Source organism: Camellia sinensis, chromosome 14 (genome assembly GCF_055761805.1).
Source record: "Camellia sinensis isolate YWXY chromosome 14, ASM5576180v1, whole genome shotgun sequence".
Classification (NCBI taxonomy): domain Eukaryota; kingdom Viridiplantae; phylum Streptophyta; class Magnoliopsida; order Ericales; family Theaceae; genus Camellia; species Camellia sinensis.
Window position 1 is genome coordinate 113,017,002 of NC_138974.1, and position 72,089 is coordinate 113,089,090.

General features: G+C 38.1%; 3 protein-coding genes and 1 long non-coding RNA gene across 10 annotated transcripts; 2 read left to right on the forward strand and 2 right to left on the reverse strand.

Moving 5' to 3' along the window:
• Window positions 1–17,778: 17,778 nt before the first annotated feature.
• LOC114295047 (protein NRT1/ PTR FAMILY 7.1-like) lies at window positions 17,779–26,558 on the reverse strand. The gene is made up of 7 exons (XM_082905207.1): window positions 26,549–26,558; window positions 25,145–25,149; window positions 24,436–24,495; window positions 20,853–21,006; window positions 20,314–20,531; window positions 19,669–20,228; window positions 17,779–18,824 (listed from the first exon to the last, which is right to left on the reverse strand). Exons 1-7 carry the CDS (start codon window positions 26,556–26,558, stop codon window positions 17,957–17,959), a joined length of 1,875 nt encoding a protein of 624 aa, XP_082761333.1. The 3' UTR covers window positions 17,779–17,956.
• Window positions 26,559–30,459: 3,901 nt separating this feature from the next.
• LOC114270324 (uncharacterized) lies at window positions 30,460–34,378 on the forward strand. 5 transcript variants are annotated; one of them, XM_082907141.1, is made up of 13 exons: window positions 30,460–30,562; window positions 30,654–30,714; window positions 30,816–31,051; window positions 31,225–31,389; window positions 31,527–31,577; window positions 31,933–32,040; window positions 32,228–32,276; window positions 32,399–32,466; window positions 33,076–33,135; window positions 33,227–33,280; window positions 33,370–33,462; window positions 33,808–33,909; window positions 34,018–34,378. In XM_082907141.1, the coding sequence occupies exons 4-11, from the start codon at window positions 31,349–31,351 to the stop codon at window positions 33,371–33,373; spliced, it is 435 nt and encodes a 144-aa protein (XP_082763267.1). In that variant the 5' UTR covers window positions 30,460–30,562; window positions 30,654–30,714; window positions 30,816–31,051; window positions 31,225–31,348; the 3' UTR covers window positions 33,374–33,462; window positions 33,808–33,909; window positions 34,018–34,378. The 5 variants fall into 5 exon arrangements, with proteins under 5 accessions (XP_082763267.1, XP_082763266.1, XP_082763269.1 ...); XM_082907140.1 differs by having other exon boundaries at window positions 30,491–30,714; XM_082907143.1 differs by lacking the exon at window positions 33,076–33,135 and having other exon boundaries at window positions 30,491–30,714.
• Window positions 34,379–36,235: 1,857 nt separating this feature from the next.
• LOC145807976 (uncharacterized) lies at window positions 36,236–37,656 on the forward strand. 3 transcript variants are annotated; one of them, XR_014351427.1, is made up of 5 exons: window positions 36,236–36,290; window positions 36,418–36,512; window positions 37,094–37,174; window positions 37,279–37,336; window positions 37,443–37,656. It is a non-coding gene; the product is annotated as an uncharacterized LOC145807976 (long non-coding RNA). The 3 variants fall into 3 exon arrangements; XR_014351428.1 differs by having other exon boundaries at window positions 36,273–36,327; XR_014351429.1 differs by having other exon boundaries at window positions 37,276–37,656.
• Window positions 37,657–66,621: 28,965 nt separating this feature from the next.
• On the reverse strand, window positions 66,622–67,080 carry LOC145807253 (secreted RxLR effector protein 78-like). Its single transcript, XM_082905208.1, has one exon. The coding sequence runs from the start codon at window positions 67,078–67,080 to the stop codon at window positions 66,622–66,624; it is 459 nt and encodes a 152-aa protein (XP_082761334.1).
• Window positions 67,081–72,089: the final 5,009 nt, after the last annotated feature.

Consider the following 72,089-nt stretch of genomic DNA (forward strand, 5'->3'; position numbering starts at 1 on the left):
ATGGCTGAACCGACTGCTGAAGCTGCGAAGGGCACAAAAAGTGATTCCGACCACAACGAGCTTGAAGTAGAAGCAGAACTGGCATGTCTCCTTTTAGAGCCTCTGATCAACTCAAAGAGCTTGGGGGATAACCTGATTGTTTCCATGATTGGGGACTAATCGGGTGTGAACCCTTCTAGCAGTATCTTGGAAGCATCTGACGCACCAGCCCTCATTTGGCAGCTAGAGGTGGGCTACCTGTCATGCAATTTTGAGTCAGGGTAGTGAACCAGAATTTGATTTCACAGAGTCTGTGGAGTCAGAATAAGATTCTGGTTCCTTTGAGTCTGGGTCCAATATTCCTGGGGTTGATAACTCGAATGCCAAGGTTTTGTCCAGGTCATCATTTTCTTTTTCTTTTGAGTCGGTTGTAACCGAGGAAGTGGATGAGGTTGACCTTGTGAATAAGAATGCCACTGTAGATTCTGAGTATTTTTCTGTGCCTCTTGTTTATTGAATTGATCATGACTTTCAAAATTTTAATGAAAATGATGAGGAAGGAATTCCTCTGGTTTTGAAAATTTTGATTAATCGAGAGGAGGAGAGGTTTGCAAAATCCCTTGCTGATGAAATCATTGCTTTTAATGTGGGTATTGAGAAGGATCCACGTCTGGTCCAGATCGGGTCCACGTTGTCTACGGAGGAGCGCGATTACTTAGTCGCTTTATTAAAAGATTTCAAAGATGTTTTTGCGTGGTCCTACGAAGACATGCTTGGAATCGATCCTGAGTTTGTATAGCATCGGATCCCTCTCAACCCCGAGGCCCGACCCATCAAATAGAAGTTGCAAAGAATACGTCTGGATTGGGCTTTGAAGATTAAGGAAGAGGTCACCAAGTAGATAGACGCATGGTTCTTGTTAGTATCTGAGTATCCGACTTGGTTGGCTAACATTGTCCAGTGCCAAAGAAAGATGGCAGAATTCGGGTGTGTGTGGACTTTAGGGATCTGGATAGAGCCAGTCAAAAGGATGACTTTCCTTCCTCTACCATACATTGATGAATTGGTGGACTTCACTACAGGCCATGCGTTGCTCTCTTTTATGGATTGATTTTTCGGGTATGACCAGATTCTGATGGCACTTGAGGACAGAGAGAAAACCACCTTCACTATGCCATGGAGAACCTATTGCTACAGGGTGATGTCATTTGGATTGAAGAATGCTGGGGCTACCTATTAACAGGCTGTAACCACAATTCTGCATGATATGATCCATAAAGAGTTTGAGGTGTATGTGGACGACATGATTGTCACGTCCAAAGAAAGAGAGGGCCACTACACCGCCTTAAAGAAATTCTTTCAACGAATTAGAGAATACAAACTGAGGTTGAATCCGCAGAAATGTACTTTCGGTGTCACAGCAGGGAAAATGCTGGGTTTCTTGACCACATAGAGGGGCATCGAGGTAGATCCTTCCAAAATCAAGGCCATCCTAGAAATGCCACCACCAAGGACTGAAAATGAGGCTCGAGACTTTCTTGGTAAAGTGCAATTCATAAGATGGTTTATTTCAAAATTAACCTTGACTTATGAACCACTCTTTGGTCTCCTGAAGAAAGGAAAGAAGTTCCGATGGGATGATCAATGTCTATTCGCTTTTGAGCAGATCAAGCAGTACCTTCAGAACCCACCTGTGTTGTCGTCGCCAGAGCCGGGGAAGCCCTTGGTTCTATATCTGTCATTAACGCACACAACAATGGGATGCATGGTTGCTTAGGAATCTGAGGATAGGGTGGAGAAAGCCATCTACTACTTGAGGAAGAAAATGCTGGATTATGAGACCCGTTATACCCCGCTGGAGAAAGCTTGCTTAGCCTTGGTATGGATTACCAGGAAGTTAAGGCACTACTTGTTAGCTCACTCCGTAATTCTGGTTTCGAGATTAGATCCTATCAAATATCTCTTTGAGAAACCAGCGCTTAGGGGTAGGCTAGCTTGTTGGTTACTTCTCTTTTTCGAATTTGATCTGAAGACTCGCAAGTCTGTCAAGGGGAGAGCTGTAGCGGAGTTCCTGGCAGGTCACCCAGTGGAAGGGAATGAAGCGATAGAATACCTGTTCCCAGATAAAGCTATTCTACAAGTCGCGGAAGAGATTTGGATAATGTACTTTGACGGGGCGTCTAATCAATAAGGTTATGGGATAGGGGTGTTGCTGATAGCACCCGACAATTCTCATATACCCTTAGCCTTCAAACTCCGGTTCAAGGTATCCAATAACGAAGCAGAGTATGAGGCATGTATCGCTGGTTTGGAAGCCGCCCTGGAACTAAGGGCAAAATGGTTGGACGTAATCGGGGACCTGAACCTAGTTGTGTCTCAAGCGAATAGAGACTGGAAGGTCAAAGAAGAAAAGATGAAGATTTATCACCAAACCCTGGACGTTCTGATTCCTAGATTTGAAAAGTTGACTTTCACGCATCTACTAAGAAAGAGCATGTTCGTTGATGCTTTATTAACTCTATCTTCCATGATAGACATCCCGCTTGGAGTCCGGATGCGTCCTATCATCATTGAGCAGAGGTATACACCGGCCTACGAGACTATCGCCGCAATAGACAAAGCGCAAGATCAAAACCCTTGGTCTATGATATCTGGAACTTCTTAGAAAAGGAGGTTTATCCACCAGGGACAAATGCCAAAGACAAGAGGGCAATACGGCAGGTGGCCACTCAATTTATCATCTACAAAGGTAAACTGTACAAGAGGGGTCATCTGGGAATGCACAAGTTGTGTGTCGACGCAGAGGAATCAAAGTGCCTAATGGAGGCCATCTATGGGGAAGAGTGCGGAGCGCACATGAACGGAGTAATGTTAGCTCGGAAGATTCTCAAGCAAGGTCACTACTGGTCTACTATGGAGGAAGATTGTATCAGTTTTGTTCAGCGATGCCACAAATGCCAAATTCATGCCAATCGCATGAATATCCCGTCGTCAAAGCTATACAACATGACTTCATCATAGCCTTTCTCAGTTTGGGGAATCGATGTCATCGGCGTAGTCGCACCGAAAGGATCAAATGGGCATGAATACATTCTGGTGGCAATTAATTATTTCACGAAGTGGGTAGAAGCTCAGTCTTATGCAGTGTTGAAAGCAACGCATGTGGCTAAGTTCATCCGAAACAACATCATTTTCCGTTATGGAGTCCCAAACAAGATTATTTCAGATAATGGCTCCCATTTTAAGAAAGAAGTCATTGACTTGTTGGAGAAATACAATGTGGCTTTCCATAGGTCATCTAGATACCGGTCGTAAAACAATGGAGCTGTTGAGGCTGCCAACAAGAACATCAAGCTTATTCTGCAGAAAATGGTTGAGACCTATAGGGACTGGCCAGACAAATTGCCATTTGCACGCTGGGGCTATAGAACTTCAATCCGGACGTCTACAGGGAAACTCCTTATTCTCTTGTTTATAGGATGGAAGCTGTTATGCCAATCAAAATAGAAGTCCCGTCACTGCGAGTTATGGCTGAGTGTCAAATAGCAGAGGCGGATTGGCAGCAGAGCAGGTTCGAAGAACTAATGTTGTTTGATGAGAGAAGATTGAAAGCATTGTATTATGTTCAGGGTTATAAATGTAGGATTGCCAGGGCTTTTAACAAGAAAGTTAAGTCTTGGAATCTCAAAGAAGGGGATTTGGTGCTAAAAGACAACCGAGCTCCCATCTATGACCCTAGGGGCAAGTTTAGACCCAATTGGACTGGCCCTTATATCATCAAAACAATCTAGTTGGGTGGGGCTGTTATTCTCATGGACCTAGATGGCCTAGAATTTTCCCAACTGATCAACATGGACAAGTTGAAGAAATATTATCCCCTGAGAGGCTTGCTAGGCTAAAAACTTGGAAGGGTGACCTAAGCAAAAGTTAGAGCTCAAAAAAATTGAAAATAAAGAAAAATGGAGCTCACAAGGTTGAGAACCCTAAAGGGCGGCCTTGGAAAAAGTTAGCACGCAAAAGGAGAGAGTTAATACTCGAGGGAACCTAAACCGAACTACGTAAGGCCTGATTCCTATCTTCGGGATACGTAGGCAACTTTATCCTAAAGTTCGGTGGTAAACACCTCCAACTCAACCGTCCTGTCCATGTGTTGATCAGGTCATCTTTGTCCGTGCTTTATTTGAAAGTTCGGTTGTGATCTTTACTCTGAGAGAAAAGCTGGTTACAGTACTGAGCGGTGTTATTCAATCAAGGGGCAATTTGTTTTCTTCGGATTTGGGGTTGTACATCTCAAGGATAGATTCCATGTGTGTCAAGTGGTGATCCTTATCGCAAATGGTTTTGAAAAGTTTTGATAAAAGTTGATTTTTGCTCAAATTTTACCTTTTACAACTTAGACCATTTTTGGACCAAAAGGAAAATTTTCAGTGCTCACAACTTTAATTTCATTAATTTTAATACAAAGTTCTCAAACTCTTGATACAAATCAAAGTTATTTTTATTACATTCATAAAACTTGAAAAGTAGAAATCAAAGTAATAAACTAGGGGCATAGATGAGTCAGGTGCTCCTGCATCCCCCGCTTGCGTTTATTGAAGCCTCTAATGCCAAAGTGGGCCTGGTTTGTGCCTTATCTTCGAGCCAAGTCAGGCACTCGCCAGAAAGGGCGCAACTAAAACTAGGGGTAGGGGCCAAAAGCTCTCTCGTCCTCTAAGCAGTGAGGTACCTAGTCAAATATGAACCTCGGATTGGGAATGAAACCGGGTACTCTACCCCATTCTTTGGGCAAGTCTGATCATGTCCAAACTAATGTCTGAACCAAAACGGAAAGTAGAATACACAGTGTGTAAGGCCAATCAGCTGAATGCCAGGTTGCCGAGTCATGCTGTAGCTCATTTCGGTCAGGTTAAGCCAGGGGCAACACCAAGCAATGTCAGCAGCAGACTTGTTGCATATCCAGTGGCACCACCATCCCTCATTCGGGAAATTTACTAGCTATTGGCAGAAAAAATATGCTCGAGCTGAGTATACGGGGCAAGAATCCACTACCTTTAGCTTGTCCATTAGCCATATCTGGGGAGGGATGGAAGAAAAGAGAGATTAAAGAATAGAGAGATGTATGTTGAGAGAAAAGGGTTTTGAGAGAAAAATAGAGCATGATTGCCGAGACATTACCTGAAGAAGTAGTGGACTCCTCGCGAATTTGTTTGTCTCTCGCGCGATGGAAGGTGTCTAAGCCCATCAAAGTCTCGGCCAGCACCAAGCCAATGCAACTCTTGCCCTCTTTCAAACCTTGTGCCACTTCGATGAGCCGAATGCTAGATCTGCTAAAGCTAGGGGCAAGAAGGAAATGAGCCAACATGCACAAGCAAATGGCGTGTTGCCGAAAACCCCGCCAAAGAAGATTACCTCGATCGCCAACTTCAGAAAATCGATGGATTAGGCCAGGAATATCTAGTTCTCTATTGTGAACTAAGGATCGAGCTTCATGAAAAGTGAGCCCACACATTCGTCCCAAAGCTTGGATGTGGCCAAAACGGGACTGAGGTATGATTTCCTCATCGCACCGGGATTCCATTAGCGCTTGAAATTCTTCGATTGTCGGGTGTATCGCTTGCCCCTCGAAGCTAAAGGCATGTGTAATCGGGTTCCAACATCTAGCCACGACACGAAGGAATGGAAAACAAAGCAGAGAACGGCTCAATGGGAATAGTGCATTTATGCCGAAACCCTGGAAATTCACCTTTTCCAAGCCATCCAAAGTCGCAATTCAATTCGAGAGTTTTTAGGCAAAAAATGGCTCAATTTGTGATGAATTTGCAACTAAAATGAAGAAACTACAAAGTCCAACCTTTTGTAGAAGATAAGGCAGTGAGTGGAAGCCAGGTGTCAACATTTTAGAGGTGGTGTGAACACAGGGACACACCTGAATGTTTTTAACCAAAGGTGTTGTGAACACCGGGACGCACCCGACTGTTTTTAATCGAATGGGTGGTGTGAACACTGGGACGTACCCGAGTGTTTTTAACCGAAGTGGTGGTGTGAACACCGGGACGCACCCGAGTGTTTTTAATCGAAGGGGTGGTGTGAACACTGAGACGTACCCGAGTGTTTTTAACCGAAGGGGTGGTGTGAACACTGGGGTGCACCCGAATGTTTTTAACCGAAGGGATGGTGTGAACATCGGGATGCACCCGAATATTTTTAACCGAAACAATCTTGACGCGTCTCATGCGAGAAGGGGAAATGTGCTGTGAACACCGGGACGCACCCAAATGTTTTTAACCAAGGAGGTGGTGTGAACACCGGAACACACTCGAATGTTTTTAACCAAAGAGGTATCCTAACACGTCTCACGCGAGAGGAGAAAAGGTGGTGTGAACACCAGGACGCACCGGAATGTTTTTAATCAAAACAATCGTAACGCATCTCACGCGAGAGGAGAAAAGGGGAAAATGATGCGATTCGAAAGGCATGAATGATTTAACCTGGAACTCCTCTGAATGAACTGTATATACAATATCGTGCATGTGAAAGAAAGAGACTTAACAAATGCGACATAGTAGGAATGCATGTTCTATGCAATACATACAACCGAGAGACAATGTTAATGGCATGTTTTATGCGAGAAACAAAAGTATAAGTATATTCTATGCATGATTGGTAACTGGAGCATATTCTAACTAGAGCATATTCTATGCATAAAAGCAGATGCACGTTCCATGCAACAGCGAATAAGAAATGTATGATCAGCATGCAATTCCCGTGAGATGCACATCTTACAACAACATGTATGAGATGCATATTCTATGCCACAAAGTGAAGTACACGTTCCATGCAACAACAAATAGGACATGCACGTTCTATGCAAGATATCAAAGCATGATTTGACGAGAACAAACTCAAAGACAACTTCCAACTCACCTCTCAGAAGAATTACAATGTGTTTAAAGGGTACACCTCGTTCATGTTGGCAAGTGATGAACATCGCGTGCCAAAAACACAATTTCGAGCTTCTGCAGAGGCATTTTGAACTCAACAGTGAACAATCCCTTCAATTTTTGGAAACCAAGGACACAAAATAGCATCAAGCACCCTAGAAGAGGTACTGACCACCTGTCGGCCATGAGGGAGTGCCTCCAGCCAGGTGCCGGCCAACAATGGTCCTTGCCGGCCATCGATGAGCCTTGCTGGCCATCGATGGCCATCGATGGTAGATTGAGGGCAAATTGGGCAATTCGGATTGGGCCTTTAAGTATGAGTCACAAGGGCTTATTTCCTCACTTCTCCTTGTCCGAAAATCATCTTCCTTTCTCTCTAGACACCCTTCTCTCTAGATTTACACTTTCTACGCATTTTCCAACACCCTACGCGAAGTTGATTCGCTAAATTCCCTTTGTTCTCTTCACTTTGAACCGATTGATATTTGATTTTGGTGCTTCCTTCCTTATTTCCACCATTTTAGGCTTATTCCCCTCGAGTTTCTCTCGAGTTTTGTACACTTTTCCCGCTTTGACTCTTTCTTTCATTTTCTCTCTCCTAGGGTTTGACTTTTTCCAAGTTTACCCTTTTTCTTCATTTTTCTTCACTTTTCACCCATCTCGCACCTATTTTCAGATGGCGGACGAGGTTCCTCAAGATGGGGCTCCTCCGGAGGTTCCCCCAGTAGTTCCATCCGTGCCGGAGGTAGAGCCGATAGCTGATCTTGAGGCTGACCTAGAGGCGGAGTTTGAGCCTGAGGTTGAGCCAGAGCCACTACCACTGAGGGTATGGCCTTTCCGTTCGGCGAGATATCACCCACAGACACACATACTGCCAACTTTCGGAGGCATCAGACGCTTTACCAAGTTCGCCCGCCGATGCGTCGGAGGACCTTTTGTTGAGGGAGCCAGAGTCTTACTTGTTGGCCATTGCCGTTGAGATAAGAACTCTGTTTTTATTTATTTTTACTTCACGTATTTCTTCCTTTAGTTACTTGCAATTCTTGCATTGCTTGTATTCGGATTCACCTGACTACATTTCATAAACTGCCTTGTATTTGACCATGCACTGCCTTCATCTGATTGTATTTCATGCACTGTCTTCATCTGATTGCATTTCATGCACTGTCTTCATTTGATGCATTTCAGATATACTGCCTTATACCTGATGCATTGTCTTTTGCCACAAGGCGAGTTTGGCGCCTTTAGAGGCTATGGTGCTACGACCACTAGAGATTGGTATGATGAACTCCTAGCTAGAGTTCGAGACATCATCGACAAGGCAGACTTTGGCCTCTTTTGCTCTGGCTTGACTTGGGTCGTCACAAGTCGCCCCCTCCTGGGAGCACTGGTGGAGAGGTAGTGGGATACCACTAACTCCTTCCTCTTTTCCACTGCAGGGGAGATGACGATGACTTCTTACGACTTTGCTATGATCATCGGCTTAGACGTAGAGGGCGATCCGATCCCTATTGACACAGATATGGAGGAGTGGGAGGTAGCCTGGTTCGAGCTGCTGGAGGCATACCCACCCATATACCAGACGAGGATGGTGAGATATACTTGGTTCACAGAGTGATTCAGAGGGACCGAGCCCGAGATAATAAAGGAGACCAAACAGTATGCTAGGGGCTTCTTGATATTCGTCTTCGGTACCACCTTATTTTCGAACAGGTGGAATACCGTTGGCCTATATTTGCTGAGTGCCCTGGTGACCCTTTGTCGGGTTCGTTTCTACGACTGGGGTGGAGCTGGCCTCACCACACTGTATGGATATATGAGCTCTACCTCTTGTCTACGGGGAGACCTGATTGGAGGCTACTAGCGAGCTTGGGAGGTACATATCTCAGTTCTCTCTTTGTGCTTTATGTTTACTTTAAAGTTTCTGCTTTACATCTATCTCAACACACGTGCTTTCTGCTTCGCATTTCTGTATCTGCTCAAACACTGTTCATACACTGTGCTTTCTGCTTTACAATTTCTGCATTTGCTCAATACTATACGGATCACATACCATTGCCTTTTCCCTGCAGTTATGGATATACGCATACTTTCTGACTTTCATCCTGGAGCTTGTAGTGGAGCTTCTGTTGACGGTACCCTACTCGCAGTTATAAGACGGTCAGCTTCGCCGTAGGACTTGCAAGCCTTTCACATTCTTCAGGCGGTACTTCGACACAGTAGGCACCTATGACATAATCCGAAACATAGTCATTTCATTTCTGCTTTGAAATTGTTCTGCTTCACACATTTAGCAACTGATAGCAACTAATAACCTATACAACTCCTTTTGCAGATCACATGGCAGTCGTGGGCCTTGATGCCAGGGAGTCCGGGGTTAGTTCGTCGGCGCTTGGGCCGTTTCCTGCTATCACATTCTGCTTGAGGGTCTGGTCTGTTGGGCCTGGTTCTTGGATGAGCGCTTCATGTGCCAGTTTTTGGGCATACCAGACGCGGTCATCCCGATGGCTCTACCAGAGTCCATGCGTTCCACAGAGAGCTTATCTGTTGATGAGGTCATCCAGTTCATAGTGGGCCTTGACGTCGACTTCTTCTGAGCAGAGGGTGACTATGCAGATTCATCCTAACACACTTGATGCCACCTCGAATGGGTGTTCGTGGAGATGAGGAGGCGAGGGCTCCTGCTGCGAGAGCGAGACGCAGAGTGACTTGGGTGAGCAGGGCCCGAGGCACAGGGGCTTCCCGAGCGGGGCGGAGGGCTAATTGGCCAGAAATCCCCACTACACTGACTTGTTGGTGACACACAAGGGAGGCTTACAGATCCCGATTGAGCCTGTAGCAGTTGGTCATGAGCTTGTCGGGGTCCGAGGCCCGACTCCGGTATGAGCCATACTTTAGCACTTGCACTCCATATGTTATTTCAGATACATCTATGGCAGATACTAATCATTCAAATACATTTGCAGGCATCGACTGAGTATACATGAGGCGCTCTTGAGCTGATAGCCTCACTGATAGGGATGATACAGAGGAGAGAGACATTGCTCAGCCTCTACGGTGTTCAGGTAATATCTTTAGTTTTCCATTCCGAGCATCAACTTTCCATTGACACTGACATTGAAAATTTCCCAAACTGCACTGATACATTGCATTGATAGACCACATCTGACACACTGCACTTGCATACTCTATTCACACTGTATCTGACTTCTGCATATACTCATTCTGCATACTATGCTTACATCTAATACACATGCTGTAACTGATATGAAACAACTGTCTTTTCAGATCCCACCCATACCGACGGCACCTGTAGGAGTTGCAGCACTTGCACCAGTAGTACCTCCTCTAGCAATAGGGATGAGAGAGAGAGATAGATTCCAGTACGCGGCCGAGGTAGAGCTAGAGGCACCCAAGGCGGGAGCGGCCCTTCAGAGCCCATTATGAGTGATGATGATGTTGAGACGAGTGACTCTGAGGAGGCAGTGAGTTAGCATTCAGAGTCATCTGAGATGAGAGATGATGACGCCGACTCAGGTTCCGAGAGCAGGGGCGATGCCAAGGCGAGCTCCGAGGCAGAGAGCGGAGAGTGGAGATTTCTCCGGTTCAGACTCTGGTCCAGATTCAGACATCGGCGCCAACAGAGATAGTGCCCCAGAGTCCTTTCCTTCGAGGAAGAGGACGAAGAGGGCTTCTCGGGCCTGAGGCATCCAGCGCTGATTTATGTATTTTTGCTTAGTTTCTTTTTGTTTATAGTTTTTAGCACATTGTGAAGCTTCAAACAGGTTTTATTTGCTTTAAAAACTTGTACCGTTCTTTTGTAAAAACAACCATGATCGGAATGAAAACCAGTTTTTATTTGAAAATGTGTTGTATTTTGCATCACGAGCACCGCATTGCATGAAAATGAGGTTAAACTTGATACTGAAATCTGAATAATTGTATTGCCACAACAGTCTTAATTGGGTAATGAACTGACCAACAATTGAAATAACAACAATATACAACTCGATAACAAGAAATGTCAAATATAGACCACGTCACCAGATTCAAAGTTGCCACTTAATGTTTTTTGTGAAAACTAGGAAATCCTGGCTCATGCCAATGTAGGCCATTGCCCGTCACAAATAGAAAGTCCGGCTTAGGAGCTTAGGTATGAGGGGGGAAGGTTATGAATTGAACACCCTATCACAGATCGGCCTCTACTAACTCTTGATATGAGATTCATTACCAAAATATGCTCAAATCCCAATTATTATTTACTATATGGAGTAAACAAGTATGGACTGAATCACATACTTTGGAACATTTTGATCTCTTGTGATTTTGAAAGGAGCAACTCAAAAGAAAGAGAATGAGACTCACATGTAAACAAATCAAAACAATTCCAACTTAGACAAAATAATCTCCAACCAATGAGCAAACAAAGAGATATCTGAAGTAAGCACATAGCCTCATGGTTGCATGCTAAACATAGTAAAGAAAGAATGCACAAACAAGATGCAAAGATAAAAGAAGCTCACCTAGTACTCATCAACACCAAGCTAAGCCCAAAAGGGTTAGAAAACATGTAGGATCCTAGATATAAATAACTAAATGCAATGACACTCATGAAATCATATGTCGTGTGAACCATCTCAAGCATGGGTGTATGCACAAACCACATAGAAGCAATTAAACTAAAAGATGCAATGAATCGAGCTCAATATACATGAACATTGATGCCAATCATATATAAAATATGATAAAGAAAACATGATGCAAGGTATCATATGGGTAACATGAATAAGTAAAAGGGAGAGAGAGAGAGAGAGAGAGAGAGAGAAGCATGCATGAGTAAGAAGGAGAGAGATAAAGAGACAAACAAATCAAAATAGAAGCTATACGAAAAAAGAAGCTAACTAGCAAGATAATCAAAGAAGCAACAATGAAAGAATCACAAGAAGCTATATCTATCAATTCAAAAGAAGCTATAACTAAAACCAATAAAAACTAGAAATCAAAGATAAATGCGATGAGCCTACTTTCTTCATCATAGAAGTTAACATGAGAGTAAATTCTTCCATACATAGGTAAAAGATGTAAGTAAGTGGAGCGAGTTTGCCTCCTCAATCATGGAAATAAACATGAGAAGTGTAAACTCCCTCCAAAATATCAAGTGAAACAATGGAAACAAGATGAGATGATTCCATTCTCTTCATCACAAAAAAAAAAAAAAAAAAAGTGACATAAGAAAATGGAATTCATCATGATCATATAGGCCTTCTAACAACAAGAATGAGTAAACTCTCATCATCACAAGAGTGAGTATGAGAGAGTAAAACTCCTCTATCATCAAATTCAAAGGATCAAGAGATAAAGAATAAACTTACCCTCCTCATCATGATAACAAACATGAGTGGATAAATTCCTCCAACATCTAATGATAAAGACTATGTGGCCTCTTACAAACATTTTATGGGATACCTAGTTTGATTTTTCTACAACCTCAATGTTGACATAGAACTATAAAAGATTTGGACCTGTCATTATGGCAAATCAATCTTTTTCACTTCCAAAAAAGAATTCATTTATTGCTCTATGTCACCATCCCGAAGAAGCAAAACCACAAGTAACCCACCCAACGTTGCTCTATGTCACCATCACGGTTGCCAGTTTCAATGCCTTGCCTAAACACCCGCCTACCAATCTAAAGAGGCAACAAGTGAAACACCGTTTGAGAAAAATAAAACAAAGCTATGTTTCCAAATAAATATGGTATCTTTCAAACTCTTTGATATAGACATATCTAACTAATATATAACAATACCTCCATATTCAATATTTCAGAGAGAGAGAGGAATCAATATTTCAATAACAAAGCACAATCAATGAAAATAAAAATCATCAAAATTCCATATCAATGATGTAAACTCTATTCAATGAAATATACTCAACTTAATCATAGGCTTAAACCTAAAATAACTCCATACAATAGCGAAAAAAAGTTTATTATCAACGAATTATATAATAGATATAGTCATCACTGCATTAACAAATCTTCATCTAGAAACATACATATTCAACACCAAAAATACATCTAAAATAATTTAAACCACAAAATCGAAACCTCAATTTTTGAAATGAACTGACTTCAAGATAATTTGAACTTCTTCTTGGCTGAAATTTTATTCAACTTAATACTAGAAAAAAATTGTTAGAATCAACCTAAAATCACTCAAATGGAGAGAGAGAGAGAGAGACAGAAGAAGAAGGAGGAGGAGGAGGAGGAGAAGGAGGAGGAGGAGAAGGAGGGACCGAGATGTAGAAAGAGAAAAAACCTGAGGTTTTGATACAAAATGATAATGAGAGATCCATCCATGATAATGTGTAGGCCAATCGAGCAAAAACGTGAATTACTTATTGTGTTCTTCATAAATCTGTAATATATATACATATATAGAGAGAGAGACACACACACACATCAAATATGCAGAAAAATTGAAGAAGATAGATCTACTGTATATTGAAGCTTGTAGATCTCAAATTTGAATTGGAGCTCGAGATAGAGAGAGCGAAGTTTTGCAATAGAGCTCGAGATAGAAAGAGAAGTTTCTATGATGATGGGAGATGTGATAACCCCACCATGTAATAGACTTATATTTATTTGATTTTGAATGCTAATTATGTGTTTGGTGTGTAATTAGTTCATGTTTGTTCATTTGATGAATTATCTGTTGTGATTTCTGCTTTAAATCTGAAATTGAAAGCCTTAATGACTTTAGACACCAAAATTGATAAGTTTAATTAGGATATCATAATTTTTAGAACCTTTTGGAAAGTTTGATTAAAAATTGATTCAATTTTGTAAATTAAGTTTTGATTAATTAACTTAAGTTGTAATTACTCTGCTTAATCCTTAATTAGCATCCTAAGCTAATCACATGTATATATGTGAGTTACGGAGAGCTAAATGGATAGTTTTGAGCTCAAATCTGCTAGAGAACACTTTAGTGTGTGTGTGTGTGTGTGTGTGTGTGTGAGAGAGAGAGAGAGAGAGAGAGAGAGAGAGAGAGAGAGAGAGAGAGGGAGAGTTCAATTTTAGAGAGAGAAAAAGCTTGAGCTTGAAGAATTTGCTAGGAGATTGAAGAACTAGGGAGAAGAACTCAAGTGTTTGCTAGAATAAGTGTAATTCAAGGCTCTAGGCATGAAATTCAACCTCAATTCTTGATGATAACTCACCTAGCATATGAATTCAAGAAGATAATGAGATTAAACACAAGAAATAGCTGAAGGATGATGAAATTGGAGCTAGAACATACATGCATGCATCAACATGAAGAGTTTCATCATTTTGAGCATGAGGTTTGTTGTTTATGTTTGAATTGAGAGTTAAATCATTCATGCATTCATAATTCAAAGAGTTTTCGAAGTTCAATTTCATGTTTTAAAAGTTCTAGAAGAAGAATTGAAACAAGTTCATACATGCATGGAGGTTTGAGTTCCATTTGTAAAGAATTTATGAAGTTTTAAGCTTGAATGTTGTGGAAGTCAAGAAGATTTGAGCTAAGGGTTCGAAATTGACTATATATTCATGTTTTTCAAGTATTTCTAAGTGTTTGGACAAGCCACGCAATAGTTTTTTCTTTGGGATTGAGTTTGGTGCATTTTTCTTCATGTTTTGAAAACCTAGAATCAGTCCTCATCGCTCGAGCAATGAAGTCACCGATAGAGCACACAATAAGAGCTTCGAGTATTTTTGCAAAGTATTGCACATTGCTCGAGCGACCAAGAGACCAGTTGAGCGACCTCAGTTTATTTTTCACATGGCTCAAGCGACCATCGAGCATAGATTTTGAGCATCTAGTACTTTTGCAGACCATGCAAACTACTCGAGCGACTGAAGGACTGCTTTAGCGAACTATCATGTTTCAGCATATTTTGAAAAGTTATATTATATTCATGTCTTTATTCTCATATCGTTCTGAGTATTTTTAAGCATGAGTTGAGCCTCCCAAATGAATTGATGAGTTAGAATTGGACTTAACAGAATTGGATAAGTTAAGAATGATTCAATTAAGCAATGTGTTCCAATATGAGTATGTGTTTATGTATTGTGTAGGTTGATCCACAGAGACGTGTCAACAATCGAATTGCTATGAGTAATATCTTGGTAAATATATTTTCTAATGTGCTATTTTCTAAATGTTTCCAATGTGGTAAACTTTTCTAAACTTATGATTTTGTGAGTATGAATGAGCTTCTATCTGTTCGATCAATATGATATCTGTTAATGGAATTGATTAAGTATAAATGTGTGCGATATCTGATAAGGTGTTCTGTTTATCTGATAAGATGGACCCAAGGTCATTCTGATTATCTGATAAGTCGATATCTGTTATGTGTTGACCAAATGGTCATTATATAACTGTAATCAATTGGACACAAGGTCGTTCCGTTAAGTTATGTTATGCTTTGCTATGTACATCTGTTATATGTTGGATTAGAGGTCGTCCTGTCATGTATTGGACCAGAGGTTGTTCTGTTATGAAGGAATGTGATGTGAAAACAAATATGTTTATGTAATAGAACTCATTCATGTAATCCATTTACTTTGATGTTATTCATTGGGTTATAGCTCACTCCGTTATATATGTATCTAGGTAAGCAGCGAGATGTCCAGCCCTAGTGAACTTGGGGAAGATCAACCGTGTTTTGTGAAGTTAGCCAAGGGTGCCTCTCTGATGAGGCTTTTGTCTTTTGTTTTTGTTGGTCATGCTTGACCATCTTTTGATTTCAAGAAGTTTAAGTTTTGTAAGTTTATGAATGATACTCTTATGTGACAGTCTTTGATTATGAAGTCATGAATGAATGGACGTATATTTGTACAAACGTATTTTGAATGTGGGTTATTAACTTAAAGTATTCCGACATGTCATGTATGTACAACTCAATGGACAATTTTTATTCATAACATTATCCTACTTCCGCTTTTGGCCCCATATATATAATTACATTTCAAATTTGTGTCTGAGGCCGTAAGTAATTTCATGATTACTGGACAGTTATGATCTAAACCTCTAGGGATAGACTCGGGTCGTGACAAGAGATCCATCGAGTAGCGAAGATTGTATATTTGGAAAAATGAAAAAAACAGATCATGTATTACTATACACACCCCTTGAAAGGGGTGAATCAATGCATCCCTAATTATGCTATTTTCTTCTTCTTCTTCTTCTTCTTCTTCTTCTTCTTCCTTTCTTTTTTTCTTTTTTTTTAATTTTTAAATTATGACACATGAGATCTTCGGATATGCCTCACGTGATATTTAGTTATGACATTTTTTAAAATATTTTAGTTATGACTCAAAAAGTATGGAGTTATATCATTTTCTTCTTTAGTTATAAAATACATGTGATAGACACCCTTTGAGGGGTGTGTACTATAGTCTTTCCTATAATTGTAACTTTCATTATAAAAATCATAACTTTCTTTACAAAAAATAACTTTTTAAATATGTACACCATTCACAAAGATGCACGTTGTAGATTTCTCCTTGGTTATAGCTTTCTTTCTTTCCTTTATTATGACTCAGAAAGTATAAAATTATACTATTTTTTTCTTTAGTTATTTGGTGTATATGGTACACACCTATTGAGAGGTGTGTATAGGTGCGTACCATAGTCTTACCCATTTATTTATTATTGAACATATGTGACATGAGGATTGAAACACAATTTCTAAAATTCAAATTTCATATCATATACCCCAAGAGCTAGCCAACTAGCAAGTACATGAAAGTACATAGTGCTACCAGACAGGCTATTGATTGATTCCTATGAAGCACGGATACTCCGAAATGGCCCCCGTACGCGTATCGGATACGTATCGGATACGGATACGCGTCCGATATGGCGGAATACATATCGGATACGACAAATAAGTATCCTATTTTTTTTTTTTAAATTTTTTGAATTTCGAATACGTTTGGGATACGTGAGGATACTTCAGGATATGCTCGGGATACTTTCGGGATATGGCAGAGCAAAAAAATAATTTTAAAAACTTATAATGGGGTCAAATTGTAAAATAACAAAAGTTATGTAAAATAAAACAAAAAAAACAACAAACCAAGCCCTAGCAGCAGTAGCAAAGGAGGAGGAGGAGGAGTCGTCTCTCGGGACAGTAGTGTCGTCGATCATGTTTGCGAACAGCAGCGTCGTCATTGTCGTCGAACAGGTTCGTCCCTCTCTCTCTCCCCTTCGCTCTCTCTCTTTCTGCCTCTCGCTCGATCCCTTTGGACTGACAGACTCAATATCGCTTACTTTCTCGCTTACTTTCTCTCTTTTGCTCTTGCTTGATCTCTCCCTCTTCCTCTTTCGTCTCGTCTTGCTCTCTTTTCCCTTTTTTTCGATCTCTTGTTGCTATTTTTATAATACACATTGTTCTTTTTTTTTTTTTTAATAAATATACTCTTTATTCTTTATTCTTTAAGATCTATAAAATGAAATCAATATTAAATTTGAGATTATAGGGGAAATTTTTTTTTCTCAATTTCTCTAGTAAAATTTACAGATTCTTATAAGCAAACAAAAACAATTAGATTTTTTTTTTGTGCTAAATGAAAACAATTTTAGATTATTAGTTTAAAAGAACTAAACACCATATATTAATTTCTTATAAGCAAATAAATAAAATTATTAATAAATAAATGAACTTTATAAATTTTTTATTTTTATGTATGCTACCTTACTAAAAACTGTAAAATAATATTTTTTACGAACGTATCCCCGCCGTACCCGTATCTTAATTTTTCAAATTTTGTCGTATCGCCGTATCCATATCATATCGTATCTCATATCCGTATCTGTACTTCCTAGATTCATTTTGAAGTACCTACACAATCAATCCTTTTTAGATAAATGAATAATTAAACAAATATATGGTGCAACGAATACAACCCAAAAACACTTGAACAAGAATGCTTCAATGGCAAGCGGCGGATGCTTCCGAATGGTTCTCCACTATTCTTTAAAAGAAGATTGGTTAGAGTTTATTCAGACTCTACTAAGCACTTCTTCTTCCTCTGCTTGTTCATCATTGTCAACTTGATCCATATCGCCTTCCTCAACATTGATACACTTGTACCACTTTGCACAAAAAACATAGACCACAAGATCAGCCGCAGTTAAGGCAGCAATTAGGAAGTAAAATCGGTCCATGTGACCATTATTTAGATCCTCCGGTATCCAACCTGGTTTATCACCTCTTGCTGTTATTCCCATTACCACGTTAACAAGCATACTACTCACATAATTCCCTAGAGAAATTGATGCCATGCAAAGTGAGCTTCCAAAACTCTTTATCCCATCCGGTGCTTGCCCATTGAAGAACTCCAACTGTCCTACATACATGAATACCTCTGACGCCCCTACGAGCACATATTGAGGTATTTGCCAAAATATGCTTAAAGAGCTTGAATGGTTACCAGGGATCACATTTTTTAGCCTTGCTATCTCAGTGATACCAGCGGCAACCATGGCTAGCATTCCAATAAAAAGGCCGATCCCCATTCGCTGAAGCTCAGTTAAGCCTTTAGGGTTTCCGCTAAGTTTGCCAGCTACTGGCGCCAGGATGTGGCGGTAAATGCCGGTGCAAATAAGGACACTACAGATATCGAAAGCAGACATGCTTGCTGCAGGAAGATGGAAATTTCCAATTGTGGAATTCATTACCACGCCTTGCTCGACGAATAGTGAAGCCATTTGAGTAAAAACAACTGAGTATATGATAGTGCATAGCCAAATGGGTAACATTCTTATAATGCATTTGGATTCTTCTACTTGAGTAACTGTACATAGTCTCCATGGGTTTATTGGTTCACCCTGATCTTTCTCTGTCAAGGTTGCTGCCTTGTCCAAACACCTGACCATGCATCATCCATGGAACATCATATAAGCATCAAATTAATAAATCAATATGTTCCTATTAAGAAACAAGCAAACAAGAAGAAATCCACCGTTTATTCTAGGCCAATGATTATTATATGATCAATGTTAACCTCTTTTATAACAAGGATAGTCCAATGCTTGAGGCTCATGCAAAAGTAGAGTTTGGTGAATGAAAAATGTATGCAGTCTTATCCCTTTTTATTGAACAAGCCACCCTCCAATGTTAACCTCTTTTTTTTTTGATCGGCCAAAATAAATCTTTATTGATGAATAAACATACATGGTATGATAAAATACATCAATAAAGAGGAGCTTGGAGCTAACAGAAAGCTCCAAGCGCCAGTTGGTGAGGAACCAACAGGAAAGAGAACAAAAAACTCAAAGAAAAACAGCCACAACAACAGGCAGAGGCAACTCCAAACAACCAGCAAGAACAAAACAGAGCAGCATACAGAGCAAACCAGCAAATAGCACAGAGCAGCAATGAGAAAATAGCTATTTGCAGACCTCACCATAACAGATGCAACAAACCAGCAACATACCAGCCATACCAGCCATGCTATTTGCAGACCAGCAACATACCAGCCATACCAGGAAATAGCTATTTGCAGACCCAGCAATGTTAACCTCTTTTACCACAAGATTATTATGGTAATTAATTTATATGAAGGTAGAGTGTTCCATTAAAAAATATATACATACATATATGTATATATATATATATATATATATATGTGTGTGTGTGTGTATATTAAAAATAATAAAATAAAATGAAAAACAGCAACAACTATAATGTAATGAGAAATTTGAATACTCACCCAAATTCATCGCTGTGAAGAATCTTCCTGCTTCCTTTAATTGCAGATTTTGATCCTTGTAACTCATACAATTCATTATTATCAGCTGGAACTACATTCCATTTCCTAGTTGCAGCAACAAATACTTGAGTGACACGAGGCAAAGGGTTGCCACATGGCTTAACATACCTATATCCACGGGATCCCAATAGAAATGACAGCAGGGCTACAACAGCAGATCCTGTGGATACCCAAAACCCCAGTGTCCATCTACCATTATCCTCATAATAGACCATAATGGTATTTGAGAAGAGAGAGCCAACATTTAGTGCAAAGTAGAAGTAGCAAAAGAAAGCTGCTTTTGAAACTTTTTCTTTAGGACTTTTCTCATCAAATTGATCTGCTCCAAAGGTTGCTATGGTGGGCTGATGTCCTCCATATCCAAAGGCCACTAAGTAGATAGCCAAGTAAAATAGGGCAGTGCCTATTGAAGAAGTGGGTATGCAAATTTGTTTTCCATCACCACAACCTTCTGGTTTGAGCAAGAAAAGCCAAGAGACTAGAGATAATAGAACCAAACCCTGATTAAAGTACCTAGCTTAATTAGTTAGCAATTCCAGGATTAAAGAAATGTAAATTCAATTCTCTGGTAGTTAATAATATTACCGCCACAAAGATTAACTGAAAAATGGCACAAGTTAGGTATCGACCCCAGTAGGAATCGCTGAGGAACGCTCCAATCAATGAGCATAAATAGACAGTACCAGTCCATTTGCTGACATTGTTGGCTGCACTGGCATTGTCTTGTCCAAGGACTCTGGTTAAGAACAATACCAAGTTCACACCAACACCAAAAAAAGCTAGTGTTGCAAGGGCTTGATTTGCTACACCACATAGGAGAAGAAAATTTTATGTTTAACTAGCACATTAACTAATAAAAAAATGCTACAAATTCAATTGTCTTTTTTATAGAGAAGTTGTCAACACTACATTCATATTGGTGGAGCGTTGTGTCCAGAATGAACGCAGTGCTAATAGCACTGCATTATGTTACCTATAATGGAAAATTTTGTATCCCTAGCTATGGTTATTGTTAACTAATATGAACTTCCACAACCAAATCAAATCAAACCAAACCAGAATTGCAAACCATATGTCCTAGTCAATTGGCGTCTGCTACATGAATGAAGGATCATTTTGAGTACCTAGTAAGACAATTGCATAGTTCCAACCTCCTATGCTTTTTCTCTTAATGCAGCCTGCATTACTAAGGGACCTGCCCATCGTCTTCTGTTCATTAATCTCGCTACAGTTTGTTTCTTCATGTTCTGATGTAAGGTGAATATCTTCTAGTCTCTCCTGTTCACAAAATGAAATCATCATTTGTAACCAGTTAAAAACAATGTATATATCATATTCTCAACTATTGTAATAGTTTCTGTAAGATAAATTGATAGAGAGAGAGGGCATAAATTGTGTATATATTGATTGATGTCTGTTTTGATGTATTGTATGTACATTATATAGGAGATGGAGATGTGAAGTGGAGGTGGAGTGGTGGAGTAGGTGAAGTGGAGTGTGTAGTGGAGTAGGTGAAGTGGAGGTGGAGTGGTGTAGTGGGTTAGGTTTAGTGGAGTAGGTTTAGGTGTACATTAACAGCCCCCCTTAAACTCAAGGAGGATAGGAACTAACCAACTTGAGTTTGAAGAGAGTAACAAAACAGGAAAGTAAACTGATAAATAAAATAAAACAGGATAGGAGACACGGTATGGTCGAGTCAGACCGATGTAGCAGACAGTTTATGGGGTCATGTCGGACCGTTGTAGCAGACACTGTGTGGTCGTGTCAGACCGATGTAGAAGACAGTTTACGGGGTCGTGTCGGACCGTAGTAGAAGCTGACCGGAATCAATGTCGGGACAGTTTATGGGGTCATGTCGGACCGTTGTAGCAGACACTGTGTGGTCGTGTCAGACCGTTGTTGAAGACAGTTTATGGGGTCATGTCGGACCGGTGTAGCAGACAGTTTACGGGGTCATGTCGGACCGTTGTAGCAGACAGTTTACGGGGTCATGTCGGACCGTTGTAGCAAGACAGTTTACGAGGTCATGCCGGACTGTTGTAAAAGCTTGTGGTAGTGCACCAAGGGGGCGACTTAGGGAGTGCGCCATGGTGTGTAACCATTCTCACCATGATACAGGATATATGTATAACCCCCCCTCAAACTCAAATAGGTGTGAAGATAAAAACCTATTTGAGGTTGAAAGAAAGGGATTGATAAAGTGGAGCAGCTCATTTTGTTTTTATTTTTTATTTTATTTTTGTTTTTTACAAAAAAAAAGGAAGATAAAATAAAAAAAAAAGGATGTTAAAGAAAAAGGATGGGGAAAAGTGAGACAACGCATGGTATTAAAGGTAGAATAAATTAAGTAATGAAAAAAAAAAGTGTGGTTGTTTGTGGAATATATATATATATATATATATATATATATATGAAAAAGGAAAATGATAAATACGGGAATAAGAGAAAGGAAAAGAAAAATAGGTTGTCAAAAGCAAAGGGACATGCCCATGTGGGTGTCATGATAAGAAAAGCAAAAAGAAAGAAAGAGAAGATTGGTTTAAAAATAAAAATGGGGTATGGGTTGGCAAAAGGTGGTGGATGGATGGGTTGGAAAGCAGACATACCGTGGATGTTGATAGATTAATAAAATATGAAAGAGTCATTGATTTGGCTGCAGAGTGGGTGGTTTGTTTGTTCAAAAATATTGTTTAGAAAAAAAAAAGGAAGGTGGTGGAGGATATGGTGATGAAATGGTTGCAGCAGCGATGGAGGTCGCTAGAGGGGAGGGCACTGGTAGCGGCGGCACGGTGCTTCTGCGGAGGAGGAGCACGACTTGCTGACTGAGGAGCTGGATGGGGTTGATGATTAAACTGATGAGGGTGTTTTACGGTGGCAGATGTGGTGCTTCTGCGGCTGCTGTTGCAGTGATTATTGGCGGTGATTGGAGTGGTTGAGTTGGTCACCCAGCTAGAGAGAGAGAGGTCTGTGTTGATCTATGTGTGTGGTGTGCTGCTGCCGTGAGTGTGTGTGCATGGCTGTGTGTGTATGGATCGGCCATGCAGAGAGAGAAAGAGAGCCAAAATTCATGAATTGTGTGTTTGGGTCTCTTTTATCTGTGTGTGTGCATGCCGAGTATTGATGGTGAGAATGGTAGAGAAAGAGTGTGTGAATGATGTGCTGTGTGTTTATGTGCATTGAGTGTGTGTTGGGTCTGTGTTGTGTGTGTTGGTGGCTCGGTGCCGTGTATGTGTTCAGCTCCAACCCAAAACTTCCGATAGAGTGAGAGAGGAGGAGATGACAGTGGTTTGGGGTGTTGGATTAGTGTAAGGTTCGGCCTGAGAAGAACATGAAACAGCCAAGGTGAGTGAGGCTATCGGTGATGATGGCCCGGTTGTGGAGTTGCAGCGGTGGTGGCTTGACAGTGGAGTAGTTGGTGGTGCTGAGCTCCTCGGATGCGACGACGGTGGAGGAGACTTTTTCCATGAATTCCACCATTTCTTCGTAGCGCTCGGCATGCTCGGCCAGCTTGGCTATGTAGACGCTCTCTTCGCGTGGGGTTGATGTCGCCATTGGAGGAATTTGGCTGAGATCTGATCTGAGAAGAAGAAGGGAGAGGTTGGGTTTCCCTGTTTTTTTTTATTTTTTTTTATTTATTTTTTTTGTTGTTGTTGTTGTTGTTGTTGTTGAGGGAAAACAGAGACAGAGCATGGCTTGGTTTCACCCTCTGGTTCATCCTCTGTTTCTAAAATTCCAGCGGGCAGCGAAGGCAAGGTTGCCGGCCGGCTGCCCGCCGGTGAGAAAACAAAATACAGGCCTAAATCTTATAGCTCTGATACCATGTAAGATAAATTGATAGAGAGAGAGAGCATAAATTGTGTATATATTGATTGATGTCTGTTTTGATGTATTGTATGTACATTATATAGGAGATGGAGATGTGAAGTGGAGGTGGAGTGGTGGAGTAGGTGAAGTGGAGTGTGTAGTGGAGTAGGTGAAGTGGAGGTGGAGTGGTGTAGTGGGTTAGGTTTAGTGGAGTAGGTTTAGGTGTACATTAACAGTTTCATTAGAGTAAGAAGTTGGTATATAATAAATCTCTCGTAATCTAATACTAGATAGTCATCAAGTGTCTCCTTAATATTCTTCACGTGGACTCCCAAGAAAATTATCCAAATATCGCTCAGAATTTCTTTTAGTCATCCGATGAGGATCCAACCACTCGAAAAGAAACATAAACAATAAAAAGTCTTGGTGAGCCTGGAATATGATATTGAGGCATGTCCTTAACTTGTTCTCTCATCATAATCAAGAAATAAATAATTAGTTTAGGAAAAAAATTCAACATATTCTCTGTAACAATGAAACAAGAATAGTAAATGGTTGAAACTATGCCCAAAATAGGAAACATGAAGGCTACTTTGGAAACTAAAAAACATTTAATAATTATTGATAAAATGCACAAATATATGAAGAACTATGCTTATGTTAGAAATTAGGAGAGAAGAAATAGTCCCAAAGTCCATTAAAAAGCACATTTGGGGCAAAATTTAGTCAATAGGAACAAAGTAAGAGAACTAGATAGATAAAAGAGCATCCAATAGAAACAACCAAAACTATGCAGCTCCCAAATCCAGCCCCATAATTTCAGAATTTGATCCTACTAAATAATAAATTTTGCTATATCTTTTTAATTTTTTGGCTCTAAAAAGAAAATTGTTAATTTCCAACCTTTTCCACTATCTCATTGGTGGTGTTAAGAGAATCCATTGGATCAGTTTGAGGTTTCCTCTGAAAAATAACAAGGAAAAAAAAATTAGTTAACAATGGAGGATGGTTACAAAGAAACATGTTATCATACGATTTTTTCAGAAAATGAAAGTTTTAAGGCCATGCTTGTGCTAAGTATATCAAAAAAATCTTTTAATTACAGTGGAAAATTGTAAAATTTAAGAGAAATCATGATTTTATACATGATGACTCCACCACATACAACAACACAACATAGACTTAGAACAACAATATAATATTGTAAAATGAAAAGATGTTGCATTCCATGATACACACTCCAAATATTTCAAAAAAAAAAAAAAAAAAATTGCTTGCACGAGGTCCTACTAAAGCAGGGTTTGGGGATGGCAAAATCTTCCAAACGTTACTCTCATTTATAGAGAGACTGTTTTTGTAACTCGAACTCATGCAACCAACGACTTTAATGACAAGCCTTACTAAATTCATTAAAAAAAAAACACAAAAAACACAAAAAATAAGTACTGCTCACAAGAAGAGAACTCACAGGCAATTAACATTGGAAAGCTTGAAAAGTGTGGTTAAAAGAAAGTTGGCAAAGAGAAGATTGGGATGAATGGTGTGAGAGCAGAAGAATATATATATCTGACAACATGTAAGGGGAGAGAGAGAGAGACATTGACAAAATTACCTTTTCTATGAGAACAAATATTTACTTATCAGAGAAATCTATGAAGAAAATACTGGTGGAAGGAAAGCAAAGAGAGGCTTGCATAGAAGAGTAGTATGCACCACAAACTAGATCATAAATCTATTCAATCACTCTGTCTCTCTAATTGGGATTTTATTACCTCATGAAAATGATACCCTCTCTCATTCTAACAGTTTTTCTTCAACAAGTTTTGGATAAATATATTTATTGATGAAAAACTTTTTCTCAATTTCATTTCTGAATTTATGATTTCCTTGACTTTTGATTAATACACATATGTTACTAAGCGTAAGAAGCAGGTATAAACAACTTTCTTCGAACAATACACACATATTTTACAAACTAATTTAAATAGGTGAATGCTGTGTGCTCGTGACCTTTTTTTTTTATTATTTTTTTTAATGATGAACAGAAGTATTACAATAATGTCCTGTTTAATTTCATTTGTTGTAAAACAAAACAAGTAATACTAAGTTATTTCACAAATGCTGTGGTTGTAATTCACCTTTAATGGGATCAAATGAAAAGTATATTTTTGTTCTAACTGAGAACAATAGAACAAGCTTTCTTCTTATTATGTCAATTCTCATAATAGGTTGGAATTAAAAAAAAAAATAAAAAATTTAAAATGTTGATTTTATTTAATCTCATCAAGTTTACTTCTCCCATAAGTCATGGAAAATCAACCCATTTGCATCTTTTGGTATGTTGGGAACAAAAATCACTGAACATTTTTTATTTTTATTTGATTAGTATAAGAGTAATGTTATATACTAGATCTACAATAAAAAATACATATGAGACTTGCAATCTTTATGTCAATTAATAAGAAAATTAAGTAAAAAAAATCTATTAATAACATTTTTCTGAAGTATAACTCACATGAAAGTATAGTTTCAAGAATCAAATACACAAAGAAAATTTTGCAAAGAACTTCCAAAACAAGGAGGCTCATGCTATTCACACTCTAGGTAATTCCATTTTCATATACCAATTTTGTTTAGTGCACACTTATTGAACACATTTTCAGTATATACATTAAAAAAATATAAATTCTCAGTACACATCTATTTATTTCAATAATACTCTCATCTTCAATTTTATTTTGCAAAGAACTTCCACAACAAGGAGGCTCATGCCGTTCACCCTCTAGGTAATTCCATTTTCATATACCAATTTTGTTTAGTGCACACTTATTGAACACCTTTTCAGCATCTATATTAAAAAAATATAAATTCTTAGTACACATCTATTTATTCCAATAATACTCTCATCTTCAATTTTAAAATCTTAATTTTTTTTCCATTCACCTACCCTTCCTTTGTCGCTATTGTTAGCACTCTCAATCCTCCATCACCACCATCACTGCCACTCCCTACTTACCCCCTTCCATCGTAGACCTCTACAATCAATTTTGAAAGTGGGTGTTAAATCTTGTATTTTTTAGGCATTAAATATTTTAATAAGAGGTGTTGGTATTTTATTTTAGATAGCAGTTTGGTGGTGAGATTTTTAAATTAGAATCTAATTTATTTCCTTATATTTATTTTATCTATTTTATGTCCACCTCATTGTTGTTCATCTCTTTTTCAAAATATTTTTTTTTTCCATTCATCATTTTTCTTCCTCACCAAGAAAACAAAAATATCATCCTAGTTAGAAACGGAGTTTGCTTCTCTCCTTATTGACCAAGATTTTAATCTCCTACTACTCAAGTGAAAGTCCGACGGTTTAAGTAGATCAGCTAGCTTCTTCTAGTTTGGCCAGTAAGGATGGATCTTAAAAATCCTGCCTTAGGAGTGTTCTAAGCATAAAAAAAATAAAAAATAAAATAAAATCTTAATTGGCCGACCATCACTATTCCTTTCTCCGTACCTATTGTCCTTTTTGATTGATATACATGCCAACCTTCATTTCCTTCGTCTCATTTTCAATTTTTTTTTTTTTTTTTTTTTTTTTGGCTCCAAGTCTCTTTGCCTATAAATTGACTCATTCTCTCATACTCTTTCATCTCCCTACTTCGGCTCTACCTTGGCCAAATTGTTGTTACAAATATTTTGAGTTTAGTTTGAGAGTATTTAGAGTGAGATTTAGCAATTTTACAAAAGAGAAAAATTGTAAATTTTGTCAAATCTTACATACCTTGTGTTAGAATTTTAATTTGCCATTTTTGGGAATTGAGAGAGGAAATTGGGTTGAGATAATTTGAGTGGTATGCAATATACTCTCTCTAAATCTGTTTGCAAATTTATTTATTTTTGGTTTTAATTATTTCTAATTTGTAATCCTCTTAATTATTGTGATCATTTGATAAATTCTATAAAATCATTCTATGTTGATTTGTTTGATTATTCTGGTTATTTGATTAAACTCTGTGTAGTTACTATGTATTTGAAATGTTGATTTGTTGACAAACTGACGTAAAAATGTTCCATACATAGATCGAGTAGATCCTGCCAATAGCTTGCACTGATATGTCTGGATAAGCGATTGTACTTGAGTGAGGTGGGTGAGACCAATCACTGGTTATGTACTAAGTAGAACCGCGTATTTGTTCTTGCACAAGTTATCATATATTAGTTTACTTCTTTATACAATTTGGTTAACTGTTTGTTAATTCAATTCGAATCGTTTGTGTTATGTCATAATTGTTGGATTTCTGTTGATTATTTTCTATTCGAGCCTTATTACTTTTGTCGTATTATATATTTCTCGAATTAATTTTTTTTTAGGTGCAAAACAATTTAGTGGCGATCAAATTGGAAGTGCTAAAGAGATTATTTGAGTTAGAGTTTTTGGGCCTGCCACTATATATATATATATATTTGGAAACATCTATACTATATATTAATCAAAAGAGGGTTTTTAACCCCCAAGGCCTGTGGGAGCTTCAATATCCCAATCTGAATTTTCTAAATTTTTTATTTTTTATTTAAAAAAAAAACTCAGCATTTATTGATATTGTCAAAATCCTCTGATCAACATTTATTAACTTTTTTCAATCCACATGCCTTTCTACATGTCTGCATTTATTGATTTGGTCAAAATCCTCAGATTAGCATTTAAAATCCCCTCATACAAATAATTATAGATGCAATCCGTGTATAGTTACTGCAGTACCATTTTCAACTTCTCCCATACACTATGGTTAGTGATAAGATTGTTAAATTATTTTTATAAAAAATCTTAAAAAACATAATTTATATATTAAAAAAAATCTAAAATAAATATAAATATCTATAATTATTCCATGCATAGCATGAGTGATAGGCTAGTTTGTGTAATAATTTTGAAGATGATTTGTATATTTGATATTATTAGTTGTCGGGAATTGTAAAATTGAGGCTTATTTGATTTATTAACAGCTCAAAATTTGGAGTGTTATAGTGGGTAATTCATAGCAGGGGGTTTGTGGAAGTGTATGGTTCATGGTGGAAGGTGGTCACAGGAAAATGGAGAAAGAAGCGATAGGAGGGAATATCAAATGAGAGAGGTGGCATTGACGATGAAGGATGATTGTGATGTTTTATAATTAAAGTTTGAGTGGAAGAATCTAAGAGTGCTTTCATATTTTTATTCTAGGACAAAATTGTTTCATTCAATGTTTGAAATGAAAAAAAGTTGATGTGTGAAAATAGAATTACCCTCTATTTTTGTACAAATTGCATTTAATTATATAAAATTACAATAACACCCTTGAATAATTGATGTACAAATGTCTATAAATTTTTATTTTATTTTTTATAATTAAAAGAAAACAAAAATAAAATTAATTTCTAAATATAAAATTTATAGAAAACCCCATCATAATGATAAGATAATGATAATTGTGGAATAATTTTAATGGGCCTTTCAATTTCAAATAAATGGATACAAATTTACCATACCATTCTATATATACATATAAATATTTTTTTGTGTTACTTTGATATTTTTATGCCAAAAACTAAAAAGGGACTAGGGACTAGGGACTAGGGACATGTATCTTCTCTTATCATACGTTGTGTGGCTAGAATACAGATTGCAAACAATTTCCATGCAGCGGAAGATCACAATATTGCTTTATTTGTGAGTTGTGTGTATCTATATATTTTCTATAATCTATAATCTATACAATTGGTCTATCTTCTGTTTTTGAGAAATGTTAGAGATCATGAAATTTTTTTCATAAAAATGATCATGAAAGATCTGTGACTCTTAGATTATCTTGATTAGTGTGTGGTGCATTATTCTAAATGTAATCCAAAGGTCACAAATCTTTCATGATCATTTTCATGAAAGACTTTTCATGATACCTAGCATTACTGTAAATTTTTTTATCAGCAATGCTAGCTATCATGAAAAAACATTCATGAAAATGATCATGAAAGATTTATGACATTTGGATTATACTTAAAATAAAGCACCACATACTAATTAAAGTAATACAAGAGTCATAAATCTTTTATGATCATTTTCATGAAATTTTTTTCATGATCCCTAACTTTTCTATTTTTTCATACATCCAAATTAAAAAGTTACTAAGATAAATAAAAGTGAAAGTTGGTATTTATTAAAATACAATCTATCTCTACATGACACAAACAAGGTAGGGGAAGGCTTCCAACCTTTTGCGTGAAATGAAGCCGGATTCCGGAGACGGCGAAGAACGTGTATCAATGACTATAAGTGGCAACGTAGGCTGGAAAATCACTCGACTCACCGGAAAGCTAGAAAAGCCGGTGAAACCTATTGTCATTTATGTGGTGAAGACAAAGTTATACCAAACAACTCCTCCAAACACCCTTTTCTCTTTTCAAAGTTTTCAATCAATGTGTGTCACTGAATTTCCTTCTCTTTTCATGAAACACAAAACTCTAATATTGTTGCCTACAAGACACTCACTGCACATCACAAGAACTGATAACAAAGAACACCATGCACATTACTTGCGGATGGAGAGAGATAAAGTTTTTATGTGTTGTTGACAACAAAGTCTGTGCTCATCATTCGTGAAAGTTGTTACTCAAATCAGTTTTGTGTAACTGACTCCAGATAATGCTCCAATTCTTTCTCACATTCTAACCCAATTTTGAAGCATTTTAGTTCCACAGATTTCTTATAACTTTACTTGGATCAAAAACACGTTTTTAATTTTCACTACAGGAAATGTTTGTTATGACGGCGTTTATATAAGGGCGTTTTCTTAAGCGTCGTCTTTTTTATATTTAACGGCGTTTTATAAACGTCGCCTTTTGTGCTACTCAAAACGGCACCGTTTAGTTGATAGAAAACGCCTCCGAATGTGTTATAATCTCTCATACCCTCTCCCTCCCTCTTGAGACTCTCATTCTTTACTCTTCAGTCTCAGAAAGAAGATGCCTCAAAACAGATACAGATATTAGACAAAGAATAGAGGTAATCCCTTAAATCTCATAGTGATCTCAGAATGGGAATCGATCGGAATCATCTTGGTGATTTAATTTGTTTACCTATTCCATTTACATAGAAATCACTGAGAGGTAAACTTATCTACATCAAGCTTCAGAATCGATTTCATTTACTGAGAGGTAAACCTATCTGCATCAAGTCGATCTGCATCAAGCTCAGTGATTTTGATTTCGATTTCATTTTTTTTCTCTCGCTCATTTTCACTCTTCTCTGTCACCAGACTCATCTCTCTCTCTCTCTCCTCTGCCGATCTCATCCACACTCACCGCCGCTGCTGTCTTCTCATTATCGCCTCAGATCGACAGCTACAGTGGTGGAAGAGGATGGCGGTGGTGGTGCTCGTTGAAGAAAAGAACAAGAGACGAGATCTGAAGGATTTCGAACTAATTAAAGCCAGATCTGAAGGTTTCAAAGAACACCTGATCCAAATATGGGGGTTTCGAATCAGATATGTTGGTAAGCTCCTTCGATTTCTCTTTTGATTTTGAATTTCTTATTATTCCTGGAATTAGCACATAGATTCCTCCTAGAAAAAATTATGATTTCTGGGTTATTTTCGAACCTCCAATTCCGATATATTCGATATAATCGAGAACGTAATCATTGTTGTTGCTTTGGATTGTCCACAGGAGTTCAGATTGCGGAGAGATCGAATTGCAGTGACCTTGTTTTCATGTAAATTGATTCGGTTTCTCGAGTGTGAATGCGTGGAGTTGAAAGTTCCTGTAGAGGATGAGGACCAAGGTTTGAAAAATGGATGTGAATTTGAGACTGGTGGTGGTAAAGAGAGCAAGGTGAATAGTAGTAGAGATGATCAATTTGAAATGAATATCAATTTGAAACATCCACTTATCTGCTGCTTTCTCTTGTTTGACTCCTCCCTACATCCAGTCCCTGTATTCTGTAAGATTGACCAACCAACTCGTTGCAGATACCAGAATGCAGATTGGAGACTTCGCCCTCTCCCTGATGAGATGCTCAGGTACGTGTCTGTTTGTGACCAATGATCCTTACTTTCCTAATTTCTTGCCTGCCTTTTTCATCTTGTTGTTTCTTTTGTTTTATTGTTTTTAGTTAGGAGTTTTTGTTTTGTTTTTGAGATGTGAAGGTACTTTGAATAAGATATGGACAAATGTCTTGTTTGGAACTCCTAATTATTAAAAAAGATAGCAAGAATATTTAAGTGAGTAATGCTCTCCGTTCATGTTCCAAGGTGTAGGGCATTCAATTTGACAGATTCTGCCCTCTGTATCATAGCAGTTCATGTTTGAGTATTTTTATTTGATTATTTGTGTGTCACCCAAATCATCAGACTTATCATATTTTGTTTTTATTAGATATGCCAGAGAAGACACACACTACCTGTTGCATATTTATGATTTAATGAGAATTAGGTTGCTTTCAGCATCCACTGAGTCTGAAAATTCTGATGAACCGCCGGTGGAGGTATGACCTTTATAAGCTATGAACATTCCGTTCTCTATGCATATATATTGAAAGTACATAAGGTATTTTAATAACTATTTCACTTAGCTAATTGAAAGAATAACCTTTTTTAGCAATAAGATGTTTCGTTGTTGCTGCTTTTGATTCTTGGTTATTGTCAGTGATGGTTTCTTCTTGTTCGAAGCCGGGATTTGAAGTGATAGATATAATTTTTGATGTCAAGCACTGCTTACAGGTGCATTTTTCATAGCATATATGCTAAAGAAGAGCAAATTTTCTCTGGCAAGATTTATTTACATCATACTTGTAGTTCTTTGTGCTATAAATCTTGACAATAATTATGAATATGCATTGCAGGGATTTGTTGGGATGGCTAAGGATCTTAACACTATTGTGATTGCTTTCAGAGGCACTCAGGAATGCAGGTTTGAAGATGCTTGTGGCCTTAAATTATTAGTTTTTTTGCTATCTCTTTGGAGCAATGTTTTCAACTAAGCATTCATCATTCAGATCTCCAGTTAACTACTTCTTGTTCTGTTACCAATTATGAGTCCTTGAAGTCTGATTGTTCTTCCTCATGTCTTTCATGCATTATTCTGATCTTGGTGGCTTGGATTGTGTAATGTGTCTCATTAAGTTGTTATAAATGTTGATTACATGTCCTAATGTCTCAAGAGAGAGATTTTATACAAAAAGCAATGTTAGTTTTACTTTATTACGGAAATCTTCTTCTTGCCATCAATGAACCTAATTACGGAAATCTTCTTCTTGCCATCAAAAAATTTAATTTCCTAAAAAGTGAACCTAATTTTCTAAAGTCAAATATGATAATTTATTTAAATTCTCAAAACTTTTTTTGGAACAAATTTTTTTCTTTGGCAGTTAGGAAGTGGTGGTGTTATAGAAGCTGACAAATTTCCTTTTTGCCTGCATAAATGAGGTGTGATTATATTCTTTTCATTATCTAACTTGTTGGTGGTAACATTCTTATAATTTTTGTGCTTTTTTTTGTTTAACCCTTTTTTTAATCATAGGAGCAAATTAAGCATGCTGACAAGCAACTCATGTATCAATGCCGCTGTTCTTTTCTTGGGGTTAAGTAATTGGATTTATTACTTGACATAAATATGAACATTTTAGGTTAATTTCTAGATTTACTTAATCCTTTAAAATTGGTATGTACAGATTTACAATGAACAAATCACTGATTTGTTGGATCCAAGCCAAAGAAACCTCCAGGTAAAGCTGTTATGTCAATTATGTTGTTTGAATTTTTGTGAAATGGTTATGTGGTTTGCTTAAGTTTTTTGTGTGGTTTTTCTTTCTAGATAAGAGAAGATGTCAACTCTGGTGTCTATGTTGAGAATTTGACAAAGGAATGTGTATCTACAATGAAAGATGTCACACAGCTTTTAATGAAGGTTAGCATAGTCATTCTACTTATGTTGCATCATCTACAGCATCTCCTAGAGAGAATCATCTGAACTGTAGAGTTGTAATGGATTTCTTTGCTACTGTAGATCATGGTTGGTGGGTATACGTAACACTTACCAAAAGTTAAATGTTGGAGTTACCTCTATTCTTTGTCTAATATCTGTATCTGTTTTGATCTGATTCACGTGATTTGCCATTGGATTAGATTCAGATATAGTGACTGTATTTGTATTTACTTTTTTATTTGATGCTTTGCATTTCATAAATTTTCTAGCTTTGGAATGGATGGTATGGTAGACATTGTGTACATGATTGTTGGATAAATGATGCAGGGATTGTCAAACAGGAGGACAGGTGCAACAAGTATATATTTGGTTGTGTGTAATGTTAAAAAAGAAGTGCTGTGGCTGCTGCCTGTCATGTAACATATGAAGGTTTTATTCTGATCTTGTGTCAAGATACAGTCATTTTTCCCATGCTTATTGCTGTTATCTATGTGTTTTGCAGGAACTTGATAAACATTCTGATCTTGTGTTTTGCAGGAATATATCTTTTTGTTTTATGTTTTGGTGGAAAACACATGATTCTACTGCTTTGATGTAGAGGTGGCTCAACCATTAAGCCATTTACCCTTTCACTCAAGACCCGCCTAAAAAATATGTATATAAAAAAATCTTATTAATGAAGGTCCCAATTTTCCGAAGATAAGGCTTCATTTAGATGTTTAGCCTGAAGCTTCAAAAAACCTCGGGCTGCTACTTTGTTCGGTGCCTCAAAGATTGGATGAGATGAGGCACACAGTTTCAGATTTGTGAACTTGTGACGCTTTTTTTCATCACCTGGTTTTGTTTGTGTGAAAAAAGGTTTTTTCACAGGGTAATGTCTCCTTTAACAGGCTTAACATGGCAAGTCTTAGAAATCTGAAAATCAAGACGTCTACTTGCAAACGTATCGTTAAGGAGATGCATTCCTATGAGAAAGAGGTTGAGAGAGAAGCTGCAAAGACTGCTGATATGAAGGAGAAAGGAGCTGATCCTTATGACCTGAAGCAGCAGGTATTTGGGCTTCTATTTTTCTTTAGATTTGCATAAAAAATTTGGCAACCTGTTAAATATTAATGAGTTCTAAACTTGTGGTCACATACCTTGGCATGTTATTTTGAGCAAAGCATGGAACTTTCTATGTTTTGCATGGCATTTAGAACAAAATCATTTATGTATTTTTTTTAGCATTGTTGTTCTGAAAATAGTCTTAGTTTTCTGGTATACCAAGATTTCTATGTCACACTATTCTACCTAATCTTCAATTTTGGATTCTATCATACATTCATATTACATTATTTTCTTGTGTTTCCGGAGGTGTATGCAATTTCATCACTCATTCTTGGTACAATAGTAGTTGACTTGTGAGTTGTATAGTTTTGCCGAGCTTCTTTGCATTGCATTGCATTGAGAACTTTCTCATGGTTTGCTATCTTCCAAACAAGAATTAGTTAACGCCCCTATAGGTTTGATCCTTATTTGAAGCAGAGCTGATAATTTGCCTAAACATTTTGACAAGTTCAATTGCACCTTTTGGGTGTTATTAGGGTCTTGCATTCAATTAGTTAGGAAGAAGTGATTCTACCATTAGCATGCTGCTACTGGTGTCTCTCTTTTGCTCATATGATATTACTAGTGACTTTTAAATATGCTTCAAATTCAATTAAGGTTGCTTCTGTTGACATGTTGTGGCCTTCTTCGTTGCGATTTCATAAATCTGAATGTCTTCAATCACCATTGCCAGTAATAGCCTTAACAATACTGCCTATGAGATTATTGAAAAAACCATGCCATTCTCCCTCCCAGGATTATGAGTAAAGATATTGAGACCTCAAAAATTACATGCTAAACTACTCCCACTCACATGAGTGGCGGAGAACCCACACCATGTGATGATGTGGGTCTCACTTCCTATGTGAGTGGAGAGTAATTTAGTGTGTGTCCCTAGCAATGTTGCAGGATTATATCCACTGCCATCATTCTACTGTGTTAGCTTTTGTCATGAATAATGCAGTGAGAAATAAAATACACATGCACCTAACATGGTGTAACAATTTCAAGAAAAAGAATTTGAATGCCTTTTAATTGTGCTTTGGCAGTTTTATAAGGTGAGATAATATATGTCATGATTAAAAAAAGAGAAACAAGTATGTGGGTCATTGATACACTGTAAATCTATGGCTTAGGACCTATATAATTTGCACTATAGCAGACATGAAATACATTCACAAGTTGAAATCTCGGATCCATATGTCACTCATGTTATGCATGGAAATCTTATGGTCCTGTGGCTGGCAGGAAGGAGAGCTGTGGATATCTGTAAGGAACATGCCCTCAACTAGTTGTGTCATGAATCGTGAGACTATGCCATAATATGTTTCATTCTTTTCCGTTAGCATCTTCATTCTTTACCAAAGAAAAAGAAAAGAAAAAAAGACGAGGTTACCAAAGGGAAGAGGAGGATTATGGGCTAGTGTTACTGCTTAAAAGTAGGATGATGACATACATGAACTTGACTTGGGTTAAATTTTGAAGCCAGCCCATACCCAGATTAAGTTTCTACTGATTTTTTGGTTTTATTTTTTTGGGCTTTTTCCTTACGTTTCTTCATCTTCTTCCCCAACATGATCTTTATATCTAATAAATAATAGGTCACCATTGTGAGAAATGAAGAAAGTGGAAACTTTGTATGCACTGTGGTCCTATGAGGAAGTACCGATAGTATATTAGATGACCTTGAAAGAGCAGTTGATGATGGTGTGAATACATACAAGGTAATTCTGTCCAACACATCTACGATACTTATTTTAGGTAGGTCATCTTTTATAAAAAGTATTGCATCAGTTTCTACTGGACCTTAAGAAGCTAATCTGAATGTGGCTTTATGCATCTTTGTGCTAGGCAATGTGCAGGGACAGTTGTATAGTACCTAGAGCTGCAGCTACTGAAATTGAGTTGGCTAGAAAACTGAAGGAGTTTTCTTTTAAGGAAACAGGGTACGTAGTTTCCTCTCTCTCCATAAATAGATAGATATGATGCATGGGTATATTATGAGATATGCCATGTTGAGATATGTTATATGAAGTGGAGAGTAAAGAATTGACATTGTATGACATATTTGTGACTCTCATGAAATGAGTAAAGAGATAATTTATTTTCTGAGATTAAACATTGTGGTGACTGACATACTCTATTAGCTCACACTGAACATCTGTAGACTCCTGCTCAATTGAATGTTAACCGTGCCCACTTCACACTCTAGGTTGACCTGTGAAATTCACAATCTCATGGGTGTGTTGAAGAATTTATGCGTATATCTTTACAAAAAAAGATTTTTTGCGTATATGTGTATTAAGTATTTTTTTATATTTAGCTTTGTAATATGTGGATATCAGACACATAAATCAGGTGTCCTTTTTTTTATTACAGACTATCACTCATGATATTTTTTCCTGTTTGTTTAAGTGAATTTAAGAAATTTATCAAAGGTTAAGATATCAACTGTATCACCTATTCTTATTGTGTAGTGGATGCAGTTGTTTATGTAAGATGTTGCACATTATAATCTGTATTGTAGGTCAAGCTGGCTGATCCAGATGTAGTATCAAATAATAGTGAATACCAAAAGTTGGTGCAATCAATGGCAGATCTTGATGAGGTACTGCCCTTTCCAATGTTCTTTATGCTTCTCGAAGTAGGGAATGCGAAACACTTATTTTACTTTGTTTACTAACACCCATTATGCATTCTGCAAACTAGTAGGTTGTGTCAACATTCAGGACATTCAAGGACTGTGAGAAGCAATTAGAAGAATCAAAAGGTTTTCTTTTTTCTTCTACTTTTGTGCTCCTGTTGGACATTTATGTGAACCTGATGAATATTTTTGAAGAGTAATCTTTTTTGTGACCTCATCATCTTCATACCAGCTCTAGCGAAAGAGGCAGTTGGTGATGTAGATATGGCGGAGATGATAGCTTCTGAGATTGAATATATGTTAAGACATGATTTTTGGATATATGTTAAGACATGATTTTTGGATATATGTTAGTTTGTGGTTAACGTTTTGGATTTTGGATATGTTAATTTTGTGGGTAATGGTGATTGGATATTAATTGAATGAGAAAGTGAATTAATGCTTCATTACAACTATTTGAATGGGAGTTGTTATTTTATATTAGTGTTATTACAGATATTTTTTTAGTTCAATCAAATAAAATTAGTACAATTTCCAAAAAAAAAAAAAAAAAAAAAGGATATGACGGCGTTTTTACAAACGCCTCTGAAACCTTACATATTATCGGTCATATTTGTTTAAAAAGATATGACGGCGTTTTTTAAAAAACGTCGCTAAATATCGTCAGTGACGTCAGCGTGTGTTTAGGAGGACATTTGGCGGCGTTTTTAAAAACGCCGCCTATACTAATATCACGACGTTTTTAAAACGCCATAAAGCTATAGCGACGGCCGCGTCATCGGCGTTTGGTGCTAAGCGTCACAAAAAGAATTGGTGGCGTTTTTGGCACTTTTAGCGGCGTTTTTTAAACGCCACTAAAAGCTGAATTTCCTGCAGTGTTTATTATTAATTTCAAGATAGGGACCAAGTGAGCAAGAAATTCTTATTGGCTTATTTGGACCAACAATTATTTTTATATTTATTTTTAAAGAGAAATTCACATAAATTTATAAAATCACGTAAATTTTTATAAATTTATATAAATTATCTTACAAAAATATATAACTCAAATCACAAATTATATAACAAAATTGCATCCATACCTAAGCGTTTTTCAAAAGTATATATCGTAGTGCAGAATGATTGACAATGCCACGACAACCAAAAATTCAATAAGATTCCCTCAAATTTATATTAGGGAATGTCTTTCCTCTAACCTCTGATTAGGTTAGAGGATACTATTAGGCCTGTGGAGGGTCACTATGGGTCCCGTTTCGATAATCTGAACCGTTAATTTGTAGAACTCGTCAAGTAATATATGCTTGTAAAAAATCACGTTGATCGGATATTGATAACTATGTGATCAAATCAAATTTTTGTAAGCCGTTTATTTTTCACCGTCCATTTTTTTATGCAAAACTGATTTGATCAGATAGCTATCGATATCCGATCAAAGTGATTTTTAATAGACATATAGTACTTGACGAATTCTACACATTAAACGGTTCGAATTATCGAAACGGGACTCATAGTGGACTCCCACGAACCCAACGGTACTCTCCAATCCGTGATTGGACTGGAGGGAAGCCATTTCCTTCATATTAGATTATAAACTGAACAACTCATTTTGATGTTTACCGTTTTTAAAGTTGTATAACTTTTTTTTCTTTATTCTATATTTGTTTAACGAGCATTATTTTTTTTATTGTAAGGGTAAAATTGTAAATTTGATTGGACATGACTTTTTAAGGATCAAGAAAGAATTGAATTTTGTTAGGCAATGTGATTTGTACAAAAAAAAAAAAAAATAAATAAATTTTTTTGTTGTTGTTGAAAGCGGTGATCAAAGGGAGTTGGGAATGAGGATGACGGTAAAAGTGGCAGCGACAAAGGGGTTAGGGATGTGAAAGGGGGTTAGGGGAAGAGTTGAAGAGGGTCGGGATTGACAGGTGTGGAGATGGTTTGGTTGGTGGTTAGAGAAGGCGGAAATGGGGTGATTGTCGACTGGAGATATGTGGAGAGGAGGGACGAGGAAGAGAGAGAGAGAGAGAGAGAGGAAATGTGACAACATATGTGAGGAGTAATATTATAATTTTGTCAATTATTTTTTACGGAGAATTATACTAACAGTATCTATAGTTTGGGGCTTCTATCACTTTAGTCCATGTTCTTTCAGTTGTGATACATTTAATTCTGAATTTTGAATCTCATTCTAAATAAGAACATTGTTGCTCCATTTAAAGGGCAAAGTCGTCGTACAACTTATTTTGCATTGGTTAACTTATATGTTGTTTGAAATATAATGGCTTTTTTTTTTAAATGAATAATTTTAGAACTTTTTTTGTTATAAAGTTCTGTTTTGTTTGGTTTTCATAATTTATTTTCAGAAAATTTTTCTAAGAAATTAAAATTAAAATTGGTGAATAAAAATTAAAAAGACATCATTTTTATATAATTTTATCTTTTGGGAGGGTAGAAATAATTTTTTTTGATATTTATTTTCGTTAAATTAGTTTTTTTTTTTCAAAAGTCAAACATTGTAACAACTTTGATATCATTATTAAATTAATCCATTAAATCAAAAAATCAAAAACTAAAAAATTTCATATATTAAACATATCGATTGAAAGCCTAATAATCATCTATTACATGATAACCATTTAAAAATATCTGTTAACAACAAATGCAATCATCTATTACATGATAACTATCAAAAAATATTAACAAAATCTACCACCAATTACATGATCTTCTTCCAAACACATACTAAAAAATAATTTGGTAAAAAAATAAATAAAATAAAAATGTAAAAGATTTTTTATTTTTATATAATTTTATATTTGATGAGTAGAAATAATTTTTTAAATTGTAAAAATATTTTTTTGATATTTATTTTTGTCAAACTAGTTTATATTTTATTAATTGATGGTTTTTCCCTCAAATGGAGCAACAATGTCTTCAATTGTCCTTTTTTGGAACGAGATTCAAAATTCATGATCCAATGTATCACAATTAAAAGGTCAAGGACCAAAGTGATATAAGCTCCAAACTACAGGGACCATTAGTGAAATTCGCCCTATTTTTTATTCCCCCCCCCCTTTTTTTCTCTAATTATTCTCTATTATTTTCATTTTTCTACAATTTTTCTAAAAAATAAATAATAGAAAAATGAAAATACAGCCAAACAATGTTCCTCAATGTTTTATCTTGCTCATTATATATATATATATATATATATATATTAAATTGTTATAATGCTCACTGTGCACACTCCATTTTTACTAATCCTAAGATTTAGGCGTTTGAATGCTTCCCAATGATGAAAAGTGTTAAAACTTTGATTTTAGTATGTGTGGACACCTTATTTTTTACTAGCCTTAAGATTTGGATGCTCTACAAAAAGCTCCCGATGAAGACACTAAAGGCCACTTCAAGCAATAAGTAAGGGATGGAGAGAGAACCAAACCTTCCCTACGCCTATTTTGGGCAAAACATTTTCTAAACCCTCAAACTATTTTTCAAAATGTTTCCAAGGCAATTTACATATTTTCATTCATTTTGGCCCTTTTTAGCAGCGTACTTTCCAAAACATGATTGATCCACTTTTTAGAAGAGTTAGCCTAGAAAGCTAGAATGAATGGGAAAACAGGAAAAACCTTTCAATCAGCCGAATAAGTTTCGCTCGACTGGACCACTTTTCTGCAGCACGCCGAATGATTTTGGCCTCGTGGACTCGTGCCAAATCTTTCTTGAGCCACTAAATATTTTCCAAGAAACGAGCCAAACAACTTTGATCCATGGAAGCATCTCTGGGTCTTTTTTCCCTTTACCAGAGCATTTTTCTGAGGAAATGCATCAGATTACTTCATTCCGGTCGAACAAGTCTTATCCGTCGCAACTTGCTTTGACATTAGCCAGGCAGCATTCTTGTGATGTGTCCTAAGGATCTTGGAATATGTCATCCAGATCCATGGGATCTAGAGGTATATTCTAAGCCCCAAATGCCGATAAAATCACCTCCCCTCTTGAGAGAAAATCCAAAATTTTAATCAACATCCCTAATGCCTAATCCTCTCCAATCACTAATCAAATATACTAAAAGAGAGAGTTTGGTGAGAATTTTAGTCTACTTTCTATACCTTTGCTTGGATAATTTGACGTTAGAAGACCTCAATTGATCAGATGGAGTTTGGGTTAGAGCTTGTGATCAGTTTGGGCCCTATCTCTACTCATGTAGAGGTAATCCCTACTTCCATTCTTGTATTTTCATTATGAATCTATCTCTACTCTCTTTCTTGATTCTGTTTTAAAGATCTTTGGGATTGTTGATTGATTTGCTGCTAATTGTTACACCTGGATTTTTATTTTAAATAGTTTTTGGGAAAAATCTAAGTTTTTAATAGCGACGTTTGAAATATTGTTCAATTTTATTGTTTTTGCTTAGGCCCTTGAAAGATTTATTCGGATTCACTAGCAAACACAGAGTTTAGGTGTGTTAGGTCACCCAGAAAATAGATTTTTAATGAATCAGTACTTATATATATATATTGTTTACCAATGTGGGGTCTATTTTATTTCAATAATTCTCGTTAATGGTCTGCGTGAATCAAAGATAAGTTTAGGGTTTTCTATTATGAGTAGGGACGTAGTTAAGCACCCTACATTGCCCTTTCGGTACTGTTTTCCCTATATTTGCTAAAACCTATTAGAGTGCATGAGTTTTGGTTTTGCAATGATTGGTTTACTTGTTTGTTAATTTATTGCTTGTGGAGATGAGAATGTTTTAATTATGAAGTTTATTAATTTGCTTGCAAGCTTGATAGTGAATATGTGGTTATTATTAATATACCTAACCCAATGTATGGATGAGAATGTGTTGATTGCAATGTTTATTAATTTACTTGTGCATTTGATGGTGAGTGGATGGTTATTGGTATTAGTATACCTAGCCCAATATATGGGTAATATAGTATAATAATATATATAAGTTAGTAGTTAGCTTGTCAGAAGTCTGAGAAATAGTATATTTATTGTACACTGTGCTAGGGACATATATAGTGCTGAAAATGTAAATAAAACACCAAAAAAAATCTATGCTAATGTATTTATTATACATTTGGCTAAGAGACAATATATAATAATATGTGTTATTTACATACATATAGGATATTGGTATTTAAATGATTGAAATGTAAATAAAGACCGAAAAAGTCAGCGTCGGTATATTTACTATATATTCGGCTAAGGGACGGTATATAACAATAATATGTATTATTTACATATATATAGTATTGGAATTTGAATAACATAAATGTAAATAGAGATCAAAAAAGTCTGTGCTGGTGTTTTTACTATACATTCGGCTAGAGGATGGTATATAATAATATGTATTATTTACATATATAGAGTACTTGTATTTAAATGACATAAATGTAAATAAAGACCGAAAAAAGTCCGTATCAGTATATTTACTATACATTTGGCTAAGGGACGATATACAATAATATATATTGTTTACATATATATGTGGACATCATGCCTTTTTGGGTATTAGACACATTTCCACCTCAAATGTTGTGCCAACTTACTTTATCCCACATTAATAGAGTCATCACTTAATTTTATGGAGAATTAAAAACCTTTAACAACGAAACTAACTTAAGGACTTGATTTGTCACAACCAGAGATTATCGATTTGGGAGCTAAGGTAGAAAAGGGGAATATCATTGAATGAAAACACCCCCATTTTACCCAATCTGAAGATTGACCTTTACTCATTTTCTATTTATGATTTTAGTGTTTAATTATTTGATACAATTCATTTTAAGCCTAAAACCCTTATTACCCTAAAACTATGTGATTTGAATAAAAGATAAATATCATTTATTTTAAATTAAAGAATAAACCCATGTTTTTGAAAATAATGATGATTTCCCATAAAAAAAACAATAAATCATGGTCATAAACTCAATCTAAAATAAATAATATTCATAAAAGCATCCAAAATATATAATTTTGCAAGAAAAGCCACATAACTTGGATTATTGAAAAGAAAAAAAAGAAAAAATGCAACAAAGACAAGCACGTGCTATGAAGAACAAGGAAATTTATCCGGATGCCCTCACAAGCATCTTACATGCATTATAGTAAAAATATGAACTCTAAACATGTTAATACACACAATATGATCTTATATCGTGATTAGGCACTAATATGGTGAATATGCAACAAACTAACACATAACACATAGAAAATCTTAAACTAATATGCATGAATTAACCAGATTAATATACATGGATATACAACAACTAAAACATCCTAGAATAACATGAGAAGTATACAAAAATTATGAATTAAGCCTAACAAAGCCAAAACTAAACTAATCTAACATGATCCAATAATAGTATGTAAACTATCTAACCATTACCTAACATGAACAACATGATAAAAATGATGGAATTAAAAGAAAAGAAGAACAATGCCTCTAGTTTGATAATCAAATTGAAGAGCACGAGAAAAAAGGTAAGAAACTTGCTCGAATACTTCCCTCAAGCTTTGGCTATGAATTCATTGATTTTCTTCAACACAAGTTCTACTATTTAAAGTTGCTTTATTGCTGTATTAGGGTTAGGAATTTCGGAATTGGGGCTAGGCTAGTGTATTTGCAACTCTAACTCACTTAAAAAGCTCTCTAAAATTTTTCAAAGGATTCATTCCTTAAAAAGGGAGGAAGAAGGGGTGTATTTATAGGCAAACAGAGGCTTGGGGATTAGATAGATTGCCCTAGAGTTCCCTCATTGCTAACTGGAGGCGCCTCCCAAAAATCTGGGTGTATAGAAAGAATATACACGCGCACATGGCATGTGCGGACGCACTAGGAATGTGTGCATGCACAAGGCATGTGCCGACACACATCCTTGATAGCTTTTCATATTTTGGGCATAGCTTTCTTATCCGACATCAGATGAGATGAATCAAGCGGAGTTGAAAAGCTAATTCAAAGAGATACAATTTGTGTGAAATTGAAATTTCCAAATTCCAACTCTTTCTGGGTGAAAATAGACCCTCAACATGAACTAACAAATGGTAATTTTGGTAAAAAAATGATTTTTGGTACGAAAATGGCAATACAACAACTCTAACAACTTTAACCATCTCTATGGTTGAAATTATGATACCTTTCATCATTGGGAATCATTTCAAGAGCCAAAGTCTTGATGATCAGTCAAAATGGATTGCCTACAGTTGCCCCTCTTTGACAGAACTCGAGAAGTCATAGGTGACGGGAGTGAATGTTAAAGCTTTGAGACCAGGCCATTTGACAAGGTTATAAAATTTATACCAGTTCCATACATTCATGCAAATGATCGAACCCATAGGTAGCCTACGTATCCTTGATGCAAGGAATTAGATCAGTAAAGTTCGAGAATGATTGTACAATAGTTCATACGTGAGTGAGTGTGTGCAACAAGCACTCAAGTATTCATCCAAGCATACAATAGTTGAAGAAGAAGAGAAGACAATACCTCTAATCTGTTTCCAAGTTCTCCATGTGTGTGTATTCTGCGAATACATAAGGAAAGAAAACTTGAAACAATAATACACACCGTAGTGTGATTGGAAATATGCCAAATTATGATACCAAATCATGCTAGTTCCATGAGTTAAGAAGGATCAAAACTTTATCAAATGATCGGAGACATGCAATAGTTCTAGAAATATGTACTACGACATGCAATGATATGTACTATGACATGCTATCATCTAGGAGATTCTTCACTTACCAAATATGTACTACGACATGAAATGTGCACCAATTGCTAGACTTGTACTATGACAGAGATTACCAAATCAAATACGTAACCACGACATCAATTTTTAAATATGTGATACGACATGAGATATGTGCTACGACATGAGATATGTATCCTCTCATACTTAAGTTCTCGAACTGAGACACTTTAGTTGTGATAGACAATGGCCTTTGGCACGAGTCATGGGTTTCTTAGTTTTCCTGAAAGATTAGGTGGCAACTCCAAGTGTGATGATGTATGTTTGGCATTTCTTTTGATTACTGGTTTTGTAACGCCCCAAATTTCTAGCCCAAATGATTATACAACAATCATGGTTCTTTCAAGGAAAACCGAATATAAATCTCCAAACTTACATTACACGATACAATAGTTCTTCATGCAACAATATATTAATCCAACAACAAGTAAATAAACAAATAAATACCCCCAAGGGTTTACAAGTTTCCAAGGCTTGAGCCTGGTTACACAAAACGGTTATTCAAACCCACACAAACACAGCCCTTGGTTTACACATAGATCACAGTAAAATTAGAGCATTGTACTCCCAACTGACATACTTCCACGCCCCTAGTTGGGTGGGATCACCACATTTTTTCATGCACAAAAATCCCGCAAGGTGAGCATAAAGCCCAGTAGGAAATTCTTAACAAAGTATATACATTTTATACAAGTCTCAAGAGATGAAATGCACATGCCATGCTATGTCATTTTTAAAGATAAATCACATTTTCATCTTTTGAAAACCATCATGCTCAATGAGATCATGCAATTTCAATTATTCAAAACTTAACAATTTATTTCAAGGGCGGTAAATATGACTCTGGTAATCCCTAGGTCGGTGTCTGCATGTAGACTATACAAGTACTACCAAATTGTCATTTTTACTGGGATTAACCGGAAGGCCCAACACCTATCCACACGGGTTTTCGGTCTTTCACCCCGGACTCTCAGGCCAACTTATTCAATATCATCTACACCACCTATCAAGACTTAACAACATATTTACCCCAAAACCATTCCATGAAAACTTGTTTCTCAACATTCTTTTCTCAATGCAAGTTTTCAAGTCAAATTTCAAAGGTTAATGTAATCAAATGAATTGATATACCAATTTCACAAGACGAATATAAATACTTTTATTCCAATTCATCATCCAAGGAACAATACAATTCTCTTTTCTCAAGTATCCTCAACAATTAGTTATTTCAAGACTATTTCAACGTTTTGAACAATAATTTTCAAAATGAACAACAATTCTCATATTCCCTGAAATTCATCATTTATATAATAAAAATAAGAAAATTTTCAAACATGCATTTATTTTGACACACAAAATAAATAAGACAATATCATTTATGAATTTTCAGTCTCCTTTAAAAAAATTCCCAAATTCTAGGTTTTCTCACCAAAACTATACAACTCATATCTTTTGAAAGAAAACTGTCCAAAATCATCTTTTTTTCAATCAACGAAGATCAAAACCCATAAAATCATTTTAAAAGAACAAGAGACAAACCCACTTTCAAAACCGCTCAACTTCTTGAATCAACAATCAATTTTCAAAGCTATCGAAAGATGATTTTGAAAATCATATAGATCTTGCAAATATATATATAACTCTAAGAAAATTCCTACCTCAAGTTTTGAAGAAGAAATGAGATGAAACCCCCAAAATCAACGGTATCGAAACTCGATCTTCGCCGCACACAATGAAGCCCTCGAGAAGTTAACCAACTTTGATGAAGAACCTATAGCAGAACTCTAATGGATCTTGAGAAATCAATGTTTTGATGCAATTTGGCATAGGGAAATGTAGAGAGAATGGAGAGGAAAGGTTTTTAGAGAGAGATATACAAAAGTGATATGAAATATCAGATTCACGAACTGATATAACATGGTCCGCTCGAGCGTGGAAAGCTCCACTCAAGCATCAAATACACTTTCCTAAAACTTTTGTAGACAGGTCAAACTTTTGGAACCAAACATTCTCTGCTCGAGTGAATAAATGGCCGCTCGAGCGGACAAGCAACTTCTAATGCATTTTGCATTTTTGCTTCGGGGGCGCTGCCCCTCAACCTTGCCAAGGCGCTGCCCTAGGACCCGCCAAGGGGCGCTGCCCTTTTGACCCTTACGAGCTGATCAGGCAACTCGATCCTTGACATACTTAGCAAAGTGGAAAAATTGGGATCGCTACAACCTTCCCCCCTTAAAGAATTTCGTCCCCAAAATTTCAAATTAAACTTCCCAAACAAAGGGGTTTCTAGAGATCAAAACCACGCCATTTCATTTTCAAATCACAATACTAACTCTCAACCAAATTCCACCATTTCCACCATGGTTATCTCATTAACAACAACCTCCCAAATATGCATAAACATGAAATTTTCCAAAAAGTAATGGCAACTCTCAACAACCTTATGCTTAAAACAACAACGCACATATCAACATGTGGTTAACAACTTTAAATACATTTCCCTCAACACTAGGGAATATTACAAAGAAAAGCAACTTATGCATTTTCAAATAAATCCAACTATTTGGAGCAGACTTCCGCCTCCCATTCCCACGTCGCTTTTTCAACCCCATGGTGTCTCCACAACACCTTTACCAACGGTATAGTTTTTCCCCGTAACATTTGCTCCCGAGTATCTAATATTTGAACCGATTGTTCTTCGTAAGAGGCAGCCTCATCTACCTCCAAGTCAGCCCAATCAAGCACATAAGAAGGGTCAGGTTCATACTTCCTAAGCATAGCTACATGAAATACGTTGTGAACTACCAAAAGTTGTGGTGGTAAAGCTAACCGGTATGCCACTTCCCTAATTTGCTCTAACATCTCAAAAGGCCCAATGAACCTTGGAGATAATTTACCACTCTTACCAAATCTCATCAAACCCAGGCTTGGCGAGATTTTTAGAAACACATGGTCACTAACTTCAAAAGATAAAGGTCATCTCCTCTTATCGGCATAACTCTTTTGTCGGCTTTGGGCCGTAGCTAACCTCTTCCGAATGAGAACAACTTTCTCGGTTGTCTCTCTAACAATTTCCAGACCCAATAATGGTGCATCACGCACTTCGGCCCAACAAACCGGTGATCTACAAGGTCGGCCATACAAGGCCTCAAATGGTGCCATCCCAATACTAGCTTGGTAACTATTGTTGTAAGCAAACTCAATGAATGGTAAGTGCCTTTCCCAAGGCCCCTTAAAATCAAGGACATAAGCTCTAAGCATGTCTTCCAAAATTTGAATGGTACGCTCCAACTGTCCATCGGTTTGAGGATGATAAGCGGTGCTAAGAGTCAACTTAGTTCCCAACGCTTCTTGAAGGCTTTGCCATAACCAGACAGTAAAACGAGGATCCCTATCCGACACAATAATCACAGAGACTCCGTGAAGTCGAACTATCTTTCTAATGTACAACTCTGCCAAGCGTTCAACTGAGTCGCTGGTGCACATCGGAATGAAACAGGTTGACTTAGTCAACCTATCAACAATCACCCAAACGGCGTCATTGCCTTGTTGTGTTCTACGAAGCCCAACTACAAAATCCATGGTAACACGCTCCCATTTCCACTTGGCTATCGGTAAGGGTTATAACAAACACACTGGTTTTTGGTGTTCGGCACAAGTAAGGCACTTCGATAAAAATAAAGTGAGATCCCGATTCATACCCCTTCACCAAAACTAACAACTAAGATCATGATACATTTTAGTGCCTCCCGGTTGTGCCGCAAGGCGTGAGTGATGGCACTCCCGAAATACTTCTTCTCTACAAGATTCTGGTACAAACAAACGGTCTAGGTAATGTACACTTAGATCCAAGTGAATGTTCAAACCTTTATCTTCATTTCCATTGGAAATTTTAATATGGATTGATTCCACATCACGGTCTCCTCGTTGTGCGTCTATGACCTTACTAACCAAGGTAGGTTGAGCATTCAAAGTAAACAAGGTAGCACTCTCTCCGGACTTACCCAAGTGCAAATCAAACTTGCCAATAACATCTAGCATATCCCATTCCCGAATGGCCACACATGGCAAACTACTCATAGATTTTCAACTCAAAGCATCGGCCACTACATTGGCCTTCCCTAGATGATAGTGCAACTCAAAGTCATAATCCTCCATAAATTCGATCTACCTCCGTTGTTGTAAATTCAAGTCTTTTTGAGAAAACAAATACTTTAGACTCTTATGATCGAAGAAGACTTCAAATTTCTCACTGTACAAGTAATGACTCCAAATTTTCAAAGCAAAAATCACCGCTGCTAATTTTAGATCATGGGTAGGGTAATTTTTCTCATGAGTTTTCAATTGTCGTGAACCGTAGGCCACAACTTTTCTCTCTTGCATCAAGACACAACCAAGTCCATCATGGACGCATCACAATAGACAGTGTAATTCAAACCGCTTTTCGAAATTATCAAAATCGGTGCAGTAGCCAATCTAGTCTTAAGCTCTTGGAATGACTTTTCACAAGCCTCACTTCACATAAATTTGATAGCCTTTCTAGTCAACCTAGTCAAAGGTGCAGCTAGTCTAGAGAAGTCCCTTACAAAACGTCAATAATACCCTGTTAATCCCAAGAAACTCTGGATTTCAAAAACATTCTTTGGTTGTTCCCAATCCTGTACGACATCTATCTTTGAGGAGTCCGCAGTCACTCCCTCTCTAGACATTACATGCCCCAAAAACTTCACCTCTGTTAACCAAAACTCACATTTTTTAAATTTGGCATACAATTGGTGCTCACTAAGTAAACCCAGCACTACCCGCAAGTGAGTCTCATGTTCCTCTTTAGAGGTTGAATAAATCAAGATGTCGTCCACAAAGACGACCACAAAACGGTTCAAGTATTCTCCAAAAATTATGTTCATCAAATCCGTAAAGAAAGCCGGTGCATTGGTCAACCCAAAAAGCATTACAAGGAATTCATAGTGGCCATAACAAGTATGAAAGGCCGTCTTCTGAATGTCCTCCTCCCGGACTCTCAACTAATGGTACCTCGACCTCAAATCTATTTTTGAGAAGCAACGAGACCTTCTAAGTTGGTCAAACAAATCATCTATTCTTGGTAGAGGGTACTTGTTCTTAACTGTAACTCTATTCAACTTGCAGTAATCAATACACAACTGCATTGACCTATCCTTCTTCTTCGCAAAGAGAGTCGACGTTTCCCAAGGCAATGTACTAGGGCGAATGAAGCCCTTGTCTAAAAGTTCTTGGAGTTAAATCTTTAACTCATGCAATTCGACGGGTGCAAATCTATACGGTGACATGGAAATCGGTGCCGTGCCAGGCGCTAATTCAATGGAGAACTCGATATCCCTGTGAGGTGGTAAACCAGTAAGATCTTCTGGAAAGACATCCGGGTATTCACAAACTACCCTTGGTAACTTAACACGAGCCCCGTCACTCTCACTATCCAAGAGAGTTGCAAGAAGGCCACTAAGCTTGCTCCTACTACGAGGGTCGACAACTGGCGACAAGGCTCTATCAACTCGGTTCCCTAGAAATAGAAACAATCACCACCCGAAGTGTACACTGTAACTCTCTGACGGTAACAATCAATCACAGCTTGATAAGAACACAACTAGTCCATGCCTGAAATGACATCAAAACTCGGCATATCTAGCAACACAAAAGAAAACGGAAGTCAACGTCCGGCAACTTCTATTTCACAATCACGACAACCTCAGTCTAAATTAACTGTACCCCCAATAGGTGACTCTACTATGAGTGGAGACACTAATCGTGCTACCTCTAACCCTAATGTAGAAGAAAATGCAGTAGATATAAATGAATGAGACGCACCTGTGTCTATCAGTACATTAGCCAAAGAATTATACACAACAAAAATACCTCTCACAACTGAGGATTCTGGCAACTGCTCTGGCACGATAACAGCATATACGTGCCCCTGTGGCCCCTGATTGACTTGCTCCCCTCTCGGAGCATAGGCCTGTTGTACTGACTGAGCTGAAGTGGCTCCCTAATTAACTCGCAAAGCTTGGACTGATTGAGCCAGCTGGTGGCTCTGAGTCTGCCTCGACCCTGATGCGCCAGATGCGCCTCCTAACTGTGGGTAAGTGTAGACACCCCATTTTTGACCGTCCTAAAGACTTGGATGTTTATGCAGGTATATCCAATGGCAAGCTTGTTTGCTCGCCGAATACTCATATTTTACGACAGAATGTCACAGGTTTGAGCTTTCCAAACCCTACATCATTTTTGCCCCATTTTTGGACCATGACTTGGTCCTTCCATATTGGTTCTTGTGATGCCTTGCCGGCCATGGTTTGGCACTGCCAGCCATCTACTCTGCCCTGCCAGCCATCAATGGGGGCACTGTCGGCCACCACTGATGGCCGTCATATTACCTTGATTTCAACAGATATCTTTTGGATATTTTGAGCCGGCTGTGGCTCACTGATCCATCCTCCATACACGTGTATGGATGGATTGAGCAAGCCTTTTGGCTTGCATCGCTTATAAAATGGGAGCTCTCTCCCCCTTCTTGGGGGGTTCATAAATTTTAGACAAAAAAAAAATACCTCTCTCTTTATATTTGTGCTATTTTGTGCTCAAAAGTGCTATTTCTTCACATTTTTGCACACAAACACCTAGTTAAACACCTTTGCTTTGGAGTTGAGGCACCTTGAAGCTTGTTTTGAGGACTTTGGGCTGGTTTTGGTTAAAAAATTGTGGCTGAAGTTGCTGTCTTGCCATTGTTCTTCAAGGGTAAGGGACTAGCCCCTTTAAGCTTTGTTTTGCTTAAGTCTTTGGCCATTCTTGCATGTTAATTTAGGCCTAGCTTTCAACTACAAAAAGCTTTGTTTTTAAGTGCTTAAGATGTTTGTTTGAAGCTTTGTTTGAGTTAGGGGTGGTCTGCCCCCCCTTGGTGGCCTATTTTGCTTTGCTTAGTGTCATCTTTTGAGGCCTTTAAGACCACCTTGTTTTGGCCTTTTCACCACTGAATTCCAGAGGAATTTCAATGGTGGAAAGTGTGTTTTGAGGTCCAAAATGGATGGGGGTGGTCCCCCCCTTTTTGTGCTTTGTTTGCATATGTTGTTGGCTTAACACTTTGACATGTTTTTCTACCTTCTTGAGGCTCTATCTTAGCATGTTTTTGTGACTTTTCTAACATGTTATAACTCTATTTTGGGTTGGTGTGATCACTTGTTGCATGCTTCATGTACTTGTAGTGCAATTCTCCTTGCTAGTCTAACATGCTTCATGCTTTAAACCACAATCCTAGCATGTTTTGGCTCCACTCCAGTAGGCTTTTACTCATATTTTAACATGTTTAAGCTCTATTTTAAGTGGTCTTGGCCATGTGAGGCTTGCATTGTATAGCCATGGTGCAAATCTTGCTTACTAGGTTTGAGTTTCAAAGTCTCTAGCATGCTTTACTTGAGTGTTTGCATGCATTAGCCTCTTTTCTCACATGATTTCAGTGAATGAAGTGTGGTCATACTCTCCCATGCTTCACTCTTTCAATGCTTTTGGAGGGTTATGCTTTATGCCTCAATCATGAGCCAATTGGCATGCATATGCTTGCCTAAGCTTTTGGGCTACCATCTCAATGTGTTTTTGGTCTTATTTTGCCATGATACAACTTTGTTTTTGGTTGGTTAGAGCATCCCTCATTTGCTTCTTACACTTGTAGTGTAATCATGCTCATTGGCCTAGCTTACTTGGTGTTTTGGCCTTTTATTCTAGCATATGTTGGCCATGTTCAAGCATGTTTTTGGCCTTGTTTTGACATGTTTTAGGACTATTTTGAGTAATCTTGGTCCTTTGGGGCTTGCTTGATATGGTTATGGTGCAAGTGTCTTAGCTAGTCTTGAGTTTTGAGCACCATAGCATGCCATACTTGTGATAGTTGCATGTCATGGCATCATTTAACATGTTATTTCAAAGCATATACATGTGTCATGTCCTCACTTCTTTCACTCTTTGAGTGCTTTTAACAGTTGTGCCATTATGCCTTATTCATGGGCCAATGCATGAGCATGCATTTTCTTGCTTTCAATGCTAGCATTTCAGAGCATCTCAGCCACTGTCTTGGCATGCATGAGCTGTATTTGGGACTGGTTCAATCCATTGAGCACTGCTTTGCATGATTCTAGTGTTGTGTCTTTCACTAGCTTTTAATGCTTAAGTATTCTAGCATGTTGTGCACGAGTGTTTGCATGTTAGAGTCTTGCATTTCATGCCAAGATTAGCATGATGATTGTATGTCATGTTGCTTGCTTTACATTGTGATTCAATCGGATGTTGTGTTGAACACAATGTGGACTAGTTCATTTCATACTTGAAGTGATGAAGTGAGCCAATCTTCCTTGGTCTCCATTGCTTTTGATCTCTCATGATAAGGAGATGGTCTAAGTGTCTTGTTTGTCATGTATTTATTCAATTTGTACATGTTGGACCCCTGGCCATCATGTATTGAGATGCTTGATTGATGGTTTTGGATCCAACGGTGCTTCTCCCTTGATGTTTTGAGGTGATATGGAGGGGCCTAGTACGTACATGTTCTTGGGAGACCCTCCATTTTCTCTGTTTTGTGCTCTATTGTAGCTTGGTGTCACAGCACACCAGTGGCCAGCACCCTCTCATTGTTGGTCGGCACCTCTTTATTTGTGGCCGGCAGTGTGTATCCTTGGTCGGTAGAGGGGTCAACAGCAACCATTCATGGCCGGTAGGCCACTGGTGCACTCACAGCACTGTTTTGGTAAGTTTCAGCAGCAAGCACTGGAAGACACCCTGCAAGCAGAGCCTCAAAAGAGCAACCAGAGAGTTTTTCGGGGCAGCAACCGAGCATGCATCCTCTTCTTCTTCGAACAGAGCTGGAGCAGCTTAGTTTAATGCTTACTTGTTAGTTAGCATCAATTTGTAATTTAATTAGTTAATTTGTTAATTAGTTAAGTATTATAATAATTAGCAATTGGTTTGCTAGTTGTTCGATTTGGTTGTGTAATAATTAGTCTAATTAGATTATTAGATTAGTTAAGTAGCTTAGCTTAGAATAGCTTAGCTTTCATTTGGACCCTCCGTCGAGAGGGCATAATGTTGTAATAAGTGTGCATGAGTGTGTAAATGTCTTCCAACCCCAAGTCTTTCTCCCTTTTATTTACCAGCTTTTGATGGTTAGTTTTAGGGCATATTTCAATTAGCATCCTTATGCTTTGCATGCGTGCATCATTCATTCGTATTGCATGCACCGGGCTCGGCGCATCATTCAAATTGCATTGTATTTCAATCCCTATTTGAATACATGTATCAAGTGTAGCATTCATATGCCATCTTAGAGAGCCGAGCCTATTTTAGTTGCATTTTTGCATGTGTTGCATTAGGTATTGTTGGCATAGCTAGGATCATGCATTATTACTAACTAGCTTTTGTTTTGGCTCGGAGCACATTGTGAGTGTTTATGCTTTAGCATCCTTGCATGTGTCTAAGTGACTGCCATGATAGCATGCTTGCCATGAGGCTAATTGCTTAATTGTTTAACTGCATGAATGCCTGTGGATGAAGGCTTCATTGCTTGAACTGGAACAATTCATCAGAATGTGCGTTTTAAGCCCACTTTGCGGAGTGGCAAAATAATGTTGTTTTCTAAGCCCACTTGAGGGTGGCAAATCCGCGCTTTAGCCTACTTGAGAGTAGCACTTTCAAACCACTTTCAAAAACAAATATGAGTTGTTTTGTTCCAATCCGCGTGATTGAGTCTATACTTGTATGCTGTGCGCATCACATAGTAAGGTTAGCTAATAAACCGGAAAAAGAACACATGTGTTTTCAAAAAGGAGTTTTCTTAAGTGTGCAAGTGCACACCATGTGCCACTTACACAAAAAGTGTAAGTGTAAGGTGTAAGTATAAGTATAAGGTGTAAGTGTAAGGTGTAAGTGTAAGGTGTAAGGTGTAAGTGGGTTGCACATGGTGTGCAACCTTAAAAAAGGTGTAAGTGTAAGGTTTAATTTTTTACAAAAGGTGTAAGTGTAAGGTGTAAGTGTAAGGCATAAGGTGTAAGGTGTAAGTTGCACACCATAACCAAACCCTTTCAAAAAAGACATATCATGTTTAGTAGAGGCCAATCTTTGATCGGCCGAGTGGGGTTGCTCATTTTAGGACCTTCTCCCCTCGTACCCAAGTTCCTGAGCTGAGGCAACTTTGGTGATGACGGACACATGGCCTTAGGCACGAGTCAGGGTTTCCTAAATTTCCCAAAAACAAAACATTTAGGTGGCGACTTTGAAATCTGACAAAGCAGTCCATGTTTGACATTTTTTTGATTAAAATCGATTTTCCAAAACAATTTGCTGGATTTGGACTCTTTGGTGATTTATCAGTCTTATATTGCACTTTGTGAGATTAGATTCAGAATCGTGACAAGAGTCCGAATTGTAGTGACTATGAACCCAATTTGTGCCCTCTCGGAAAGGGGGGCGTGCGGAGCAAGTTTGGGCGGTCTACAACAAGTTCTCTTCATATGCCTCGTCTGACCACACTGATAACAATTAAACCCTTGACCTTTATTCTGAGACTGAGACTGACTTTGAGATTGGTTAGGTGGTGGTACTATTAACTGCCCTCTTCCTTTCTGTGGGCATGAGAAGGCTTTGTGACCTGATTAGCCACACTTGAAATACGAGAAGCTACTCGATGCACTTTTTCCTGGACCCGTTCTAGGCAAAGGAAAAGTGGATCTAGACTGCTGTGGTTGGGACTGGGATGGATAGGTGTTCCTGTTCTTCTTGTTTTGCCTATAGTCTCCTTAAGACTCTTGGCCCCTAAACCTCGAACTCCGAAGCCTCTTCTCCTCAGCTTGTATCGAAATTTCTATGTATGTTGCCGTCTCCACAAGACGGTCACATTCCCGAATCATATTTCTGATAAGCTTGAACATATTTTTTGTTTTCAATTTCTTTTCAAATTCAATGCAATGACGCTCTTCCGTTGCCACCAACTCTAATGCAAATCTGGACAAACTAGAGAAGACCGTCTCAAACTCGGCCATGGGCATGTCGAGTTGTTGGAGGTCTTTAAACTCTTGCCTCAATCTCTTCCTAGTAGTGGGAGGTATGTACTTATCTTGGAAAGCAACAGCAAAGGCTTCCCATGTCGGCCCCACTCTACCCTTGGTATATTTCCACCACTGACCCGCGTCTCCCTTAAGGTAGTAACTCGCTAGAGTCACTCTTAGTTCACTATCTTCGATGTGAAACATCTCAAATGTCTTCACAGTTTGTTTGAGCCACTCATCCACTTTCTTATGCTTGAGGCTACCATGGAACTCATCCGGTTTGGCCCGCAAGAACTATCTAGTAAGGAAACTCGCCTTTGACTCCGCGGTGTTCTCTCGGGCTTGATTCTCCACCCTCAACAAGTTCATAGACTCTCTTAAAGCCCCTGCCATTTCTCGAGCTAGGGCCCCCATTGCGGTTTGACCCGCTTGTCCCGGGATTCCCGCCTGCCCCACTTGTTCGACCATATTAGCTTGGCCGGACTCTTCCTCTTGCACCGGAACCTCATGAACCGGTACCTCATGCACACCTCTGCGAGGCCTACCATGGCTCCTGCCTTTACCACCACGGGTTTGACCTCTTCCTGACATCCTATAAATGACAATAGAATTAATTTAGCACACTAACCCACACATGCTCGCAACTTGCCTTACACATTTGATCATAATAATGCTATATATTCCTATACCATATAACAATTAAATTTCACCCCACATAAGCACTTAGTCAGGTAAACACATACGGATTATACTCATATGATGAGATTCGTCTCACGAAAAATCAAGAATTCTTAGTAGAATGAGTATTGGTCAAGTACCCTTCTAATAAGACCTCAAGGAATTTAATAGGCGCAAACAACATCTCAAAAGTCCAATCTCATACCCATTTAGTCACATAAGCATGTTATCATATAGATACAAAATGCATAACACTTCCTAAGCATGCTAAATGAACCCATTGTGGTTAAACAACCACTTCCCACGAGCTCCAAGTATTCAAACCTGGTAGTTATGATACCAAGTTTTAACGCCTCAAATTTCTATCCCAAATGATAATACAACAATCATGGCTCTTTTATGGAAAACCGAAAATAAATCTCCAAACTTACATTACATGATACAATAGTTCTTCATGCAACAATACATTAATCTAACAACAAAAAAATAAACAAATAAATACCCCCAAGGGTTTACAAGTTTTCAAGGCTTGAGCTTGGTTACACAAAACGGTTACTCAAACCCACACAAACACAACCCTTGGCTTACACACAGAGTCACAGCAAAATGAGAGCATTGTACTCCCAACACACATACTTCCACACCCCTAGTTGGGTGGGATCGCCACATCTTTTCTTGCACAAAAATCCTGTAGAGTGAGTATAAAGCCAATTAGGAAATTCTTAACAAAGTATATACATTTTATACAAGTCTCAAGAGATGAAATGCACATGCCATGCTATGCCAATTTTGAAGATAAATCACATTTTCATCTTTTGAAAACCATCATGCTCAATGATATCATGCAATTTCAATTGTTCAAAACTTAACAATTTATTTCAAGGGCGGTAAATACGACTCTAGTAATCCCTAGGTCGGTGTCTGCATGTAGACTATACAAGTACTACCAAATTATCATTTTTACCGGTATTAACCGGAAGGCTCGACACCTATCCGCGTGGGTTTTCGGTCTTTCACCCCGGACTCTCAGGCCAACTTATTCAATATTATCTACACCACCTATCAAGACTTACCAACATATTTACCCCAAAACCATTCCATGAAAACTTATTTCTCAACATTCTTTTCTTAATGCAAGTTTTCAAATCAACTTTTAAAGTTTAATGTGATCAAATGAATTGATATGCCAATTTCACAAGATGAATATAAATACTTTTATTCCAATTCATCATCCAAGGAATAACACAATTCCCTCTTCTCAAGTATCCTCAACAATTAGTTATTTCAAGACTATTTCAACGTTTTGAACAATAATTTTCAAAATGAACAACAATTCTCATATTCCCTGAAATTCATCATTTATATAAATATAAATAAGAAATTTTGCAAACATTCATTTATTTTGGCACACGAAATAAATATAACAACATCATTCATGAATTTTCAGTCTTCTTTAAAAAAATCCCTAAATTCTAGGTTTTCTCACCAAAACTATACAACTTAAATCTTTTGAAAGAAAACTTTCCAAAATCATCTTTTCTTCAATCAACGAAGATCAAAACCCATAAGATCATTTTAGAAGAACAAGTGACAAACCCACTTTCAAAATCGCTCAAGTTCTTGAATCAACAATCAATTCTCAAAGCTGTCGAAAGATGATTTCGAAAATCATATAGATCTTGCAAAAATATATATATAACTCTAAGAAAATCCCTACGTCAAGTTTTGAAAAAGAAATGAGATGAAACCCCGAAAATCAACGGTGTCGAAACTCGATCTTCACCGCACACAACAACGCCTTCGAGAAGTTAACCAACTTTAATGAAGAACCTGTGACAGAACTCTAATGGATCTTGAGAAATCAAGGTTTTGATCCAATTTGGCGTAGGGAAATGTAGATAGAAGGGAGAGAAAAGGGTTTTTAGAGAGAGATATACAAAAGTGACCTAAAATATCTGATTCACAAACGGATATAGCATGGACCGCTCGAGTGTGGAAAGCCTCGCTCGAGCGTCAAATACGCTTTCCCAGTACTTTTGCAGACAGGTCAAACTTCTGGAACCAAACATTCTCTGCTCGAGCGCATAAACGGCTGCTCGAGCGGACAAGCAACTTCTAATGCATTTTGCATTTTTGCCTCGGCGGCGTTGCCCCTTAACCCCGCCAAGGCGCTGCCCTAGGACCCGCCAAGGGGTGCTGCCCCTTGGACCTCCGCGAGCTGACAGGGCAGCTCGATCCCCGGCATACTCAGCGAAGTGGCAAAACTGGGATCGTTACAAGTTTTCTAAGGATTTGCTAGATTTGGACTCTCATCCGTTTCACATTGCACACTTATGAGACCAGACACCGTTTCAACTCTCAAGCATGCTCGAATACCCTCTAGGAGATCTCACAATTTCTAGTACCATGATCTGATAAATATTTTCTTTGATGCTAGGATTGACCAAGTCAAGTAGGCTGGACCCAAAATAATTTTGTGGGTCCTTTAAAAAACCATCTAGCCCATCCAACCCAAAAAAAGCCCAGTCCAGCTAGTTCCAAATAGCCCAGTCAATCTAGAGAAAAGCATAACCAAAAAAAAAAAAGAAAAAAAAAGAGTCCATCCAATCCAAAAAAACCTAATCCATCCAAACCAATAAAAAATACCAAGCCCAACCCAGGAAAAAGAACACAAAAGTTGAAAAAACCTCCCAATCCAATCCAACTCAGAAAAAGTCCAACCCAATTGCCCAGCCTAACCTAAAAAAGCTGAGTCCTAATCCAACCAATAAAAATCCCAGTCATTCCCAACTTAAAATAAAAAATAAAAAATAAAAAGAGAGAAGAAAAAAAGCCCAATCAATCCTAGTCAACCTAAAACCAGTCCGACCCATCCAACTTAGAAAAATCCTAATCCAATTCAAAAAAAAAAAAAAAAAAGCCAACAAATTCAACAAGGTCTAATCTAGTTATGCTCACCAAATTAAGACCAATCAACTTAGAATGTCCAAGTCCAATCAACCCTGCAAGGCCCAATCCAATTCAATTCACCAAGACAAGATCATTCATGCTAAAAAAAAAAAAAAACCCAACTTAGTTAGCCCATCTAGCCCAATTCAATTCAAGTGTATCAAATTTGCCATATGACCGGACTTACCACTATCGAGATGGTGAGAATGATTGAAGACCTTCAAAGAATTATGGCCAATTTAACCTTTAGGGGTCCTCTAACTGTGGGGCAATTTAGAGATAAGATGTGCCAACCCAAATCCAAAGTTGTTATGAAGACTAATGGTGATACAAAGGAGATAGCTCTATGCGACATAGTATTTAAACACACCTTGAGCCTTAATGATGCCGTATTCAATGCAAATGAGCCTTGCATAGGCCTAACCATTGGCTTCCTCGACAAGACCAAAGCAGGTAACAAGAACGTGTTTTAGGGGAGCCATTGATTCTTTTGCACATCTCTGATGGGTTATTGAGGTTTCAAAATCCATAGGTTTGAACAAGTAGGAAATCCATGCAATTCTTGAGAGGGCTAGGGATAAAAGTTTTGTTGCTCAATGCTAATGTTCATATGGGAGTTTATGCAAAGAAGTCCGATGTGGGAATCCAAACTGAGGGCACCCGGAGTCAAAAATTGATATGCAAATGAAGATCCAACCATGAAAAGAGAGAGTCTATCTTAAACATCCATCATGACTCTAATAGCATGAATACTTAGTCGGCTTTATCTAATCCCTTTCTCAATATCTCTAGAATCAAAAATAGCCATATACAAAGTGAAACCTTTAGTCGCCTCCGTATGACCTTGTCTAAAGCCTTGCAAATCCTCACAAAAAGAGGTCATCTTAAACCCTTGGATTCCCGACCTCTAAAAGACCCACATGTGACACCCCAGGGACATCAACGAATATAATACCAATGAAATGTAGGGTTCTGGTAAGGTTACACATTCAAAAGTAAATAATAATACATCAGAATTAAACATATTACAAACAATATTACCCTAAATCTATAAATTACGAGTAAAGTCAACAAGAGATAGGAATTCCAACTTCAATCAACGTCTATCGTAGATTTCTAACATCTTCCACAAAATCTTTGTCGCCAATGAATTCTTCAAAAACTGGCATTGAATTTGTGTCAAAGGAGGTGGATGGAGTTTATGGAGGATTATGATTTTGAATTACATTACCAACCAGGAAAGGCCAACATAGTGGCCGATGCTTTAAATAGAAAGTCCATGAGTAGTGTAGTGAATATTGCTATTTGAGAATGGGAGATATTGGGGGATATTGGTGAGTTTGACTTGCATCTTGGCATGTTTAGTGAGGTTTCTACCTTTTTTAGCGTGATTGCACAACCTACCTTGATTAGCAAAGGCTTATAAGCACACCAATATAGCCGAGAAGTGGAGACTATCCAAGAGAGAATCTCCAATGGAAAAGAAGAAAAAGGTTTGAGCATCCATTCCAATTTAAGTGTGAGGAACATAGACCATTTGCTTGTACCAGAGTCTTGTAGAGAGGAGGTACATTGAGAGTTTCACCATTTATGCCTTGCAGTGCATCCGAGAGGCATGAAAATCTATGATGACCTTAGTTGTCAGTTTGATAGAGAGAGATAAAGAGAGATGTGGCATTATTTGTGTCGAAGTACCTGACTTGTCCACAAGTTAAGGTCCAACACCAAAAACCGACGGGTTTGTTGCAACCCTTGCCTATAACCGAGTAGAAGTGGGAACATGTCACTATGGATTTTTTTGTGGGACTTCCTAGAACTCAACGGGGGTAATGATATCGTTTGGGTAGTTGTTGACTTTCTAACCAAGTCTACACATTTCGTTCCTATGCGTACATTGGACATAGTTGATTATCTTGCCAAGCTATACATTAAAGACATAGTTCGACTTCATGGGGTTCTGGTGACTATAGTTTTGGATAGGGATACGTATTTTACGGCTCGATTATGGCTTAGCCTTTAGGATGCTTTGGGGAAGTTGAGTTTTAGCACACTGCCTACCACCCTTAGACCAATGGGCAGTCAGAGCACACTATTCAAATTTTAGAGGACATGTTTTGGACTTGTGTCCTTGATTTCAAGGGGTTATGGGAGATATATCTACCCTTAATCGAATTTGCCTACAATAATAGCTTTCAGGTGAGTATTGGAATGACACCTTTATTGAGAAGTGTTGAAAACTCTTTCCTAGTTCCACTTCGAAGCATGGAAAGGGATGTTTCATCCTTATTCCATGAGTAGGGAGATGAGTTGACAACTTTTTTTGAGTTATTATTTTTGTTCATTTTGGTTGCTCTATGATCATCATGTACTATCTTGTGACTTGATGATTTGTGAATGAAGCATGCCTACTTCTTCCTTGACAAATTTCATGCCAGGAAGGAGGTAAGGAGCATAGCAGTCTGTTTGTGTGTTTAGCCAAGTCTTTTCATTTCGCTTTCGAAGCTTATCATGCAATAAATTTGCAATGATTGATGATTTGGGCAGCAAACCTACTCTCTCATTGAGAATTCTTCATGACAGGAGAGAGTAGGAAGGACGAACATCCTTTGAAAACCTTATGTTTTGCTCTGTTTCAGTTCTGTCATAGCAGGTATTTCTCCAGAATTAGTGGTCGGCCAGCCAGTCTCTTCCACGGCCAAGCAGTTCAGTAGGCCGGCCGACCACAATCTTGTACGCAATGGTGGTTTTTTAGCAAGCCAAGCTAAGGCACGACCATTTTTAATTAGATCCGACCAGGCCTCATTTTGGGCCGACCTAGCTTCAGAGTGTGCAAATAGAAAATTGTTGATTTCAAGAAAAGAGAAGATTTTGAGGCCAAAACAGAATTATTTTCCCGTAACAAACATAGATGTTTCCGGAAGACGTTCTTGGATGTGCGCATGCCTTTTGTTTAATTCCTTTAGATTAGTATTTGTAATTAATTAGTTGCATTCATTCGGACTTGAAATAATTAGTTAATTCCTTTGGTGTTATAATAATTAGTTAATTAGGACATTCAAAACCTCTTGTGCGAGGGCAAACTTGTAATATTTGTCTATCTTCCAACCTTTATTTCTTTCTCCCTTTTATTTACATGCTTAACATGGTTGTATATAATATCATGTTTTCATTTCATATCATTATCATGCTTTGCATCTATTTTGGCACGCATTAAAACTCGGCTTATCATAAATAGTGTTTTACTACTTCCTAAATGATTATGTATGCTGCCTCATACTTTGAGTTGCTTTACATGTCATGTTAAGATCATGCATTTTTCTAACTATTTTCTTTTCTTTGACTTGCCTCGGCTAAGTTCTAAGTGAGCATTTTTGCTTTAGCATATCGCATGTATATGATTGTTGTCATGTCAAGCATACTACCATGAGGCTACTTGCTTAATTGAAATATCTCTATGAATGCCTGTGGATGAAGGCTATTTCACTTAAGTTGGAATGACTTTGACTATTGTACATATGAGCTCACTTTTCATTCAAGTAGCACATATTTAAAAACTATTTCAAAATCACAAGAAATTAAAGCATTCCAAAGTAAGTGACATGGTCAATACTTATTTGCTTCACATAGTAATGTTAGCATTATTAATAATCAGAACAAGTGCATATAATGTCTATAAAATTCACATCATGATTAGTAGAAGCCGATCTTTAATCGAGTGAGTGGGGTCCTCAATTCATGACCTTCTTCACTCAAACCTAAGTTCCCCAGTCGAGACACTTGGTTATGATGGACAAGTGGCCTTTTGCATGAGTCACAAGTTTCCTAACTTTCCTAAAAATATATGGGTAGCGACTCTGAAATCTGGCAATACAGTCCATTTTTGGGATCTCTAATCATTAATGGATTTTCTAAGATTTGCTGGATTTGGACTCTCGTTTGTTTTTTCTGTTTCACATTGCACTTGTGAAACCAAATTTAGAACCACGGGAGTCCAAACTGTAGGCTATCATACATGAGGAGACTAAACACCTTCGAGGAGCACGAAAAATCAGCTACAGTTTCTGGCGACTCTGCTAGGAATTTAGAGAACTTGACATGAACTTCGGTTTTTTTTTTTTTTGATCTGCAAAACAAAGAAACTTCATTGATGTAAAGCACATTACAAAGTACAAAACAAAATACCTTAATAAAGAAAGGCAAGTGCAAAAGCATCACAATGGGCTAAATCATCCTAACTATTTTGGCACCAAAAAGCCCATCCTATCATTTGAGCACCCCCAGAGTTGGTGAGCAACCAACCAAAGAAACAGAAAAATCAAAAACAACCACCAACTACCACCTACAGCCCACCAGCATGAGCAGCAGAGCATGAATGCAAAGCACCAAACCAGAGCACCAACAGAAAAAACAAAGCATCACATTAGTGCTGATTCATCCCCTAAACATTAGTGTAACAGTGCAGACTCATCACAGTGCATCAATGCAAAAACAAGACCATTCCACATTCATAATCAGAAAATCAACAAGGCCTCAGTCCAAATCATCAATGCACATCAGCCATCAATTCAATTCAGATACCAGAATCAGATTCATCCCCCAAACCAGATCTAACACCCATTGCATCAATTCAAATACTAGAATCAGATCAGCCATCAATTCATATATTCACTACAATAAGCTAGAACATCAATGCATCACAGTGCAGATTAGCAATACCAGACTCCAACAAAACAAGACCATTCCACATTCATAATTAGAAAATCAACAAGGCCTCAGTCCATTTGTAAACCAGAAAAGCACAGAACCATAACAGATAAAACAAACTAAAATTGTACATGTAAAGTCGACCAGATCATACCTCAGAAACCAGGCCTTACACAGGCCCAGACACCATCACTCCTGCATAACTAGACCTTACACACACGACCACTAGGCTTGATACCAGATCATTCACAAAAGCTGCATATTATAAACCAGATCTCATTTTCACAATGTCACATGGAGGTTCAAAGTCAGCACACCAGCACAAAACAGCACCAAACCAGTGAGCAACCAACAACACTAAACCAGCACCAAACTAGTGAGCAACACCAGCACTAATCCACACTAGCACATAAGCACCTCTCAGAAACTAGGCCTTACACAAGCTCAGGCACCATTTTTTCTACACAACAAATAAGTCCATCAACCAAGACACCTATCAGCACACCAGAATAAGACAGACCAACATATCAGATCACTCCTAGAGCCACAGCCTGAGCATAGTTGGGCAGCCAAGAATCAAACACCCAGTAGCAGCAAACACACCAACAGCAGCCATACTCTGTTCCACCCAAAGCCAATTATACAGACTAACAGATGGTTAGCTCAACTCTCATTCCTAATACAATATTGAACCTGAGGCAAATTGAAGACTACATCATTGATAGAGAACTCCATTTTAGCTGGGAAGGATTGGGCCCACAAAGAAATTCTTATTTTGACAACCTCACATAGTTCCTCAAAATTTGGCTGGGAACCATTAAAAACACAATCATTTCTATGCTTCCATGTGGACCACAAAACAGCCAAAGGCATAACCTTCCACAACAACTTCTCAGTCTTTTTGATTTTGCAAAACGACCACCATTGCAGCAGCCCTTCCACTGAGTTTGGCATAGCCCACTGAAAACCCCACCATTTCATAATATTAGACCACATTGGCCAAACAAATGGACAAAAGAGCAAGATATAATTGACAGATTCCACTTCATTTTGACAGAAGTCACAACCCACATTGGCAGATGCAACTAAGATCTCGATTTTATGTAAGAAGCTAGAGGTTTTAATTTTGCCTTGCTAAGCCAGCCACCCAAAAAAATTGACTTTAGGAGGGGCACAATTATTCCAAACTACCATTGCCATTTTCCTAACAGGACCCAAGCATCTTGTGTAGTGACCCTCATTGCTAGAGCATTCATAAGGAATGAATGAAGTCGACTAATCTCCCCCTCTTCATAGGCCAATAGAGCTCTCCTGAATTCTAGATTCCAAACCTAAGACCCCCCCACTCCTGATATAAAAATTAGACACTACTCCTATTTTATCAGTGGACAGAGAGAAAAGTCTGGGGAATTCCTCCTTAAGACTCAACTCCCCAGCCCATTTATCCAGCTAGAAATGAGCTCTCCTACTATTCCCCAACTCAATAATTGAGTTTGCTAGGTACGGATTGTGTAACATAGGAGTAGATACAATTGCACCAATGATATTAGACCAAAAATTTGAGTTTCTGCTGTTTCTTCTATACATGGCAGCCATCTTCCACCCCCCATATTATACTTAGAGCATAGAACATCCTTCCACAAAGTATGATGCTCTGCCCCAAACCTTCACCACCATTTTAGCAGTAAGCACTTATTCATAACTGTGATATTTCTGATCCCTAAGCCTCCCAAATATTTACTCTTGGTAACGGTATCCCATCTAACCATGTGAACTTTCCTTCTAAGGTCGGATCCCCCTCCCCCAAAGAAAGTTTGCTTGAATCTTTTCAATAGTTTTTTCCACCCCCACTGATATTTTGAACAATGACAAGTAATAGATAGACAAGTTACTCATAATGGACTGAATTAGTGTCAGCCTCCCAACAAATGAAAGCAATCTTGTCTTCCATGTAGATAACTTCTGTTTAAACTTGTCCAAGACTGGCTTCCAAGTGCTTGACCTACCAGGATTAGCTCCTAGAGGTAGACCTAGAGGTAGACCTAGGTACTTAAAAGGTAGCCTCTGATGGGCATAATTTAGTCTAGAGGTAAAACTCTACAGCAACACTTTATCCACACCAATACCAGCAATCACACTCTTATGGTAATTAATTTTTAGCCTCGATAAGATTTCAAAACATCTCAGAATGCGTTTGATGGTCACCACTTCCACCCACTTAGCTTCACAAAACAATATTGCATCATCTGCAAATTACAGATTTGTTATTGTGATTCCACTATTCCCGATGGCATCCCCTTTTATCAAACCCATTTCCTTGGTCCTAGCAAACACGATATTCAACCCCTCGGTCACAATATTGAAGAGGAAAGGGGACAATGGGTCACCTTGCCGAAGACCTCTTTGTGGGAAAAATTCCTCAGTAGGTGAACCATTTACTAAAACTGAAACTTTTGTGGAAGTTACACAACTTTTCATCCATCTCACCCATCTATCGCAAAAACCAAAATTAGATAACATACTAAATAAGGATTCCCAGTTGATTGAATCATATGCCTTCTCAAAATCTAATTTCAACACCAAACCTTTCTTGTTTGATTTTCTCCACCCGTCAACTATCTCATTAGTAATGAGAATCCCATCTAGGATATTCCTTTCCCCAAGAAATGTGGATTGATTCTCACTAATAATCCTTGGCATCACCTGTTTCATCCTATTAGCTAAGACTTTAGCCAAAATTTTGTACAAGGATCCAATGAGGCTTATTGGCCTATAATCCCTCAAGCTTGATGGGTTGTCTACTTTGGGATTAGAGCTATAAAAGTGCTATTTAAACCACTCACTAATGAGGCATTTTGATGAAACTCTCTTTAAAATTGCATTACCTCAGGTGTGACTACTCCCTAGCATTTCTTATAAAAGGCCAAATTAAATCCATCAGGCCCAGGTGCTTTATTACCATCACTGTTCTTGACAACATATCTGACTTCCTCCTTAGTAAAATTTGCTTCCAATAGATCCGCTACTTGACGACCTCCAATATTTTTGAACTAGCCAGACAGTGAGGGCCTAGCAGCCCAAGATTCGTAGAAAAGATTCATGAAATGAGACTTCACCACATGCCAAACCTCTATAGGTTCTTCCACCAAAGAGCCATTCATCATAACTGAACACAAAGAATTTCTGCTATTTCTATTAGAAGCCATAATGTGAAAATACCTTGTATTCCTATTTCCTTTTGATGCCCAATTGATTCTGGACTTTTGTAGCAAAGTCCATTCTAATATTTTGTTTAACCTCCAAATTTCACTAATTATTTCCTTCTGTCTAGCTTGTTCAGTCCCCAGAAATGTTCTTTCTTCGGCGATTAACTCTATGGCATGGACTTCCTCTTCTGCAACGTTAAGCTTGGATTCAAGCATTCCAAACTCTTCAATATTCCACACTTTTAATTTGTGTTTTAAGGCTTTCAATTTCATGAGACATCTATACCCGACCCAACCTTCAACCTAGAAATCTGACCAAAATTTGTCCACTAAACCTGCAAACTTAAGATGATGGTCCAAGCATTCAGAAACCTAAAAGGACGAGGACCCCAATCTCTTTCATCCTCCATCAAAAGGAAAGGGTAGTTGTCAAAAATCAATCTAGGAAGACCCCATAACTTGAAGTTGAAATTCTATACCTATTCATGATTAAGTAAAAATCTGTCTATTCTACTCCAATTCTCTCTTGTTTGTGAGTTACACCAGGTAAATTTCCTCCCAAGCATGGGCAAGTCAATCAGCTTGACTTGAATTTCATGATGTGACATTTTATCAACATATATATGTTCATTGCATTGCATTTGAATGGTGCTCTTAAGTCATTGTGTTTTCCATCTGCTATTCCTGGACGGCTTGCCTACAAAGCTTGCCAAAAGGCTGGCCGGTCATGGGCTCCACCATGTTGGAAACACAACCCTTGGATCTGGAGTATCACCGTACCATTTGATCCTCATTTGACTTCTCGGTGTTAGGTGTGAGAGGTATATTAGGTAATCTTATTGAGGTATCCTTTTGGACCAATTGGCCTAGTGCATGTAGTGAGGTCTAGTGACCTTCACACTAGGGTAGGATGCTCTCCCATTTTTCAGGTTGTTGTGATACCGCTTGTTTGAATTAGTGGAACTCTAGATCATTCCAAAGTTAGGATAGGGAAACCCTAACCTCTCATAGGGGTGTCTTGAATGCTTTTGTGCAATATGTGAAATCTTTGGATATGTATGATGTAATCCTTAGAGAGTCTTAATGTTGAGGCGATTCCTTTCAAACTTGAGGGTCATATCAGAATCAAAATTTAGGTCAAAATTCAGGGGTTTGTGTTTGATATGGGTGAATTTTTAGCCAGACCAGAACCAACGCCAAAAATTGTATCTTGCTTTCTTTTTGACTAACACACCCCGTATCCTGATCTGATGGGGCATTTGTTTTTAATGCTATGTTTGTCTAAACCAAAGAAGGAGCAGTACCCAACTCAGCAAAGGCCCAACCCAATCCGACCTAGAAAGCCTTAACCCATCACAGTCCATCCAATCCTAGAAAAAAAACCCGCTCAGCAAAGGTCCAGTCTATCTAATCCCCAAAGGCCAGCTCAAAAAAGATCCATCAAATACCAAAAGACCCAGTCTAAAAAGCCTAATCTAGTCAAACCCATCTAGACTAATCCAGTTCAAATACATCAAGTGTAATCGGGTCAAAATTTTCTTAGTTAGCTCTCAGGGTACACCCATCCATTTCCCCAATTGCCAACTCAACAGGCCTGTGATGGGACGGAGTCTAGAAGAAGTTGTGGCCATGATAACGACCTTTTAAAGAACCATAGATACACTAAACCAGAGAATTGTCATGTAGGATAAGACCATTGCTGAAATGCAACGCCCATCTAGGGCATCTACCACACTTCCAGTTCTAGCTACCCCACCGAACCTCGTTCCACCTTCGCTAGCTGAAAATCTCCAGGCTCCAAATCCCCAAGAGGTGTGAGCTCAAGCTCAAGCTTTCAGGCCTTCGACACAGCCTCACGGAGGGCTTCTTCCTTTCGACATCAATGACATTAATCCTGCTATGATAAAAATCACCAAGCTGGAGAAGATGCTTAAGAAATCTTAAGGCTTCAATTCAATCCCAGACATTGAAGATGGTTATATTGAGGCTTTTGTAAGATTGCCAGAGACGTTCAAAATGCCTCATATTGATAGATTTGTTGGAAGTGGAGATCCTATTGTCTATGATCGTCTCTTCTTAGATATCCTGAAACCAATGGGCTTGACGCGGGCTTAGAAATTGTCATTATTTGGAAGGACCTTATCAAACGTGGCAGCCATCTAGTATGCCAAACTGGAAGACTCGACCAAGCGGAACTGGGAAGAACTATATGAGGGATTTGTTAATCAGTATTCCTACAATACCCAGATGAGGGTAACAATTAGCGAGCTAGAGGCAACTTCTCAGAATCCCAAAGAACCCTTCATAGACTTTGTTGTGAGATAGAGGGCGAAGACTGCACGAATGACCAACATGCCCTTGGAGAAGGAGCAAGTTCGGATAGTAGTGTAGAATCTTAAGCCCGATATGTTATAGAAGATGATATATTCCACTATTCACAATTAAAGACTTGTATGAATTAGGGATTCAGATTGAGAGTGTATTTAACGAAGGGATTATCTCTAGAACAAGTGAACCGACAACGATAGTGTTTTCCAAGAGTACCAATGCTAATAGTAACACTATTCCTAAATCACTTAAATCAATATCGTTGCCAACAATCCCAAAACTGCCAACCCTTTTGCCAATACCAATCCACAAACAGCCGGCCCGACCTGAGCTCATGGCAGAGCCTTCACCCCCTCCATATGAGCCTAACCCACGCACTAAAAGTCCTGATGGAAAGAGGGTATCTCAAACATCTCGATCCCTAACCTCTTTCTAACTTGCTCCCTACTAGACATAACCCCACCAAATACTGTGTGTACCATCAGCAGTGTGATCATGACACCGATCGTTGCTACCGCTTTCGTCATGAGGTTCAGAATCTCATTGACAATCGAACGATAGCTCTACCTCAAGAACCCAATGTAACCAATAACCCACTTCTCGTATATGACCGCTTCTCCTTAAAATCTGAACCTTATCCATACACTACCACCTACCTTCAATCCTAGCATATACATCACCCCAGCCCATTTACCCAAGCCTGAGGTGGTCATTCCAGAAAGCCCAGACTTGTGTATGATGGATGCACTTGAGCCCCAATCATCTCAAACCCCAAACTGGAACTCCACAATAACCTAATTCCAGTCTAGCCTACTCCAAAGAATCCAACCTAACCAATTTATCAAGACCAAGTCAGTTCAAATACACTACAGGCACCAATGGCCAAACCAGCTACTCCTGAGTTGTTGAGCATGATTGAAGATCTTCAGAGAACTATGAAAGATTTAGCCTTTAGGGTCTTGGCTCCTTCATCGACCACATCATATGCCAAAAAGTTCACGTCAAAAAGCTCCCCAATCTTGAGGCGAGCTATAGTTGCAAAGGGCCAACCCGAAGCTATCTTAAATCTGGGTGATGACATATCAACAACAAATGGGCTGCGCTTTGATATAGCCACCCAATCCTTTGGCCAAGCTGAAGCAAGTGGCAAGAACAAGGCTGGGGCAAGTATTGATCCTTATGCAGTGGGCTATTGAGACTTTGAAGGTAAAAAGGTTAAACAAGAAACAAGTGTTTGTAGTTGTTGCAAAGACTGTGGATGACACTTTTGTTGCTCAGGTTGGGAGCATTTTGAAGCAGGAGGTAAGCCATGAAAAGGGATGCTTTACCAGAAACAACCCATCCTAATTCCAATCCCAAGCCTATAAACACCCAGCCAACACCCGCCAACCCATTTACCAATGTTTTTGAGCCTAGTGCTTCATACTCCGAAAAATGAACCTTTACCCATCTCTATATGAGCCCAATTAGCGCCATGAAGGTACTAATGGAGAAAGGGCATCTCAAACTTCTCAATCCTTGACCTCTCCCTAACCCTCTTCCACCTAGACACAACCTTACCCAATATTGCACATTCCATTAGCAGTATGGTCACCATACTAGCCGTTGCTTTTGCCTTTGCTATGAAATTCAAGACCGGATTGACAAAAAGGTCATCACCCCGCCTGAAAATTCCAAAGTTATCAAAAACCCTCTTCCTGACCGCAATAGATTGCCACTCCATAACATAAATCCCATCCACGACTTACAAACAGCCAACCATTACCCTAGCCAAGACAACATACCCGCCAATGAGCCCAAACCCATTATGTTCATTCGTGAATCTTTCGATTCTGCTATGAGCAAAAGGAACAAAATCTTTGGAGAGATGGAAATTTTACTCACTCTTGGTGAGTTCAAGCTTGATAAGGCAACGGGCTCCCTTAACAGATGCCAGCAATCATGGGTGAAATGATAAACCTCAGTCTCAGCTAGGGAAATTGTCGAAAACACTTGGGAAGGACCTTCTAAACTAGGGGCATGGTGTGGAAAATAAGTTATTTCAGTCAAAAAGATGTGTGGGAACAATTAGGGTAATTGTGAAGCTCAATTTGTGATACTCAGTTTAAAAGTTTGAAATCAATCCTACTGGGCGTAGATGTTAGTATTGCTGAATTGAAAGCAGGTTTGGCCCCTTCCATGGGCTAC

What these genes read in the sequence shown, in the direction of transcription:
- LOC145807253 (XM_082905208.1), bottom strand. Translation starts at nt 67,080, where the DNA reads ATGAAACAGGTGATGCCAAGGATTATTAGTGAGAATCAATCCACATTT.
- LOC114295047 (XM_082905207.1), bottom strand. An exon ending in CCAATGAGATAGTGGAAAAG is followed by an intron (nt 21,007 to 24,435) that starts GTTGGAAATTAA and finishes TTTTGTGAACAG; the next exon opens with GAGAGACTAGAAGATATTCA. An exon ending in TTCAGTTAATCTTTGTGGCG is followed by an intron (nt 20,229 to 20,313) that starts GTAATATTATTA and finishes TACTTTAATCAG; the next exon opens with GGTTTGGTTCTATTATCTCT.
- LOC114270324 (XM_082907141.1), top strand. Translation starts at nt 31,349, where the DNA reads ATGGATGTGAATTTGAGACTGGTGGTGGTAAAGAGAGCAAG. An exon ending in GTGGTGGTAAAGAGAGCAAG is followed by an intron (nt 31,390 to 31,526) that starts GTGAATAGTAGT and finishes AACTCGTTGCAG; the next exon opens with ATACCAGAATGCAGATTGGA. An exon ending in GCCGCTGTTCTTTTCTTGGG is followed by an intron (nt 33,136 to 33,226) that starts GTTAAGTAATTG and finishes TGGTATGTACAG; the next exon opens with ATTTACAATGAACAAATCAC.